Source organism: Physcomitrium patens, chromosome 16 (genome assembly GCF_059467195.1).
Source record: "Physcomitrium patens ecotype Gransden chromosome 16, ASM5946719v1, whole genome shotgun sequence".
Taxonomy (NCBI): Eukaryota; Viridiplantae; Streptophyta; class Bryopsida; order Funariales; family Funariaceae; genus Physcomitrium; species Physcomitrium patens.
In genome coordinates, this window is record NC_143425.1 from 5,569,875 (window position 1) to 5,641,963 (window position 72,089).

Genomic DNA, 72,089 nt, shown 5'->3' on the forward strand with positions numbered 1-72,089 from the left:
AAGACTTTGTAATTTTTAGATCGTAAATATACATCTATTATAAAAAAACGTGAGAGATCTAAGTAAATAATAGGACCTTTATTAGGTGTTGTATGTGATTCCAGCCACTCAATCTCTATTATAGCTAGAAAAATTCATTTTTTGATATATTATCTTCTTTAGTAATTATTCTTTTTATTTTACGTTGCTTCATTATATTACTTTTTTAGACAATATTAAATAGTATGTTTAGTTTTTTTACAATATAAATATAAATATTTTTGTCAATATCGAATCTTTTTTGTTCTATAATGGATTTAAAATATATTATATCAATTTGTATTTATTTTGGCCTTAATGAATAAGTTTATGAAAACTTGGAAACTATTGTGATTATTTAACTTGTTCTTCTCCAACTAAGTCTTTGTTCTTGATGCCTTCAAATAATCAATTGTCACATGCAATGGCTTGAGCAATAAATTTTTTCAAAGATTTTGCTTTTGATATTATCAATAACAAATCTTTGATGTTATCTTTCAATCCATATCAAAATTGATTGATAAAGGTTTTGTCATTTTAGTCCACGTTACAGTTGAAGATCAGCAAAAAACTTGCTTAGTTACAACCAGATAGAGATTAAGCATAGTATGTTGTTAATAGTCAAAAGGTAGCAAAGAGTTAAAGGAAGTTACTATGGTGGCACATAGGTTTTAGTTGGATGAAGTAAAAATGGATATAATATCAAAATGATGGATGTTGCCTTGTTGATAAAAAAACCACTACTTATAAATAAAAGGTGTTGGAAGTAAGAATTATCTTTTTCCACACTTCTCTTAGAGTACAATCCTTATTGATGCTAAGAGTTTGTAGCTTTTAGACTTTTTTTCTTCAATAGGTTACGAGCCCACTCACATTTGCTTGAATGTTTTGAAGTTATTTGAAGTGGTTATTGATGTGTGGATTAGATCAAGTTGTTTTTGCTGATGTTAGGGTTTAGAGGTACTTAACTCTCAAATTTAGCTCTAAATCTAAAACTTGATTTGCTCTTACTTGAGGTTAAGAGCATTTCTGGTGTTAGTATTTGGTTTTCTACCTTAGAAAAAAGTTATAGAACACTTGTATTATGCTATTACTGAGATAGATCCTTAGTGGTCTAACTTTATAGTTTCATGTCCTAAAGTTGCTGATTGTGCTTAAAAAGCCTGTAATGGTATATAGAGGTGATTTGTGAGCATAAGAGTGATTATTGAGTGGCAAATCAGATTTGAGACACTTAGATAGGTCATCAAACTTTCAAGAAGTCTTAAAGGTGAAGTTGAGAGTGTTATTGAGAGTAAGAACACTAGTTTGTTTATAAAGAAGGATTCTGTGATTCTAAGGCAACAAATCCTTCTTGCTGATTTTGAGAGCATTAGGACTTCTTTTTACAATATATTTTTTGATACAACTCTCTTTTAGACATGGCTTCAAGTGAAGATGAAGGATTGAGAATTATTGAGAATTTTAGAGGAAAAAATTTCTACCATTGGAAGATAAAAATGGAGCTTTTGTTGGCATCTTTGGATCTTTGAAATATTATAGATGAAAGTGAAGAAGCTCCAAGCATAGATGCTGATATGAAGGAGAAGAATGAATTCAAATTTCATGAAAAGAAGGCTTTTGGATTGATTGCAACCAATGTGGATGAAGCAAATTTCTCCCACATTATCTCTTACAAAGGACCAACAGAAGCATAGAAGACTCTTTGCAATATCTATGAGAATAAGAACTTATTCAATATTATTTATGCAAGGAGAAAGTTCTTCACTTGCAAGATGGAGGAAGGTGAAGACCTCATGGCTCATGTCAATAAGATAAAGGCTCTTGCAAACTAACTAGTAATTGTTGACAAGCCTTTAGAAGAAAGTGATATTGTCATGACCTTGTTGATGAGCCTTCCCAAATCCTACAACTACCTTATTGTGGCATTGAAGTCTATGAAGCTAAAAGAGCTTATAATGAACTATGTGACGGCAAGACTTGCGGATGAAGTAACCAAAAAGAAAAAAAAGGAGCTTCAAAATAAAGATTTAGCACTCTATTCACATCAAGGTAAGGGAAACTATCCAAATCAATGAGGTAATGTCAAATCTTGCTTCATTTGTAGCAAAGTAGGCCATTTTGTTCGAAATTACTACAAAGGCAAAAAGATAGAGAAAGACAATACAAATAGTATGCAAGATGAATTTAGATGATAAGATTATGCATTCTTAGCAACAAATGGGACTTCTATACCTGCCATGTAAAGATGGATTGTGGATTTTGGTTATTCCAAGCATATGACACCTTATAAGTATTCATTTGATACTTATGAGGCTATTCTAGCATAAAATGTTATCGTATTACGTGCTATCTTGCTTAAAAATGCACCGGGCGTCTGGTTGTGGAAGATAAAATAATATTTTGTAAGTATCCAGATAGGCTAGTGGATTTCAACTATCTAAATATAAACTATTTTGGATTTCAATATATAAGCTTAATCCCAATACAAAGTGCTTAGAAATACTATTTTTAATAATTTTAAGATATTATAAGCACAAAGTCTTTTGTTATTTGTTATTTATTATTTAGTATTTAGTATTTATTATTTTATTTTTATTTTATTATTTTAGTTTTATTTTTATTTTTATTATTATTATTATTATTTTATTTTTAATCCTAACTCTAGACAGCGACCTTCAACAAGCTATAATTTTCAATCTGATTGTCCGATTGTTGTAAATTTCTACGACTAGTGTCTTTGCAAGCCTTCTAAATGTTCAAGAAGTTTCAATCTAATCTAACTTACATGTTGCAAGAAAATTTTGTTAATTCACACTGATGTATCTTGACCGCCGCCTAGAAGTATTTGGGATTGGAACATTCATTGGCACAATGATCAACCTAGCTGCAACGGAAATGACAAAGTGGTCTTCCTGTACCTCCATCATGCATATTAGGTGTCTCCACTGGTATATACCTACTAGGCTTGTTCCATGTAGGGTTGGAAAATGATCCTGGTTGTCCAGTTGGTATGGAAGGTACTTGGTTCGATGACATTGGTAGATGACATTAACTGACCCTAAATATTGGCACTGGAATTGGCCAATGTTTCTAACATCCAAGATGACTAAATATTAATAATATCTTTTTCATTTATATTTTTATCATATAGTCATGTTACAATATGACATCCACCCCCTTTAAACCTGTGCATCCTCTGGTATGCACCAAATAATCTAGTTGTTTGATTCATAATACGTTCTCCAAGTCTTTGTCCAAATCCTCTTCATCATTTTTGCTATCCATGTCAAATTCATCTTCCTGTTGAAGAATATCTATATCTTCACCAAGGTCTTCTATATTTATTTCTGTATATCTTTGTTTAAATATTTAAACTTGCTTCCTTGCAATTGATATTTTTAACCTTGTTCCATCTAACTGCCGTAATGTGTAAGTTGCATTATCATGAATAGTTGTTACCACATACGGTCCAAACCATCGTTTAGAAAACTTCTTTAAAGTACTATGTTGATTGTCCAAGCTACTATCATAGACTAAAATCCAATCACCTTCTTCAATTGCTTTAGGCCTTAATCGATGCTGCTTATCAAATCGTGTCTTATTTTGTAACCTCGTTCTTTTTAATCTTTCTAATGCTATTTGCACATCTTCTAATCTTTGCTCTAATTGTTGAATTCTAATAACTAGAAGTTCTTCTCTTGTTAATCCATCTTTCCATGGTAGCACACTCCAAATAGATACTTTTTCTTCAATTGACATAATTGGTTTTTGGCCTATCATAAGCTCAATAGACATATATCCCATTATTGAGCTATGAATTGTTCGATCACCCCATAATGCAAATGACAAAAGTTGTGGCCATTCTCTAACCTTTCCATTACAAGCTTTAATTAATGCTTTCACAATGGGTGGGTGACCACGTTCACTTTTTACATTTCTTTCAGAATTATAAGCGGTAATTAGTGATAGTTTAATTCTACATCTTTCAAAGAATTCACGAGCTTCTTGTGCATTTAATTCTCCACGATCTGCAGTGATTTTTCCTACACATCCATAGCGGCAAATAATATCTTCAAGCAAAAATCTACAAATTCCTTCCGTAGTTTTTGTTCTCAATACTCTTCCTTCTACTTGATTTGATAAATCTTCACGAGCTAAGCCCAAATATCTCATTTGTCATAATCCGATTGGCATAATAATCAAATCAATAATCCATTTAAAATGAATAGCTAGAGGATATGTAGGATGAAGACCATCTCGATGTCGTATATTAGAATAAGCTTGATAAAATTTACATGATTCTACAAATAAGAGCACATCTCAATACATATTTTTCCACCAATATCGTTCGTTAAGTTTAGCAAAAGTAGCCCAAATTCCTCTATGTCCCGCCCATAAACTATCATGAAACCTCTTTAATAATTTTTATTTCTCTTCCTTATCGCCTATCACTCTTTGTGGCATTCTAATTCCTTTCTTTGGTCTCTTCCATAAGAATCCTTCTTGAAGCAAAAATCCATATGTTTTTTTTCTTATTTGTTTAAATTTTTCTGTAGACCAATTTTCTTGCTTAGTCAAGGTATTTAAGTAATGACTAATATTCAATAATTCTCCTTCATAAAATTCTTCAAGAAATAGCTTGTCTTCTTTGTTAAGATTTGATATTGAATAGAATTTTGATCCAACATCATCAATGTCTTCAACCATTTTGTCTTCCCTTTCATATCTTGCTTGAGATAGCATGTCTGCTACTAAATTGTCCTTTCCAACAACATGCTTAAATTCTAGATTTAATGACTTAATATAAGCAATCCATCTTAACATTGCAAGTAATCAAATAATCCTTTTTAGCTTTTATAGCCGAAACAACTCCCCAAAGTTCTCTTTTGATTTGCGAATATGCACGTTGATAATTACTTAAAACTTTAGATTCAAATCGAACTGCAAATCTATTTCCACTTGAATCATCTTGATCCATAGTCCATCCAATAGCAATAGGAGTGGTATCCACAGTAAGAATTACTTATCTATTACAATCATAATCATTTTTTCTTAAAATTGGAGGTGTCACCAATAACACCTTTAGCTTCTGCATTGCTTCAGTATGTTTTTTTTTTTTTTTTTTTTTTTTCCATTTAAATCGATAATCCTTACGTAATAATTTATATAATGGATCCACTACATGACCATAATGAGGAATCCATATATGATAAAATACACAAGCCCCTAAAAACCTGCGTACTTTTGTTAAAGAGTCACATGAATCTTTCATTCTCTCAATTGCATCAACTTTGCTTGGATCTGGCTTTCTTCCATAAAACTCACACAAATGTCCAACAATAAGAACTTCCTGCACTCCAAATATAGATTTCGTTCCTGAAAGTATAAGATGAACCTCTTCAAGTCGAATTAAAAACTTTTCACAATCTTATACATGATCAACAACATATTTGCAACACCCCCTCTCATCTAAAGTTTCATCTTTTTCTCCTTCTTTACATCCTTTGATAGGAACATCATTTAAAAAGAACATAGTTTTTTCATGAATGAAGTCTCTTAATACCTTGTTCATCCCATTCATGATATGGACAACTAAGTTAGTAGCACCTTTTGGGAGAGTATACATTTTAAACAATCAAAGTGGCGTTCTCATTTTTGTTAGATCTCTACTCCCATACGTAAGTTGAAATTGATCGTAACCCAAATATAAATCATCCATTGAATAAATTGCCCTTCTTGCAAATGCTTCTGCTAACTTGTCTACTAAAGGTCTTATACATGCATTTCTTATAGTTACTGCATTCATTGGCTGTATATCTTGAATAAAATATAACGATCAATTTTTCTTAGGCATCATATACCAAAAACTAGAATATGGAGCAAAAAAAGGCTCCAAAACTTTCATTTGCATCTTTTCTTTCAATAATTCTACCAATTTAGATAAATGTGCCCTCGGCACAGGAATTGGCCTTAAATTCCAAGGCACATGAGGTACTGTAAAGATAACTATAGGAGTAACAACATTAGGATCTACACATCCTATTTCATGAGATCCAAAGGCAAATGATTTACCTCGTTTCACAAGCATTTTTTTAAAATATTCAATTTTTGTTGGAAATAAGGAACCATCACATCCAATCTTCAATTCTTCAAAAGTCTCTTTTGTAAATTGATGTCCAATCTTCTTTGGATCTCTTAAATTCTCTTCTTTTGATACTTCTTCCATTTGTTCCTTAGAATCTTTTGGTAAAGGTCTGACAATAGGTTTTACCTTTTTATCTACTGTTTTATATTTTGTCTCTACAATAACTTTTGGTGCTTGAAAAGATTCAAGTATAGAATAAACCTCCCTCGAATGAATTTCCACAATCTTATCATTATTCCTTAATCCAATAGATATAATTAATTCTAAAGAATCCTCCAATCCATTTTCTTCATAAACACCTAAAATCTTCTCATCATCTTCTAATGTCCCTAACTTGTGTAATTCCTTTTCAATACTATATAATCTTTTTTTTTTCTTTTCTTTTAAAATCATCAACTTTCTTATACATAATATTTATATTCTCAAAAATATCAATAAAACTCGCATCAAAGGTACCTTCATCTCGCGAGAGTACTTCCTCTTTTGTACCTCCATAATCCCGTTTTATAGTGGTACTTCCTCAAAATCCTTAAATCCTTCAACAATCCTTAGCAATGGTTTCTCTCTCAACCTATTTCGATTCCATTCATAATTAGGAGATATTGTCGGAAATTATTTCTATCTTCACTACGTATCCTTGCATAAGCAGAACCATCGTCAAGTACTTTTGTTTCTATCCATGTTGCAGTAATATAAGGTTGTCATAAAATTAATGGATAAGACGTTGTATCTTAAACAAAGAAATGTTGTTTTGTCGCAACATCTCTAATCCAAATTTTGACATCTAGACAAGCTCCATATAATTTGCCTCGTGTGTTATTAGCTGCTCGTATTGCCCATCCATGTTCCATATCAATTGGCCATTTCTACTTTTTATAAAGATCCTTAGACATAAGATTTATTTCAGATCAATGGTCAACTAAAGCAACAATTAGTTCTTCTATATCTCCTACTTTCATCAATACTTTAGTAGTTGTCATTGCCCAATATTTTCGAGTATAATGGCTTAAAGCTTCCATTTCCTTATCACTATAATTTTTAAAATGTACTCATTAATTATATCCATTCTTTTCATTTGTTGATTGCTTATAACCATTATCAACATCTTCTTCATCTTTATATAATCTTACATCAATAGCATGACTCATTCCAGCTTCGTCCATTAATTGCCTCTTTTGCTTAATGCTGTCAATGATAACATCATGAAACTCCTTCTTTGCAATTCCCAAAATCTCTTTCAATATGAATTCCACCTTAACATTTAATATACGTTCTTGTAGTACTCCTTTAAATTTGTTGGTGCTTCAATATCAGAAAGTAGCTTATAAGTAATTGATTTACCCTTATCTTTTGGTTCCTTTGTTTTTTCTTCCAATGATGTTGAAGTATTTTTTATAGGTAATTCTTGTGAAATCGCATCACGAGCCTTGTTCCCTTGAGTCTGCTTCTTAGAAGAATTTTCTTCTCTTGTATCATTAAAATTTGCTCGTCTCTTTTCTTCCATCAAAGCTTTATGTTGGCTTTTAGCAATATATGCATGAACTGAAAGAGACTCAACAGGATCTTTCCAACCTGTTGCACCTCGTATTGTAGCTGACGTCCTCAATAACGCTTTCCGAGGTATTTTTCCTTTTTACATTATAGAAATGGCAAAAGTCCAAAATTCACTAGTTTCTATACTTCCAACAAAGTCATCATCTACTCTAGTACCATAACTTGCACTCTCTCATGATACTACTCCATGTTCTCTTAAACAATATTGAATTAATGCTCTCATATCTCCTTTGCTAAAATTGATTTGAAAGAGATTCTCTGTATCCTTTAATGTAATCTTTCCATCTTTTCAGTAAATAATTCCTTGCTATACCATATTATCAAATTCATTGCAATCCTTCCTAGTATGTGAAGCATCATCACATTAAATATATCTTTGTACATACCCTTGTTTTGAAACATTCTTCAATTTGTTTGTAGAAGTATTTTCTTCGAGTCTTATCAATTTGATTTGAAGATCTCGTATTTCACGTATAATTTCTTCAATCCCCATGTCTCCTTTTTTTGATAAAGATGACGAAGGTTGAATCATAGGCATTGTCAATTGTGTTGTATGTACTGGAATTTTAGGTGCTTATATTGCTTTTGGAATATTATTCCTATCCTTCTTCTTTTCTCTTTTTACAAGCAAATCTACCGTATTTTCAATATTTTTCTAATTTGTCGTCAATCCTTCATCTTCTTCTTTGTCTTCAAGAAGCAAATCCAATTCTCCTTGTAATTTTCGATTAGCAGCTTGAAGAAATAATTCAACATTGTTCAGCTCTAATGTCAATTTTTCTACCTTCAATAATTGAGAATACTGCCTCTCAAATTTCCTTAGTAGCTCTGTTGCTTGCAAATTCTTATTAGGTTGCTCAATCTATTCTAAAAATAGTTTCTAAGTAACTTGATCAGTGTCCTTCCAAGAATATTTGTCTTTTAATGCATGCAAAAAAATCTCTCATTAATTTCCATAATGCTCCATAATTGAGATAATATGTTCTCTTATCTCCGATATCGTGGCTAGTCCAAATAATTCAACCATGTTCTTCTTAGAAACCCGATTTAATTCCATTTCTCGAACATAACATCTTAAATACTTTGAAATATCCCTTCCATCAAACTGGTCAATTTTATTGACCACTGCTTGCAAAGCTTTGGTTACTAAAGCTTCTTTGCGATCATTGCTTTGCTGTTACTGCATAGATAATGATAAGGCTTCAAACATACTAGCAATGGATGGATCCATGTACATACCTGGTCCTTTAGAAGAAACCCCATCAGAAGCTCCACTTGAAACTCCTTCAAAATTTTTATTCTTGTTCTCTATAAAATAAAACCAAAATAAACGAAATTCAATACCTTCCACCTCAAGCTTTCACGTCGGGTTCACCACTTATGTCGTATTAAGTGCTACCTTGCTTGAAAACGCATCGAGCATCTGGCTATGGAAGATAAAACAATGTTTTATAAGTATCTAGGTAGGCTAGTGGGTTTCAACCATCTAAATACAAACTATTTCAGATTTCAATGTAAAAACTTAATTCCAATACAAAGTGCTTAGAAACATCATTTTTAATAACTTTAACTTATTATAAGCACAAAGTATTTTGTTATTTGTTATTTGTTATTTTTTATTTTATTTTATTTTATTTTATTATTATTATTATTATTATTATTATTATTATTTCATTTTTAAACCTAATTCTAGATAGCGAGCTTCAATAAGTTGTAATTCTCAATCTGACTGTCCGATTGTTGTAAATTTCTACCACTAGTGTCTTTGCAAGCCTTCTAAGTGCTCAAGAAGTTTCAATCCAATCTAACTTACACGTTGCAAGAAAATGCCGTTAATCCACACTGATGTATCTTGATCGCCGCCTAGAAGTCTTTGACTTACTATGCCAAAAGTCACCTTATTCTAGCTAGTAGATCTCCAAATATTATAGAAATCCTAAACAATCCCAATTTGCTAACTTCCGATACTTTTTAACATTAATGGTCAAATATCCTCTATCTGTTTCGTCAGATTAACAAAAACTTTTGCATGTACTCGGCATACTCAACCCTCTAGACACCCCTAAATTTCAACTGTAGAAGTTTCTCCAATTTCACAAAACAGTCAAGAGTACCAGTAGTTATTTTATTGCAAAAAAACTAGTTCACCAATACCAACACTAACTTTCAGTAACAATTGTAAAAGTCCTTCCAAATCCTATGAAACCCAATTCTACACCTTTCGAAGGAGCTTGAAGCTAGCTCTCTAATCTCAAAACCCTGATCTCCAAATGCTCCTTTCCTTATCCTCTCCTCCCTTTTAATTCCATGTGGTCCTCTTTTCTCCTGCCCTGGACTCCAAATTGGAACAGTCGACGGTGCTTCCTCAAAATTCTTGTCTCTAAGAGGATCTTTCCATGGAAAAGATGTTTTCTCCAAAATGACATAGAGATCGAAATAGTTTGAAATGGAATCAAAGCCTCCATATTTGGGACCTCATTGGGTTGCCCAACTAAGTCAGGTCTCATACTAGGTAAGAGGCCCACACTAGGATCTGGATTGGATGTCTCGATAATTGGATCGAATTGGCTCTTCACATCAGACTCACCCAAATATTGAATTGGTCCTTTCTCCTTTTGTCGACTCCTGGTAAGAACGGCTCGGACTCAGTCCATCCGATTTATCAGAGAATCTTGAGGACCTTGATTTATCTCCTCAATTTTTTCTTGGCTTTGGATCTGTTGATTCCGTTTATTGAAATTGGATGGAACATTATTTTGTTGATAAATATGCCTCGACTGCTTGCAATTCCTTCACACTGGTGCGTAATCATCACTGGCTTTGGGATTGGAACATTCACTGGCACAATGACCAACCTGTCTACAACGAAAATGACGAAGTGGTCTTCCTGCACTCCCATTATGCATATTGGGTGTCTCCATCGATATATATCTACTAAGCTTATTCCATGTAGGGTTGGAAAATGGTCCTGGTTGTTCAATTGGTATGGAGGGTACTTAGTTTGATGACGTTGGTGGATGACATTAATTGACCCTGAATATTGGCACTGGAATTGGCCAATGTTTCTAACATCTAAGATGACTAAATATTAATAATATCTTTTTTATTTATATTTTCACCATATAGTCGTGTTACAATATGACAACGTGGTATTGGTAGATAGTGGCACATGTAAAGCCATTGGAATTGGCTCTATTATCGTAGAGGTGGTTGTGAATGGACAAACCAATAGGATTAGTTTCAAAAACGTCCTTTATGTACCTAAGATGAAGAAAAACCTACTTTCGGTGAGTAAACTTGTAATAAAAGGTTTTAAAGTTCAATTTGATATGAATGGATGTTTTGTAAGAACATTGAATAGAGATAAGATCTTCAAAGGCTTGAAAGAGGGAAATTTTTACTACCTCATTTGTAAGAAGGTGAATGGAGTGGATGTATTCATATTTGCTGAGTTTACATCAAACTAAGACAAGTTGAATATATGGCATCGTCACCTTAGTCATTTTAATGTAAAGAGCATGAAAGAACTCAAGTCTATGGTAAGTAGCTTAGATCTTAGCAATACAAGCCAAAATGCAAAACAACTTGCATTTGAAGGATGCATACAAGGTAAACAACAAAGGGCCTTATTTCTAAGGAGTGTAGTAACACATGCTACCAAGTTACTAGAGATTATCCTTTTGGATGTATGTGGACCTATGAAGAACACAAGTATTGGAGGATCAAGATATTTTCTTATTTTTATTGATGATTATTCAAGAAAGATTTGAATCTATGTTCTTAAAGCCAAGAATGAATACTTTTGGAGGTTTAAAGAGTTTAAAAAACTTGTTGAGAAATAAACTGAATGCAAGATCAAGGTACTACTTACAGACAATGGAAGTGAGTTAATGTCTAAGTAATTTGATGTTTATTTGAATAATGAAGGAATTACTAGACAAACCACAACTCCATATACCCCACAACAAAATGGTGTTGCTGAAAAGACAAACTGAACCATTATAGAAATGACAAGGAATATACTTCATGCACAAAACCTTAGCTATGAATTTTAGATAGAAGCTGTGGTGAATGTAGTGTATACAAGAAATAAGTGTCCAACAAGTGCTCTTACATAAATGACACCACAAGAAGCTTGGAATAGGAAACAACCTTGTATTTTCCATATGAAAATCTTTGATTGCATTGCATATGCAAAAACACTAGATTGTATGAGATTCAAACTTGATGCAAAAGGTACAAAGTGTGTATTTCTTGGTTATTGTAAAGGTACTAAGGCATATAGGCTAATATACTTGGAAACCAAGAATATCATCAAAAGTCGTGATGTTGAGTTTTTAGAGCACAAGAATGCTTATGAGCACTTGGAGATGTGTCCAAGTGGGAATAATGGTGTATTTATGGATACATCTTTGAATTTAGTAAAGAAACAATAAGATGAAAATAATGAAGATGATGAAGTTGAAAAGCCGAAGAAGATTGAAAAGATGAAGGCTCCTAAAATTGCTAGGAACAGCAATGAAGGAAATGAAGATGTTGAAGATTATGATGATGATGATGATGATGAGAAATACCAATCATTGAGTGAGAAATGACAAGGTTTAAGAAAGAAGAAGGTTGGAAAAGAACATGGAGTACAACAAGATGAATCTTCTTCAAGAAATGAAAGGAGATATCCTTTGAGAGAAAGAAGGCAACGTCGTGAATGGTAGAAGGATCACATCTTTCTTCAAGTAAGTGAAGAATATGCAAATGTTGCTCTTCTTGCTGATCCATTATCTTTGTGTGATGCATTGAAGTCCCAAGATGCAATCAAGTGGGAGAAGACTATAGAAGAAGAGTACCAATCTCTTATGGATAATAGGAATTGACATCTCTTCCAACAAATTGATCTATTATTGGTTGTAAGTGGGTATTTAGGACTAAAAGAGATGCAATGGGTGTGGTGGTAAGGCACAAGCTAACACATGTCTAAAGCTGGACCATTGCATTGGACGACAGTAAAGAGAATATTGAAGTACTTAAAAAGTACAAAAGACTTCAAATTGTACCTTGGTGGTAAAAACATTGATTTACAAGGTTACTGTGATGCGGTTTGGGCTAGAGATGTAAATGATAGAAGTTCTACAATAGAGTATGTCTTCTTCATTGGAGTGGGAGCTATTTCATGGAATTGCAAGAGACAACCTACCATTGCAAGATCAACGATACAGGTAGAGTACATGGTAGTAAGTCATTGTGTAATGGAAGTGTGTTGGATAAGGAAACTCTTGGAAGACATTGAACTAGTGCAATTAGAAGCAACTCTAATTATGTGTGACAATGAAGGATATCTTGCATTTACCAAAAATCAGAAAAAAAAAAATAAATAAATAAAAATAAATACCATTCAAGGACCAAGCACATTGATATTCAACATCATTTCATATAAGAGAAGATTGAAGATGGAATAATAGGTATGAAATATTGTACTACAAATGACACGCTTGCTGATGTTCTTACAAAGGCATTAGTGAAGGATAGACATCACGAGTTGATACAAAGATTAGGATTGAAAGCCTTTTGAAAATTAGCAACGTGGGAGTGTTGAAGATCAACAAGTACTTTCTTAGTTACAACTACATAGAGATTAAGCATAATATTTTGTTAATAGTCAAAAGGTAGCAAAGAGTTAAAATAAGTTATTATACTAACATCTAGGATTTAGTTGGATGAAATAGAAATGGATGTAATATCATAATGATGGAAGTTACCTTATTGGTAAAGAAACCACTACATATAAGTAAAAGGTGTTGGAAGTAAGAATTATCTTTCTCCACACTTCTCTTAGAGTACAATCCTTGCTGATGATAAGTGTTTGTAGCTTTTAGACTTCTTTTCTTCAATAGTTACAAGTGAGGTTTTGGAATTTAGTAGTATATATGATAGCTAACTGTGATCCTTGTTGTAAAGATGAGAGCTTGATCTTTGCTACTCTTTTTCGATCACTTTTTCCAAATGTAGCTGTAAATACTTCTAAGAATGAATTCAAATCATAAAGAATTCATGAATCTTTTTTTATTAATGATACAAATCAAAAAAGAATACTTCGAAATAGAAGTGCACCTATAAATCAACTTGAGTAAATCCATTAGGATATTAGAAAAGATGCAATCTTAGATAGAACTTGATTTGTTGTAGAAATCCTTGAAATTTTGATCTTATTCTATCAAACTTATTGGACATACTAATTTGTGTCTCTATTGTATTTGTAGAAGTGAAATATTTTAGATTTAGTTGTAAGGTCAATCTACTTGCTTCCTTCAACTTCACAACTTCCTACTATAGATTCTAAACTTCTTCCATAGGCATAGGATTTGTATTTCCATGGTTGGAACTAGTGATGCATAAAAATTCTACTCTAAAATTTTTGTTAAATTTGTAATGTTCTACAATAGTTATAAATCTATTCTCACTTCTACCAAGTGTAGCATCTATAATTTTTTCTTCTATTTCAAATAACTTAATAAATTCACAAGTCAAATTAGAAGAGGGTAATCTACAACCTCTAATATTGAATGAAAATTTCTACAAAGAAGAGTAATCTACTCTCTTTAAGGAAAAAAATTGGTTTTAGAAAATTAAAAAATTTGTTTAAAGGTGGATAATCTATAATCTTTAAAATACAACAATAAAAGTGAAGTAATCTACTCACTTCTAAAATAAGAGAAAAAAAATAAGTTGCACTATTGTCAAACTATCAAAGACATGAATGTCAAAAAATTAAAATAACAATACACTCTTGTGTCACTTGAAAAGAATAGAAATTATTTAAAGATAGTAATATATTGAATTAAAATAGCTATTATCAAAGACAAGAAAATTAATAAGTCTTGAAACAAGACTAAAGATGCAAAAAGATTGAAATGCAAAGGATGTGAATTCACCTCTATTGTCGAATCTGAGTCGGATCAATTTTTTGAAATGCGCCAGATAGTTTCTGTTGTAGGATAGAAATTAGATGCAGGTTTTTTTGGAGTAGTTGTCTACGAACAAGAAATAATATAATTCTCTACTGAGCGACTTGATTCAAAAAGGTCCAGCGATATTGGTATGGACCAATTCAAGTACATAAGAAGTGAAAAAGATTCGTAGTTTTGGTGTGCCCGGGGAGTAAGGAACCTTGTTAATATGTAGTATTTCTCCACTGGGAAGACGTATTGCAACATTCCTTATACCTTCTACAATATGTCTTTGCCCGTTGGCAGAGGTGATACGGATTCGAGAACTAGGTGTAAGTGAAGAAAAAACGGAAGCATCACATCATATATGGTTCAATGCTCCCAAATCTAGGTTCCAAGGAGAGTTTGCAACGGTTGACTGGATGTCACCAACTTCAGCTATGTAAGCATTTACCTCTTGGGACGTCGGTTCCTTGTCATTGGTGTAGGGATCTTTGTATGGATCGTATGTTTCCGGTGCTTCATTGTCATGCTCCGTTTTGATGCTATGTGCGTGAGCCGATTGTCGGGTGCGATCGCTGGTATGGTGAAGTCTAGACTCCATGTCGTGTACGCGCTCAAGGAGCATTTTTATCTCTCCTTCCATTGTATTATCCTGTTGAGGTGGTTCAGTGTGTTTGTCTCTGCTTGCTTTGTAAGTGTGTCAATATTGTTGAGACTGCATGTTCCTAATATTGTATGGGCGATGGTTCTGATGAGTGCGCTTGTGCTGTTGTGTGCGATCTCCTCCTCAGTGATGTGATCGATGATATCGACTTGTGCCTTGGTGCGTTGTTCCTCTCGAGCCAAAATACCCATGGTTGTGGTAATTTCCATATCCTTGCGAAGGATTGACTTTGTGTGTGCCATGCTAATAACTATACAAGCGAGGTTCTTTGCTGAATGGTATCCTAAAATTGTTGCAGAAGGCGAGGAGGGCTTCACCTTCACGTTTGGTGCTGTATTTGAGTTTCTTCTATATCTCTTCTCCTAGCAGTCTGCCTTCAAGTTCCAAGTAGGTGGGTAGTTTCTTCTCGTCATATATGATCTGTTTGGTTACATTGTATTCTTTTAGAAGGTTTTGTAGAGTGTAGTAGACTACAATGGCTTCAGGCAACGGTACATCTACGTCTTCTAATAAATCAGCCGCTTCTTTCATGTCAGTCAAATATTCATCTATGGTAGCATGTTTCATAATGCTGAAGAACTTTTCAAGTAGAGATACCTTTCTAGAGTTGTCTGATTTGTAGCGTTGTTTTAATGATGTCTAACACTCATGTGATTCATCATAATGTCGAAGTAGTTTGACTGCTGCTCCGTTCTTCACGCTGTTGTTGAGGGGACTCATAGCCTGCTCTCTGCCTTGGTTTCCATGTGATCAGTTGGAGGTATGATACAATATCAAAATAATCTGTTTCTCTTCAGGATGTTTCGCATTCTAAAAGCCCATATGCCATAGTTTTCTAATCCTACAAGATGATAGGCTTCGGAAATAGTAGTGTAATTAGTGACATAGGTTGTGATCTGCGAAGAACTAGGTGCAGCTTGCGCAGATTGTACTGGAGTGCTAGTGTGGTCCATGGTTCCTAGCGAATTCTGTACGTGTACTTGTGGCCTTTGAGTCAGAGGAGTACATGTCACTACGGACAAAAGAGACTACGCTACAGACCAGCAAGAAAGAGGAACATCGTAATGATTCGACTTTGATACCATGTTGGACGTTCAAAAATAGAAATATGTAACTCAGTACTGTATTCATGGAAGGTGAATAACATAGATATATACTAAGTCTATTAGGGCCACGTAGTAATGTGCAGTAATGGAACAATGTTTTAAGGTGTGGATGATACCCTAACAGATGTGAGCATGGGCTGCTAACAAAATGAGGGTGGAGGTTATAACTGGAAATCAATAAGGGTGTCAACACAAACACCGTTTATGCAGCGCTAGAGAAGAACATACACAATTGTGTTCGGCTGAATCGGGGGCCACCGGGTTGACTCACAGACTTGAAGCTGTCGTCACATGCCTAATCAGTTGGGTGACAAAGATGAAAGTCATGCAATCAGTATTGTTACAAGAATATTTTGTTGTGCGTGATTTGGACAATACTCTCGATTGCAACAAATGGGTGCGAATAAGGCAAGCACAGAGATGCGTGTTTCCAGGGATATATTGCAAGGATCAAGATTGTTTCTTCGTTGATTGATTGTGGTTTGGCAACAGTTCCCAAATGCCACCATGCATCGTCGTCCTCTCTCTCTCTCTCGCACAGCAACTTGAGTTGCTACACCTTGTGATCCTACGATTCCAGATAGACTCCTCTATATTTGGTGCATCTCTCTGGGCATCTGGTTCCCTTACACATCGACACCTTTGATTGTCCTACAAGGCATCAAAATTTTCTTGTTAACTATTTCCGAAACGATGTGTGCACTGAGTAAATGCGAAGCTCGGCTGGTCGTCGCAGCAAGGGACGGCATAAAATGCCGATTCTGCGAACTGAGACGGTGTTTTCATATGTAACTGAAACCCAAAACTATGTATTTTAACATTCTACGGTTTAAGTGATTTGCTAGATGATGTTTAAGCAAGTTTAATAGATGATGTATAAGCTTCTTCTTCTTCTTCTTCTTCTTCTTCTCTTCTCTCTCTTTTTTATTTTTTATTTTTTACTTTATTTTTTATTCTCCCACATTATCCGTGTCTTGAGGGCGAAATGAGGATTAGTTCGCCAGTTCGGAAACCCCTTCAAACGTGAATTCTGCTTCGTTTGTAGCTTGCCCAGTCCAGGTCCACATCTGATGCTGAGTATGTGTTCTTGGTAAATGCTTCAAGCAAAAAAGGAACTACCAACATTACGTTGAGTTACCATCATTATCCTGCACACAGGCGGCACATGTCAGTTGTAATATTACTCGCGTTCGAATCGTTCTAACATCGAAGATGTCACTCTACATACAATGGAAACTTAAAGTCTTTCAAGCAATGCCACATTTATGATCTCAGATGACGGATTAAACCACTGCTGCTTCTTACCGAGCAATGCGAAGAATGCTGCGATGCTTAGTAGCAAAATGTACACAACATGAGCCGAATGACGATTCCCTGCACCAGTGCCTGTACCATACTGGTCAATGCCAGGACTGCCGGGAACTCCGTTCGGAAGTGATGGGGTGGTGGTGTTACTAGTTACTTTTGCCACCGGTGTTACTATAATCCAGCCAACAACATCATCATCACCGCAGGATAAGAATCATGCAAGCAGACACTAGATCATTAGATTGTCACAAGGATCAGTCTCTCATCAACCCGCGTCAGGATTCTAGAAACAATCTCAACCTGGATCTACTTGTAAGCATAGTTAATGTGCAACCTTTCTCTCAATAATCACTCCACTTAAACTGTTCCATTGTTTTGAATGATCAGGAAAGGAGCAACTCGAGGAGCTCATGCGTTACAAAAGAACAGACGAAGCAAATTCGGTTCCGCCGGAGGTCCACATCTATTGAGGATCCGAAGTACATCACTGTGACTCCTACTGCTTCATAGTGCACGCGAGGTCGGGAATAAAAATACCGGTAGGGCAGAAAGTGATGGCGTAATTCGCTCCTTTACATGTGAAAGTGCTCGTGGCGTCGTCGTATGCATAACTGTAAGCCGTCGGGCATGCAGATTTGAACGCCATCGAATATTGGGTTGGAGGGCAGGTGGTTGGTCCACCAAACGCTCCGGTGCAACAGTACTCGGGCGTGTTGAACGCATTGCACGCACTGTTGCAACCAACCAGCACACCTTCTGCGAGAAACTTCACAACATTACAAATACCCACATTCAGAACGACAGCACGTTTCTTCAGTTATCGCCTCTAAAATGCCTGTTCACAGAGGTAAAGAGCGGAAATAGTTTTATATACAAAATCTATCCGGAATCTCAAGAAAATTGAAACTTCTGCACGGGCTGCGAATTCTTCACTTCTCCAAGTTCCAGAAGTGACCACGAAGCTCAAAGAGCATCATGCTTGTGAATTGGAGATGTTTTCATGGCCACAATAGTTATCGACCCTACGACGGTAGTATCGCGAACAGAATCTTCGATAGTGACTGACACGGAGATATACGCAAGTGAGACGACTGCGATGACTTAACCGAAAATGCCTTCGTAACCAATCCACACACCTGAAGAGCTGCGGGGCAATTATCGTTCAAGTTGCTGATGCATCCAGGGGCGCCGCACTTCCCAGTTCCCCCGGAAGGCGCCATTGAAAGAGGCAGATTGTAGCCATCGACCAAGCTAATGTCGTAGAAATCATTGCCGTCGGCGCCATTAAGTGTGATTTCCGCCAAGGACGCAGGAGGGTTGCCGCCAGCACCACCGCATTTGAGCACGCCCCCGCAATCTCCAGTTTCACAATTCCCCTTCCCGGCACTATCGAATTTGCAGCCTGAAGCCAATGCCAACCGTAACAATAAGATCGCGAACAGCCGAATATATGAGTTGATTACAACATTCCATGCAGTCCATCGATAGAATCCTACTCGCTTTTCATAGAATTGAGAAATACCAGTGCGTCCCCAAAATCGCCCGCCCCAGCTTGCCGACGCAGTCACCGCATCTTGCTTGCCGGCAGCCAACTCAAATCCACCGCCGACCAGCAGAGGTAGCCCTCCATTGGGCTGCACTCCCACCCACACCGTGAATTTACAGTGATTGATAAAGGTGAAGGTAACCCCCTCTGCACCTGAGCATCGCAATCAAAAATCAACAAAACTAAACTAAATACAAAAAAAAGAAATCATAAAACGAAAACACATACACAACCGTCATAATCACCCACTGTTCATCACCAATCACAAAACTCCAAAATTTCACTCCACACCAATCCTCGATCCAGCTACAGAGCACAACCGACCACTCACTCCTCACACATCGGTACAGAAAAACTCAACCTGTTACAATGCAAGCAACTAGCTGAAGGACGATACAGAGAGTCAACAACGACCGCGCCATGGCGATGCAGCTCAAAAAGCTCCACCACCACCACCACGAGGAGATACTCTCAGATACTCTCAGAGTGTATCATACAACCATGGCGCAATCAAATCGATCGCTCGCTCCGGCCTTCCCTTCCCCCTCCCTGCCACCGATCACACGAACTGCTTTGCTTTCAGCAGACAACAGCCCGCACCGCGACAGCTTAAGTACACAAGGGGGTCCAGCTGAAGCAGCAGTGGCATTGTTGAGCTAGCTAGCTAGCTACAAAAATCAACCAGCAATGGTGACTGACCCACTCACTCACTCACTCTTTCACCGCGGCACCTTGATTACCTTCTTCCTTCTTTCACATTTGGAAAGGGGGCCTTTCTCCGTGGACAACCCACCCACCCACCGCGAGCAAGCGACGCCCACCTCGTCGCGGGGAGGAAGCAGTCAAACGGGGTCTGGTCTGACCTGATCTGCCCTGCCCTGCCCTGCCTTCCTTGCTTCATTGCTTGCTTCTTCATGCACAGCGCCGCACTATGCCTAGTTCTCCCTCCCTGCGAAAAAGTTAAAAAAGAACACCTACTGCCCCCCACCTCCCGCGCGGTTGGTTGGTTGGTAGCACCGCAGGCTTCTTCTTCATGTTGCTTCTTCTTTTGCTGCTGCTTTTTCCAGGGTGAACCATGCGAATCCCCCCACCCCGTTTGGTTCCCACTTGGTGCCCCAGAATGGTCAAATTGGAATTCCTCTGATGAAAGCCTAATTTAAGGCAAGGCAGGCACAAATGAAAATATCTGAAGGGCCACTGGGATGAAGGGAAGGGAGGCAGGTTTGTCCCTATTACCCCCTCCCCCCCTCCAATCATGGCCCCAGAAGGGAGGGGGCTCCTTGTCCCTCCTCCATTACCCGCTTTATTCATTCCACTTGCATGCATGCCCTTGTAAATGGACGGCAAGTTCTTTTTCACTGTGATCATAATAAGTGGTTTTATCATTTGTTTTTCATCCATTATTTTGGTTGCATCAAATATAGGGGCGAGTGTTTTGGCTTAACAAAGAATCCTTTTTGTACTGAGGATATGTTTTGTTGGGTTGTATCAATTTATGGATTGTTGTTTAGATGTCATAAAAGTTTTTGAGACTGGAAGAATAGTGTTTGAAAGTAGATTGTTAACTCATTTTTTTGTTGTTGTTGTTGTAGATTTCTTCTTTCTTTGTCGTAATGGACTTTTAAATTTTTTGTTTGTTAGTTTGAGTATGTGGTTTGGTTGCATCCAATATGGTTCATGTGTGAGTTTTTGTGGTTTTTGATTTAAAATAGTGATGGATCAATTTTGTTGTATTCTTCTTATTCAATATGATATATACTATGACTAATTTTAAATTAATTGACTTAATGGTAACATAAGTAAATTTTTATGTACTTTAAATTTATGCACTAAATTTAATAATACATAATGCATGATCCAAAATATATGATTTGATTTTCATCACTAACATCATATTTTTCTATTAGTTTTCATAAATTCAATATTATATTAATTTATAAATAAATTGTTAGAATATACATAATTATAAACCATGATATTGATTTATTTATTTATTTTTGATTATGGATAATGTTTAAGTACTTAAGGTATTCATTTTTTTTCAAGGATTTTAGATTTTAATCTTATATATAAAAATTAATAGCTTTAATTTTGTCAAATATCTCTAGATAAGCAAATTTATATCCTAATGCATTAAAAAATATATGAATAATAGTATTTAAAATTAAAATTTTGATAAGAATATAATAAGTTGTATTAAATTTTAATATGTTGATTTAATCTTGAATGAATAATAAAATTAAGTAGTATTAAGTGAACAAAAAAATTTACTTATAATATACTTATAATATACCATAAAAGTTAATAATTTTTTATTGATACTATATAATATATCAATAATGATATAATATTTATTTACATTATAAAATAAAAATAATACTATTATAAGTATAGTAAAAAACTAATTGGTAATAATATAATAAAATATTTTTTTTCTGATATTATATAAAAAGTATTATAATTAATATTATGGAAATAAATTCGTATTTATGACTAATAAAATATTTAAATTATTTTTAAAGATATCTAAATTATAATAAAGTATTAGAATTTATTAAGAATCAAAATTATGATGCAATTATAGAGATCATTAAAATTTTATTATGAAATATATTAATATATATATTTAAATTAAAAACTTAAACCAAAATTATTTTAATTTTTTTCTTCTAAAAGAAACTATTCTTGCCTAATAATTATAATTTCAAGTTATGATTTCAAATAAGATATATATAACTATATATATATATATATATACAAGAAATTATAGTTAAAATATTTATTGTATATTTTGTAATAATAAAATATTCTAAATATAAGTCTAAATATTAATTAAGTCTTTAATAAGATTAATTAAAGAATTTATTAATTTAATATTTCTAATAACAAGCTGTATAAAAAATTTGAATAATCTAATTGCTAAATATTTATAAAATTTAATTAAAATATTCTAAGATCTTAGTATAAAATATCTATTAATAGTATATATATGTATCACAAACATACATGTTTATAATAAGTAGAAGTAAGTAGATAATAGTTTGATAAGAATACTAATTCATTATTCTTGTTTTATTCTAGAAGTAAGTAGATTACCTCAATTTTTTTATTGTGTTCAATTCTTTTATTGTGTTTTGAAGGTTGTAGACTACTCACCTTCAAACTAATATTTTTTATTTTTTAACATTGATTTTTTTTCTTAAAAAGACCTAACAATTCTTTATTATGAAATTTTTATTTAATATTAGAGGTTATAGATTATGCTCTTTTAATTTGACTTGTGAATTTTTAAAAATTAAAATTCTAAAGGATTTCTACAACAAATCAAGTTCTATTTAAGGTTGCATCCTTTTCAATATTCTAATAGATTTATCGAAGTTGGATTTATAAACACTCTATTTATTTTATTTTATTTTTTATTTTTTTAATTTTCACCTTTGATAAGAAAGGATTCATGATTCTAACATGATTTAAATTCATTCTTAGAAGTGTTTATAGTCATACCTAGAAAATATGATTGAAAAAAAATAGTATAAATTAAATTTTTATTTTTATATTAATGATCAAATTCAACTATTATATGTATTGTTGAATTCCAAAACCTTGCTAATAATGTAGATTTGAATGATTAAGACCTTATCAATTAATTTTAATATAGATTAAAAGATAATATTAAAGATTTAACATTGATGATACTAAAAACAAACTCAATCCATTACATGTAATAATTGATTTTTTGAAAGATATCAAGAACAAAGATTTGGATGGAGAAAAAGAAGTTAAGTCATGATAATAATTCCTAAGTTTTCAAAAACATATTCATTAAAGCTGGAACCTATGTAAATTGATACAATATATTTCAAATCTCTCACTAAGCAAGAAAAAACTTGATATTGTTAAAAAAAAATATTAAGTTTATATTGTAGAGAATCTTAATACATTACTCAACATTGTCCAAAAAAGCAACATAACCACAAAATGAATAGTATGGTTGTCAAAGAAAAAAATTTGTTTAGTTAGAATATAGACAATGTAAGTAGAATTTTATACAACATCTAATAAAGATCATATTTTTTTCTTCAAATCAATCACCTTATTTTATAATAGATGTTTGTTTAGGACCAAAAAATTACATAGCCTTTGTTTTGTTAAATTCAAGAGCTTTAACTTGTTTTATACATACAAATTTAGTTAAAAAATAAAAATATTTTTTATTAAGAATATTAAGTAAATATATGTAGAAGTCATAGATAGTAATTTTTTGTCTTTTAGAAATTTTATTTATAAAACTATTCTTTTAGATTTAAAAATTAATTATTATAATAGCTTAATAATATATAATATTATCAAATCTTCTTTCAATCTAATTAGTTTTGGTTTATTTTGGCTAAAAAAGTATAATCCTCAAATAGACTAAATTTCTTATAACTTTGATATTTTTTAAAATATAATCTAATTATTTTTTATTTAAATAAAAATTCATAACTCCAAGACAATCAAATTCTTATTAGTAGGTATAAAAGCTTTTATACATGCTATAAAAGAAAGATCACTTTTTTAAAATTTATACTACATATATTTATATTAGTGAAAAGACTCCAAGTAGCATTCAAAGCCAATATTAAGATTATTAAGACATTTTTGAGAAGAAAAATTTAGATATTTTTTAAGAGTATTGTCCTTATGATTGCTTAATTGATCTTCAAGAAGGAATTCAACTACCATTTGGACCAATCTATAGCTCATCACATAATAAGTTAGCTACATTCAAAGAATACATTGATGAAAATATGGCTAAGAACTTCATATGCCATTTGAAACCTTCAATACAAGCTTCTATCTTGTTTATAAAGAAAAAAAATAGATCATTATGGATATATATGGATTATCAAGGATTCAATAAGATCACTATTAAGAATAGATATCTTTTACCTTAAAATTAAGATTTTTTATCAATTGAATTATGCAAAGAATTATACAAAAATAAAACTATACAGAGCATATAATTTGATACATATCAAAAAAGAAGACAAATAGAAGACAACATTTCAAACTAAGTATGAGTATTTTAAATATAATGTTATACTTTTTGGACTCACAAATACATCAATTATTTTTCAACATCTAATAAATATTGTCTTTTCAGAGTTTTCATATGATTTTGTTATTTATTATCTAGACAACAATTTAATCTACTCTAAAAATACATGATACTATAAAATTTATTTTTACTATATGTTACAAAAATTTAGAGATATAAGACTATATACTAATATAGAGAAGTATATATTCTTCAAAATTTAATTATTTTTTTAGGATACAACGTTTTAAATAATGACCACATAATGGATCTTAAAAAAATTTAAACTATCATAGATTGAAAGATTTAAAAAATAAGAAGAAATATTCAATATTTTTAAAAAAATTCCAATTAATATTGAATCTTTATCAAGAAATTTTCTCAAGTTGCAACTCTATTTATGTATATGACTTCTAAAGAAAAACTTAATTGGAATAAAGAAATTGAAGGGACATTTGAAGCTTCAAAATCAACTTTTATTTTTTTACCAATCTTATATTGCATCGACTTTTTAAAGGCATTTTTACAAAAAAAAATAAATTAGACTTTGTCTTAGATGTAATATTGTTATGAATAGAAATAGATAATAATCTTTACTCAATAGCTTTTTATTCAAAAAAAGTTTAGCAAGCAAGATCAATTATAAGATCTATGAGAAAAAACTTTTCGCAATTAAAAATTTATTTTTTAAAATAGCACCATAATCTAAAAGGTACTTCAAGGTTGGTGATTATTCGTATACATGACAAGAACTTCAAGTATTTTATGCCAATATGTATTTTGAATTGTTTCCCAACTTGTTGGATCATGTTTTTATCAAGATTTGAATGCAAAATTACATATCAATTAGAAAAACAACAAGGTTTATTATACGCTCTTTTTAGAAATTCTAATATTGAATCAAAATAAAGAAATTTAATTTTTAATTAATAACAAATAATACTTTTGAAGCCAAAATAATTTCATCTTTGACTTATGAAATTATATCAATTGTTACTTCAATCTTTTTTAAGGAAGTTCTATATAATATTTTCTTAAATCGTTTTATTTATGATATTATGATCTATCTTTTTAAATTACATGATATTTTAAATTTTAATTTAAAAAATATCCTCTATTTTTTTAAATACTTATATATTCTAAAAGATGAAGCACAATTACTTGTTTTTCAAGCTTATTACAATTTTCTAATTGTAGTGCATTTTGGATACAAAAAGATCCTAGAACTAATATCAAAAGATTTTTAGTAGCTTCAAATGTAGAAAGTAGTTAAAAATTTTGTATAAACATGTAATATTTGTTTTAAATTAAAAACTTCTTATCATCAATCTTATAGACTTCTTCAATTTCTACCTATATCAAAACAATCATAGTCTTTTTTTTCTATAAATTTGATTATGTATCTTTCAATATCAAGTTTTTACGATTTTATATTTGTGATAATAGATTGTTTCATCAAGATGGTATACTTTGTATTATATACAAAATCTATTACAATTAAAAAACTACTAAAAACTTTCTTATCAAAATTTATTGCAATTAAAGATTGCTAAGAAATATTATATTAAATAAAAAGGCTTAATTTGTATGTAGTTTTTAGAGAATACTTTTTAAATCATTGAAGGTGGATATAAAACTAGGTAAGGTTGTTCATTCTCAAATTAATGGACAAATATAACATGTGAATAAAGTTTTAGAATAGTATTTAAGATGTACCATCAACTACTATGAAGATAATTGCATACTTTTTTTGCCATTGACAAAATTTGCTTATAATAATGCAATACATTATTCTATTGAATAAATATCTTTCTTTATTAATTGTGATTATCATCTATAACTTGATGTTTTTGACTTTTCAAAAGTTAATAATCTTATAGCAAAAGATTTTAAAATTATTTATTAAAGATGTATACAACAAGAAGGTATAATTAAAAGGAGTTAAAAAAAATCAAATCAAATCAATATAAATGCCTAGTAGAAGGACCTATTATAATTTTATGTTGGCAATAAGGTATGGTTATTTTTTTATAATATAAAGATTAATTGCTCATATGAAAAGTTGGATTATTATAAACTTTGATTATTTTCTATTTTCAAATACATAAATCCAACTATTTATTGATTACACCTATCAAAATCTATAAAGATCTATTTAACATTCCATATATCGTTGTTTGAGCCACATGAAATAATAGATAATTTAAAAAGAAGATAAATACTATTTTTTCTTATAAAAATAAAAAATAATAAAAATTTTGAAATTGAAAAAGTCTTAGATTTAAAGTAGTGCAAAAATAGATTAAAATATCTTTTTTTTATCAGTAAAAATATAATATTAGTCGATGCACATAAGAACAATCTAAGAATCTTGTATATACAACAAAGAAGATTGATATTTTTCATCAATGACATCTATCAAAATCAAGATAAAGAGTCTAGAAATTTTTTGCTATAAATGAAACAAGATTCATTGAAGATTGCATTCTATCTTTTATCTTTATTTATAGTTTTTATATATTTATGGCACAGAAGATGAAAAATCAACAACTAGTAGAATTAATTCAAGAGCTATAATTTGTTGAGTTACCAAACAAGACATTGAAATTGTCACAACCTTTAAGATAATATAATAGAAATTAAGATCTTCAAAAATAATATGTTCTTCCTCAAGTAGATAACCTTAAACCCTAAATCCTAAATCCTCAACTGAGATATAATGTATTTGGTATCTCAAAAGTTGGACATGTTAAGAAAGTCCTTTTGAACATTTCCATGAATCTCTTAGTTAGATGTATATATGGAGATAAGAATAAAGCCTTCTTTAATTTTATCAAGGCCTTTCTTATTCTTAGTCTTCTTTCAAGAATCTATGGTCTTCTTGTCTTTGAGAATATCCATTCTAATTTTAATATTATACCATCTTTCAATAAACATCTATTTTTTTCTAGTGGCATAAGATTATATTGATACTTTGGTTCTTTGTGATTTATGTCCTTGACAACATGTGAATGAATATATTTTATTTTTTTCTAAGTTAATATAGCATTTATTTCAAAAACGATAATTGATTTAAAATTTATTAAAATTGATGATTTATTTTTAAATTTAAAATAATTTCTAAGTTAATTTAATAATTTTTGATTCTAACAAAATTAATTTGGCAAAAATTATGAGATTTAAAATATATATTAGATTAGTATTTTTTAATTTAGAAAATCTATGATACTTAGAAATACAATCCAAAGAATTTTACATTACAAAAATCTATTATGAAATGTCATATATAATAAATATTTTTTATATGAAGAAGTATTTTTCTTATGATTGTTTTATGAAATTCAGAAAATCTTCTTTTTAATGGTATTTACAACATATTCTTTTAAATTTATTTTTTAAATAAATCTATTTTTATTAATTTAAAATATATTCAAAAATATATTTTTTCCAAAAATAATGGTATATATATAGTATATGTTAATTATATAAATAATAAAAATAATATTTTTTGATATATTCTAACATGCTGTAAGAAGCATATATATATATATATATATATATATATATAAAGAAATATCTATATTAATATTTTATTTTTTAATATATATGTATATATATTATTTTTATAGTGATTAATATAATTTTTGTCTCATATTCAAATTTCTTGTCCTTAAAAAAATACTTGTTTAGTATGTTGAAATATAAACCAAAATACACTTTATTTAGCTTATACAATAAAATAAGTCTAATAAAAATCTAAAATAACTTTATTTTTTTAGCCATTTGATATTAATGTTACATATGTTTAATAACAACCTGGGTTTTAGATAAATATTATCAATTTCATGTATTCTATTAATTATTTTTGCATATACAAGTATATACATACATATATATATATATATATATATATAGATAGAGAGAGAGAGAGAGAGAGAGAGACATTAATTACGGTTATTTTACATGATTCATTTTTGTAAACAAATCCAAAACTTTTTATTATTTTATTGTTTATTTATTTTTACCTGATTTTTACTTATATCTACAGGTTAAATATCATCATATTCTTAATTAATTATAATGTAATTTTGGTTTAGGATAAGTAAATTTTAAATATACCTTATTTAAAAATAATATTCTATTAGTAATAATTTATTATTCAATTGTTTTAAAATTCATATTGTATAAATTTTTTAACTTTATATATAAATCCTAAAGATGTTTACAATGCAATTGCAGCAATGAAAGAGATTCTATTGATAGCACAATTCAGTATTTATTACAATTCAAAATACTCTAAGATAAAAATAGCACTATTTTAAATTTATAATCCTAAAAAAGTCACCACTGCAATAGTTATTAAAATGATTACATTATTGCATATCTTTCTTGGATTTTTTCAAAGTATTATTAATAATTAAAAGGATGATATTATTTGGATGTGTCTTCTACTTATTCCTGAGTCTTTCTTAAAATATATATTTTTTAAAATAATGTCTTTTTTTCAAAGATTCTAAAAACTATTCTAAGACTTAATCATATTATTTATCTTGACAACTAATATAAAAAAATGATTTCAAAAGTCAATTATTTTTATAATTATTGCAAGTGATAAAATCATTGTAGATAGTGAATAGTAAGATGAATATATCTAAAAATAATTAAGTCAATTAAATATTGTGATATATTTTTTTAAACTTACATAGAAATAGACTTTTATGTCTTTCCTTAAGTTAGGAAAGTCAATAATGTTAATAGTTTAGAATTCCACATTATATAGGATAATAGTGAATTATTTTTAATTTTTAACTGTATAATAATTTAGTGTATGTTTTTGGCTTATAAAAATAAGATTATACTGAAATCATTAAAAACTTTATTGTGAAACCAGTAAAAATTAAAACAAAAAATTACACTAAACTATTGATACAAGTCACTTTAACTTTCTGTGATTTAAAATTTCTTATAAATACCTCTAATAAAGATATTAATTGGTATTTCACGCTTGTGGTAACAATAGCCATATAAGTTTATATATTTATATGTCTGATGTCTTTTAATTCTAAATTGTAAAAGTTTTAAGAATTCAAAATATATATTCTAAAATCACTACTCTTTTTTTTGAAATAAAAATAAAAATAAAAATTATTAAATATTTACTGAGAGAATTTTTTGATTATTAGTGATTCTATGTATATATATATATATATATATATATATATAAGTAAAAGTCTATAAAAATTATACATAAATTTTGTGAAATAACGCCTTGCAAGATGATAAAATATAACTAAACAATAAGAACACATAATATTTGGCTTGTTAAAAAAAACATGTATTTTTTTCTTATTTTCTATAAGAGTATATGTTACAATATACATGTAAGACTTTAAAGTTAAAGTATTAATAATAATCCAAATTATAAATCATTCTCTGAAATAAGATTCTAAAAAAACATGTATGATTTCATATATTTTGACAAAAATCATAGAATAATTGGCTATAATTATACATCTGAATAAGATATATTTTTATGGTAAAAATAATATATTTTTATATATATATATATATATGAAGAGAAAATTAATTCCCTAATCAAAATTAAATTACTCAAATCTCTTGTTAATCCTAAGAACTAATAAAATTTTAAGGATTAATACATCTCAGGAGATAAATTTACAAAAGTACAATTAGCCAAACAAATCACTTCACATAATCTGCACATTATAATTTTTTTACAAATATATCCTAAAAACTCTATTTTATTTCATACAAATCATTGAAAAGAATATATATACATATAAAATTAAATATAAGTTAATACTGTTTTTAATAAACATTAGATTATATATATTATCAAAAGTAAAGATTATTTATAAAAAAATCTATTGAAAAAATATGCTTTGATTTTGAAAGGTTTTAATGAATATCTTTGAAAATTAACTTTTAGTTGCTTTTCTATTCTAAATGGAGAAGAAACTATAAAAATATGGACACAAAATCAAAATCGTATATGTAGTATTTAGATATTAATGCTATATAAAACTGAATAACAACAACATATTTAATTAAAATCTTTAAAACGCAATAATTTTGATTTCATTTAAAATGTGAATGCAAATGACTTTGATGTCAATTAATCATGATAAAATAACTTTAAAATTTAAATCCCTCTCACTATATATACACATATACAATTTTTATTATCTATACATGTATATGTAGATATATATATATATATATATATATATATAGCTCAATTTGTTATTAACATAACAGAAATCAAACAAAAAATATAAAATGATGCAAAACAACTAATAATTTCAAGGGATTTTATTTTTTATTTTTTATTAAAAGAAATAAGAAAATCACTCTCACACAGTTCATCGTTATTAAATTACAATCCCAAAACCACTAATATTTGCATTGATTCATTTTTGAGGTTCAATCTAAAAATAATACATAAGATTTCATGAGGACTTGAAAAGGTTAACAATAATAGAGTCTACAAAAGAAACATCAAAAATCATATTCCAAAAGCTACTTCTTACACTGCTACCTGGAATCCCAAATAAAGTTTCCACCTCTAAACTCATGCGAAGCCTTCACATTTTTTTTGCCAAGTCCATGATTGACTCACACAACTCACAATACCTTTCAGAATCAAAAGCTACACTCTTAACAAACTTGCAAATCAGTATTACTGTTTCATTTTAAGACCTAAACAAGGTGCTCCAAGAAAACTGGGTTTCTTTACATACATACTTGCCATAAATTGCACACAAGTTAAATCACAAAACAAACCACACACTTACACACACAAAATGCGTCTGTAAGTGTGATTTATGTCGAGCTAGTGCAAGGATCGGTCCAGACCTAATGAAAGTTCTGATCCATGATCTGGGTTCCAACGTTTTGCGTTCAGTTTTTGCTACGAAACCACCCACAAAGATGAGTTTATCGTTGGCTGTTACTAGACTCTTTCTCACACTCGTTCCCGTTTTTCATCGTGATGCCTTCCACCTAGATTACCTGAGCGAGATCGTGCAGTTGCTCGAAGTGTTGGAGAATCGCAGCGTAAGTGACAGTCTATTTGCAATGCCGAATGTGGATCAGGAGTAAGAGTTTTCAGTGAGGTCGTCACACGTGCTCATGGAATGGTGAACAATGGCGACTAGATCGATAGCAGAGGTTGCGCTAGGAGGTTGTTGAACTTGAGTTGCATCATCTCCGACTGAGCCCGGGTTTATTGATGCATTGAACTCCCCTAGAACCTCCTCAATCTGAGTGTATAATCTAGTGCATGTGCTGCTTGGAGAAATCCAAGGCACTGAGTCTGATGAGTACACGGAGACGGTACTCACCTTGCAGTGCCGTTAAGGTGGCTTCAAGTGGACTTGCGATGTCAGACGGTCGCCGCATGAGGTATGGTGAGAACTTTGTCCTCTCGATCAGAAGTGTTGTTGATTTCTGCGTCGCCATCCAAGCGTTGATTTTAGATTCATTTCGTGCACCATTGTGCATGCTGAAGGGCCAGGTGCGTGGAGGTATTGCAATGAAATTTTGCGTGCATGCTATTTCAAGCATGGGATAGTGTGGTTGTGTTTTAGTTGTTGCCAGTAGCTGAGCATTCTGCATTGTACTTTCCATCTCTAAAGCCTACTTTGTATAGATTAATTGCTGTGTCCCGTATACAAACACTCAGAAATTGTTCTTCATGCAGTTCCATTGTTATCAGTCTGGTTTATTTGTCAAGAACATAGAATCTACGCAGTACATCTTGAGATACAGTTGGTGAAGGGATACCCAGCTTTCACAACTACATTAAGATGCAAAGGTCCTAGTCTGAATGTTAATTAGGGTTCGTGATCACCGTGATAGAATATGAAAACTCCTCAAAAGGGCTTCGAAAAACTGAGGATGACCTGAAAGCTCTCCAGAGCGTCGGCCGAATCATTGATGAAGTTCTTCAAGAACTGGATAGTGAAAGATGTACGTGCTAACAATAAACTACAAAATTTACCCTCGACAGGGATGTGTACTTTTAGTGCTTGTTACAATAGGTTTTCTTCTGTTTTCCTATACAGCTACTAGAAACGTCAGCTTGGGAGTAAATCGAGCTGTCTATCATGCAAAATCTTGGTTCTTTAAACTTATATGTATATATATAGAACGAAGTATGCAAGTACTTGTCCTTCCTTGAACAGATAAAGATTTTACTAAAATTTCCTTTCCCTCAAGGGTGCCATCATCACAATACCTTGTGGCAGTCTTTATGTTTAGGCATGCATAATCGACATTCTGTTTTTAAAGGTATGAATAGGTGTATCTAGGCTTGTAAATGCAAGGAAATTAATTTGTATTATGAGACCATGTTTGGAATCACGAATGTGAAGAGATATGAATATTAGGGAGCTTAAACTACTTAAAGCTATGTATTGCAAACGTAATCTTTTCAATATAAATATTTTTAGTAAGAAGTAAAGAATAAATTTAAGCAAAAAAAATCATCTCAAAATATGAAGAATTCATATCTAAAGAGGATTGGTTGTACACCAAGGTTGAAATCACATCCCAAAGCACAAAACCATGCAATAGGACTCTAGGATGCTTTGGTTGATCAAAAAGCAAGATTTGAGAGCAAACTTAGGAGAAGATTTTTTGATAGTTGATTTTATGTGATTTGAAGGTATATTGAGGTTTTAAAGGCTTTTTAAAGTAAGAAATGTATTCAATGGATTTGGATTTTGAAAAATAAAAAGAAGTTTATAAACTTGAAGATTATAAATGTGTCATAGCATATTTACAAGTAAAATTTGTTGGTTTGTCATGTGCTTGTTTTAAATGTATGTAAAAAATTTGATGTCAATCAAGTTGTTAGATTGAAGATTGAGAGAATTTTTGTAGGTTATAATCTTAGATAATTAAAATTTAGGGTCCACGAGGGTTTTTGTAATCATGCAATATCTGCCAATTTGATTAAAGCAAAAATTAGTGAGATCTATTTAGAATTAAAAATCTACAAATTAATCAAATTTTGAAGCAATTGAACATTTCAACAAAAAGAAATTGTCATTCAAAAATCAACATTCAAGTTGGAAAAGGATGGCAGCCAACATGTGAGAGGTTTTGAGAGCTTTGCTTTCAATCAATGAATTCAATTCTTCTCAAATTTTTTATGTTTGTTAATTATATATAAAATAAAATTTGAATAAAATTTTAGTTAAGATTAATAGTTTAATCAATATTTATTGAAGTTTAAAATAGCTATAGTAATTGATTAATATTTATTTAATATTTTTTTAGAATTATTTAGGATTTCATTAGAATTTGATTGAGATTTGGTTAGGTTTTTATTAATATTTGGTTAAGATTTGATTAGGATTTCATTAAGATTTTATTAAGGTTTGATCTAAGATTTAATTAGAATTTAATTAAGATTTTGTTAAGATTTATTTATGATTGTTAGAGTTTTATTATAATTTGATTAGGACTACATTAAGATTTGATTAGGCTTTACTTAGGATTTACTTAGGATTTACTTAGGATTTATTTAAGATTTTTATTTTTAATATTTATTTAAGATTCTTTATTACTTTTATTAAAAAATCTATTTTAGTATTTTTTTTAAGATTATTTTTATTTCTTTAAGGATTTTATTTTTTATTTTTTTTAGGATTTCTTTATTATTTTTCTTTGAAATTAATTTATGACCTTTATATGTTTCTTTTGTAATTTTTTAAAAAATTCTTTTGGATTGGTTAAAATTTGATTAAAAATGTTAAGGATTACTTAGAATTTATTTAAGATTCTAATAGACTTGGTAGGATCTTGTTGTTTCATTTTTTATTTATCTTTGACAACTATGTGCCTAATACATTCTCAAGCAAGAATTTATATTATATGACAATATCATCAAATATACTCTTCGTTTGATAGATGAATAGATTGCAATTGTTAGAAATCACAACCAGTGACTTTTAACTCTTTGAGCTAATTTAAAAGTAGTTTTCTTGTATATTAAAGGCTATCAGTATAACTCAATAAAGTAGACAATAGATTTATTTAATATTAGAGCTCAAAGAGTTGCTAGTAAGCTTTACTCCTAGATTAGCATTGCTATACTCATTAGTATAATATTACAATGAGTAGAAGATAGCACTAGAGAAGCCCTTCAGTTGAAGTTCATAGTTGCATGTTTACTTCTTCTATTGTGTTAGTTGTATGACCAATCTTCTACGATCATGATTAGTCAAAGCAATAAGTTAGAAGGAAGGGCAAACTACAACATAGAAGTTAAAAATAAGAACTATATTAACAAGGGAGAATTTATGGAATTTATGGGAGAATTTATAGAAATTGGTAGAAAATAAAATGATACCAACTTACTTTTCTACCTTCACCTTCACAGCAGAGCAATTCAAATATACAAACTCAAGGCACAAACGTTGATAGTGATGGTAGTGAAGGATGAGTTTATAGAGACAGATAATCCAGCTGACACATGGCAAGCATTGAAAAGTATTTTTGAAGCAGGCGACTCATCTTAGATACTCCTTCTATCAGAATTGATAATCTGACAGAATTCTACCAGATTACATAATATGCAAATGAGCGAAGGGAGCTCAATTGAGGAATATTTACAAATAGCTCGAGAGTTGAAGAGTAATTTGTCCTCTCTAGGATATAAATGCCAACAAAATGCTAGTTCAACTTACTCTTGACGAACTTCCTCCAAGCAACAAAGGGATAATCCAAAGCTTTAGTACTCTGGACAAACTACCAAATTTTGCGTCAATAAGCTCTAAATTACTAAACGAATCTCATGGACTTGAACTACGCAGGAACAGGCTAGGAGAAGAAGGAACTCTTGCCCCACAACTCACACGCAATCAAACAGCAGTTCGCACTCAGAATTGCGGCAATCCACACAATTGGCGCAAAACTAACAACATACATCAATCGAACCAGTATCACAACACAAGACAAGCAATAAACCAGAAGACATTTCGAACCTCTCCACGCACAGGCTTCAGATGCTACAACTACGGATCACCAGAGCACCCAGCACGACTCTGCCGAAATAAGTTTTTCAACACAAAAAGAAGATACCAACGCAAATATTGTCACAAATAAACGACATGGCATAGCAAGCACAGTTGAAGACATTAACGTAGCTCTCACAAAGTTTACAAGAGAATCGGACAAAATTCAACCTTGGTATTTAGACTCAGGGGCAACGCGTCATGTCACAGGGAATAGAAGATTTCTAGATACATACACATTAGAAAATCATGGAACTGTTATTAAAGCAAGTGGCGAGAAACACATAATAGAAGGCACTGGCAGTGTCACTCTATGTACTACAGAAGGAGAAATAAAGCTCAATGAGGTTCTTTACGTGCTCAACCTCAAAAAGAATCTGATTTCTATAGGATGTCTAACAAAAAATGAAAAAGTAGTAGCTTTCTCTAACAAGCAATGTTGGATTGTGAATCAAAGGAACAAACTCACCTTGGCTGGACATAGTGATAAAAAAAAAAAAAAATGGATTATACAAGATCTACATTCTCCTTACACAATCAAACAAGCAACTGAATTTGTATCAAGTAACACAACACCAAGTAGCGACTCAAAATTAATCAAACTATGGCATCAAAGATTCGGGCATCTAAACTATAACAGCCTCAACTATTTATCACGTCACAACAAAGTAACAAGTATGATAATACTCAACCAGATCAAAACCGTATGTGCACAGTGTTTGGCTGGAAGATAAACACCGTGAAAGGTTCCCAAAGAAATCCCTCACTCCAACCTCGAGAATTCTACAACTCCTACAAGCAGACTCTGTAGGTCCAATGCCGACTCCTTTGTGGCTTGGATCTAGAAACAACCTGCTGGTTTCAAACGATTACTCAAGAAGATCCTAGGTCTTGTTCATGCAAGCAAAATCCGAGACACTATCCACATTCAAAACTTTAAAGCACTAGTAGAAACAGAAATGGGACTAAGTGGGGGGGGAATTCATGTCTCGTGAATTCCAAGAATTCTGTAATCTGAATCGGGAGGCAATTATCTCAACCACATACTCCTAAACAGAACGGGATCGCGGAACGGCAAAACAGGACAATATTTGAAAGAGCCAGATGGCTCATTGTAACTCAATCCGCACACCTAAAAGCTCCAGCATCCGTCTTCAAGCAGACATGAATCAATACCCAGTTGATAAGCACACTTATCAGTCGCTCATAGGAGGATTATTGTACGTGGCTGTAATATCAAGGCTTGATAACTTCGCAGTAAACACTCTAAGTAGATACTGTCAACAACCACAGGAAGAGCACCTAATAGCTGCCAAAAGAGTTTTGAGGTACCTTCGAGGGATAGACAACGTTGGAATATTGTTTCCACACAGAAATAAACTCACATTAGTGAGTTATGTTGATGCCGACTACGGTAGGGACTTAGACACTAGACGTCCTGTTTCTGGACTCATTCAAAAACTAGATGATGCACCAATAGATTGGTCCATCAATAAACTAGGTGACAATCCATAATCATAGAAAATGCGTTTGAGACAAATCGGTGGATAGCCAATACAATCAACCATAGCCCTAGCAAACACATCTCCCATTGAAGAATAATTAGCGCAAGATCCACCAACGATATCAGCAAAAACTGAATAAAGCAATCAAGTAAGATTCTTAAAATGGACATCTCGTCAATTTCCTGCTGAAGACGATCCATCGCAAGTAAATTTCCAAAGATAAAGAAAAGAAATTGTGGAGCGAGGAGTGTTGGAATATACACTCCACGTCTCTTCAGCACTTCAATGACATCATACTAATAGACGTCATCAAGTACACTCCTCGTTTGATAGATGGACAGATCGCAATTGTCGGGGGTCACAGCCAGTGACTCTTGGCTCTTCGAGGTAATGTAAAAGTAGTTTACTTGTGTACTTAAGGCTATTAGCATTACTCAATAAAGTGGACAAAAGATTTATTTAACACATTGTCATCTGCCTGCCCCTGCCATCAAGCTGATCTAGCAGACGCTTGATGATGTGATGGAGCAGCAACAGTGAAGACAAGCAGCAGTCCTCGTTACGAAGTAGGCAACCGCAACAATGTAGACAAGGAGAAACTGGTCGCTGGTACCAGAGTGGCTCTGAACATGGCAACGCTTACTATCATCCGAGCTCTTCCAATAGAGGTTAACTTCCCTCCTGTTAATGTCCCCACTTAACCTGGATGTCCTGGATATAAAACATTCCCTGAACCCAATAGGCAGGCCATCTATGCAACCTGAACCTCCGATCAAATTTGCGTAGGACCAGTTGAGGCATGAACATGTTCATTTGTGGCGGCATCTGAGTTTAATGTCCCGTTTTTCACACTTGTGATCGGAGTGATGGTTTTGAAGAGATGGGTTCTTCAATCAGGTGAATCCACTAGTCTACAACATTTTCCACGAAGTCCCTGGGAACGTGTGTTTGAAGGTCAACTAGATCTAGCTAGGCAGTTAGAATATATACATTATCAATATGTACAGGTGGTCTAAAGTGCAATTATGGACAAGTACATTGGAGAAAGGGCAAGGTTGACTCGGAAGATGTGTGGGTATGCCCGTGATCTTCAAGTACGGTTCTCCCTCTCAAAATTCACATTCCAATTCTCCACGTCACATTCGGTGCTTCGCAAACTTTTTCTCAAATAGCGGAGTGAAAATGGCTAAATTAGAAACTGTGCCTCTCTCCATGATGAGCACGCACAGTTCGTACTTTACCAGCATATATCTTATTAGCTATCAAAGTGTTTGGGAAACAATTTTTTATGGTTGATCGGAACATGTTCATTGTGTGCTCTGAGAAAATCTTGAAATATCTCACAACTGCCTAAATCCATCTGTTGCCTTGGAGCAGCCTTGCATTGTCTTCATGGACGAGAAAGATGTTATCGGTCGACGATTTAGCGATGGTACAAGCGCAGACTGGGAAATCCAGCGTATGTCGATGGAGCTCTCAAATCAACCCAATGGCTTCGATCAACTTGGCAAGGGACCTCTAGTCATTGTGAGATTTGACATTACCCTTATATTTTCTATATCAATAAAGGGTATTGTGTAGAAGGTGAATCAGTCCAGCAGATTTACTACTTTAGATTGGGTTTTACTGCGAAATACTTTTGCCAAATGAGCAGTCACGGGCTGAAGTTCTCAGAATTTATGCAGAAGCTTCACAAAGCATGGTGAAATTGATCAAGTGGCAATTGTGAAGCGCGTTGAGATGTTTTTCTAAAAACATTTACTTCCTTTCACACAAACTTCTACAAGGATTGACCATCAAATCTGCTTAATTCGTAATCGAGGTTTTGACCCCAGAAAAGACTTGTAGATTTCTGGTGGGCGTTGCCGCATGAAGCGCTGGAAGTTCGCTTCTGCAATGGATCTGTGACGTTTTGTCGATTTCTCCCCGCAAGTACACAGGCGCGTGGCAATCAATCGCAGACGAATGATACCCTGGTTCGACGTAAAGCTCGTTAAGGAAAGTTGCAGCTCAGCAAGATCGGGGACTCGCTGGACATCTCGCGCTTGATGTGCAAGCATCTGGTTTTGCGATTGGGAATCTCAAACACTTTCTGGATCACTATTGTCTCCGGCAACGCTATTCATCTTGTCTCATACTGTGGATATCGAAGCTCACTCATGCCTGGCAAGTGTAACACAAAAATTGTTGCAGGGGCCACAATCGAAATTGCATTGGGTTAAACAGCCGTTACTCGTCAACAAATGACGCCAGCCCTGCAACACGATCACTGATGCACTTGTGGTGTGGGCTCACAATTCATCATAGTGGTCAATGCCTCGTAGACTAGGACAGCAGTGTTACTAATCCACCTTCAGATTCAAAACCCATCTAAATTCCGCTTCAAAAAACTTACAATGACCCTTGCAAAGCGGCCCTTCCAAGCTACCAGCTGGGCCACAGGGAATCAACCACGAGAGTAGACAGTAGGGAAGATGAATATTTGAAATGAAGAGTTCAGGTAAATGCTAAAATATTCAAGGTATTTTTTTTTTTTTGATTAGTAGATCAAGGGTGACAAGAATTGCATAAGTGAAGGCATGTGGTTTAAGGGTGGGAATAGTTTAAGGGAAGATGCGATGTTTCAAAACAATGAATGCTGATTCAATTACAATTACAATTACTAGCACACATCAATGGAGCAACAACTTAGTGTAGACCAAGGGTATTATCATGTGTACGGAGAATAAAGATCATCACCTCAATGGCATAAATTTGCAGAACAATGTTCTCCATGAGATATTTCTTAGATTAATTGTGCAATGTGTGCTTTTCTACAAGTTAAACTATTTTGTTGAAATGGATGTTGACATTATTAAAGAAGAAATAGAATAATTATGCAATACTTGAGGTGATAACATGATTTTTTTAGAAGAAACAAGGCCTTGAGGTGTATTTTTATAAATTGATTTGCAAAATTACAGCAACAAATTACTTTTTTTTCACCTTTGGTATATTTTTAGCTTACAACTATTATCTTATCGAATTAAATGTGGCTGATATTGTCAAGAAACTAAAATTATTTAACCTGTTTAAACTTCCTATAGCATGTACATTTTTTAAGAATAGAATCTAGATTTTTACTTATTTATTACTTTAAGGAAACAAATTGATACAAGAATTTCTATATAGGTTATATTAAAGAATTCATAAATCAAATTTAGAGTAGTAAAATAAATAAATAGCCAATGGTTTAGAAGTCCTATTTAAAAAACATAATTAAAATTTTATTACATTATATCAAGGTTTTTGTATAGCTATTAATTTAAAAAGAGATTAGAAATATTTTATTAATATAATAAATCTAATTAAATGTATTATATAGATGTATATAAATTCATATAGATAATTATAGATATTTTAATTGACTAAAATTTTATACTTGTAAAATATAAATACATCTTGAAAACCATTTATAGTATCAAAGAATGTCTTGTCTTATCTACAATAAAAAAATTATAGTATTAATAAGTCTTTTTTAAAGTAGATCTTATTTATAGTAAATATACTAAGTACAAATACTTGTTTAATGAATATAGAATGATTAATAATAACAACTACCAAATCTCTACTTCAAAGTAGAGGCTAATTAAAGAAATCAAACATATCCAATTTGGTCTTATTAAGACCACATTGATTATTTACAAGTATCAATAATTCTATCATTTTTATCAATATAAAAATAACTTATTTATACTACTATATAATTATTTAATTAAAATTTTATTAAGTAATATATATATATATATATATATATATAGATAAGAAATAAAACCAACTCCTACTTTTAGTCTAAATTAGATAAAAAAAAAAACAAAACAAAACAAAACAAAATACCACTATCTCTTTATTATTAAAAGATTAAGAAGAATTTCTCAAAGAAATCCAATTTATTATGCAAAGATAGACCAAAAATACATTATTACTATAGACTTAGATGCATACTAGTAGAAAATGAGAAATTTATAAATTTTAACATAGACTTTTTATTATGCCTTTAACAAATAAAAATGGGATGGTTTTTACTTAAACCATGACATATATCTCCAAAAAGATGGATTCATAATTGATAATGATTTCAATAAGATTTCTAAATTATCTATCTAATTATTCTTTATAAGTATTTGAAATAATTCTATCAAAAAAATCTTAATCATAATTAGAATTATAATCTTAAAGTAGTAACAATTATAGTATCATTACATGAAACTATATTCTTATGATCAAAATATCTATATAATATTATTAAAAGATGTTTTTGTATTACAAGTTGTCTTGTTGAGAATATACATGGCACTTGGTTGTGGAAGATAAACTTGTATTTTGCAACTAACAAAAAACCTACCAATCCTAATAAAAACCAAAATAAATCCTATTTGAACCTTAATAATTCTAATTAAATCTTAATCAAATTTTGAAGAAATCTTAAAGATGTTTTTAAAAAATCATTAGAAACATTCTAAAAAAAACCTTTAAAAATCATAAAAAAATATCAAAAAAATCATAAAGAAATTTATAGAAATTCTACATAAATCCTAAAGAAATTAATTCAAAATTTTAAAAATCATAAAAAACTTAAAGAAATATTTTTTAAAAAATCTTTAAAAAATCCTAAGTAAACTCTAAAAAATCTTAATGAAATTCTAAAGATATCTTAATCAAATCCTAAGTGGATCTTAATCAATCTTAATTAAATTCTATTATAATTTTAAAACCTCAATAATTATTAATTAAACTATTAATATTATTTCAAAAAAAATTACATATTTTAATCTACTAATTAAAAACAAGCACACAAATTTTAAAGAGAATTAAACTTAAATTTTGGAATGACAAGCTTCTAATTTTCTTGGATTTTGGCCATTTTTGTTTTTTTCTAATCTTGATATCAAGCTACCAACAATAATAGCTCTCTATTGTACTATTTACTTGCCTTCAAAAGTTTTTAAAATTTTTCAAACTAAATCCACTATCAGATCACAAAACATTATTTCAATCCAACACACAAATATCTCAAGATCATAGAATTTTCACTAAGCCTTAAAATCCAACTTCCAAGATCCTAATCCATTTAAATTTTAATAATCTTTAATTTAGTCATTTAATAAATTTTAAATTCACAAGATAAATTTAAAACAAATAAATTCACTACTATATAAATTTTCACCTATTCATTTGCTACAATGTTCATAAAATTTTGCAAAATGCAAACTCTTTTATATTTTATAAAATCTCAAACCATCTAAAACAATCCTAATTCTACAAAGTTCTTACAAGGTCAATATCTATTCAAATTATTTAAAATTGATACTCAAACAAACTTGATGAAGTTTTTTCATCAACTTTACTCTTTAATCAGCAATAATACCCCAAATTGCCTTAGATCTGCAATTTTGTGCCTTGGAATTTGGTTTGTGTCTTGGTTCTCAATCGATCTTCTTTGGAAATCAATCTCTAGTTTTTTTAGATAATTTTTGCTATGAGCTAGTCTTATTTCTACCTAAAGATGCTTACTATATTTTTTTATATTAATCCATTTTATTTTGTCTTGTTTATGGTCCTACAATGTAAATAAAAGTTATTCATTATAAAAAAAAGAGGGGGGGGCAGCATATAAACTAAATATTTTTACTACCTTCCTATCTTTTATCCATATTTTTTAAATTGATTTTCTATATATTCTTTAATTAATATTTTTTATATTATACTCCATATTTTTCTCTTTCATCCAATATCCATATTATAACATTATAATATAACTCACATCTAAAGCACAACTTCTATAAAACTATTTAATGCAATTGCACTTATATATATAATAGATAATAGTTATTAAAGATCTATTCCTCAATTCAATGCATCACTACAAAGTATAATATTAAGATATCAAGCATTTTAATACCAATTATTCAATCATGAAAAGCATGAAAAGAGATAATGTTCTTACTTCTTTGAAGTATCAAGCATCTTTAATTTAAGCTTTAAACTATTATAATAATTGATTATATTTGCTTTCTAAATTACAAATGTAAGCCTCTCTAAACCAAATAGATACAATTCAAACCAATCCAACCTATTTATAAAAAATTATTTAATAAATTATAAATTAAAACTCATTTGATATAAATAAATAAGTTACATTTAATTCTTCACAATTTTGAGATCTTTTTCAAATTTTGATTCTTAGCTATTACATGGACTTAGACCAAAGCCAACTTTGTTTTCTATAAAATGCTCCAAAAATGATTCTATCTACATTGATACTTATATTATAATAGCATCTTTTCCTGCTTCTTCTTCTTCTTTCTCTCTCTCTCTCTCTCTCTCTTTTCTTCTCTCCTCCTCCATTTTTCTTACAATGAAAATTGATCTTCTTTAAGATAACTACTAAAATATTTAATTAATTATTTTAGATGTAAAATTATATTTTAGATTTTAAATTGAATCCTTCAATTATCCAATCAATTTTTTCTATAAAATCATATGTAATCTCTTATAACATTAGAAGATCAATTTTTTGAATAAAATCATTTATATTAGAAATTATATTAATATTTTCCAATCAAACTCCAATATTTAATATCTTCAAAATTTTAAATTTAAAAACATAAATACATGTGAAGAGAAAAAACTAAAAAGAGGCATTACAATTAGATGCAAAAATAATTTAATTTTGGATGCAATTCCTTAGTATAACCATATAAAAGAAGGAGCTAATACAAATAGATTATATACTCTCATTAGCCTTTGTTCGAAGTATATAATTTCTATTATTAGATCTCTCTTCAACAAAATTTCTTCTAATACTTCTATTTATTTTTTATCAAAATTTATCAAAAATTTATGAATAATTGGAAATTTTATGTTGATATAAAAATTTCAATAAAACCTAAATGCCAATGATCTATTCAATTACAATTTGTAAGAAGATTATTCATTCTTAAGTATATTATTCTTCCTTCTATTACATATTCTTTGATGGTTTGAAAAGGCTTCCTAAAAATAATACATAGTATTTACTATCTAACAAGAAATTAAATAAATATTTTTTAAAATTATAAAAATTAAAGAAATAATTAATTTAAAACAGAATTAACTAATGCATTTAAAAAAACCTTTGATTTTATAGATATATTAATAATTTTATTGTATAAATATATTAGTAAATTATAAAAGAATATTTAGATAATAAGTCTAATTTTTTTACTATATTAAAATTTAGAGTGAGTGAAATACATCCTATCAAAGTACAAGAGAAATAGAATACAAACATCTATTAGATAACAAAGTTTATGTTTGTATTTGCAACGTACCCAAAAGCATAAAAATATGATTTCTATGAAATGAAAAATAATTTCCAAATATCTACATCATGAAACTCAAAATACTTATTTTTAGTACTTAACTAGAGATTTTCTTTTGAGAAGGAATTATGTTTAATTGACTTCTTTTGCACTATGGCTAATGCCTTGTATCTGTACAAAATTGGTATCTAACAAATAAATCATATTTTGTATTTAAAATATAATTAACTTAAAAAAAAAAATCTAAATAAAAATAAGATATAACTTAGATACCAAACTTAAATTCTTACAAATACTAATTTTTCAAATAATTTCAAGTCTTTAAATTTCAAAACTTCAAAACAAATTAATATCTTTTGAAATTAGTAAATGAATATAAACTATTATTGTATTGATACTTAAATGATCTTTTATATTTCAAATTATGACTAAATAAAAAATAATAATAATAATAAGGATTTATTTATTATTAGAAGTAAGTAGCTCCTAAAGATTGTGATGTTGCAAAAACAACTTCCATGCTAACAAAAGGTCTATATTTTAAAACAAATTCCTTTCTTTACAAAATTTTAAGCTACAATTCTATTGAACTTCATATTTGTTTTCATTAGATGAAACTTTAGTAAATAAAAAGGCCTTCAAATAATAAATGTCTTCTTTGATTTCTTTAAATTCTTTTATAATTTAGATAGATACCACATATTCTTTTTGTTGGCTTATTCAATGTACATGATTACAATATTAAGAATGGTAGAAAACTTTTTTTAAATTGCATCTATTCAACAACAATCCATATAATTAAATAAGTTTTATTCTTTTATATGTATCTTTTATATGTATATTTTATATCTCTTTCATATATATATATATATATATATATATATATATAATATGTATCTTTTATCTTCCTTTATAATAAAAATTTTATATATATATATATATATATATATATATATATATCATTTTTAATAAAACTATAGCTAAAAGAGACTCTAACTTAATAACATTTATTTTATATGCAAACAATAATAATAAATTCTTAGAAAAAAATCAAGATCTAATATGTATAGTAATTATATGTTTTATATTCCAAAAACAACAAAAATTATTTTTATTTATTATAAAATGTCAAACAATCTAAGAAATTTGGAAGTGAAATAATAGCCTACTGTACCAATTATGCTACCATTGTCGTATCCAAATTTCACTACATGCTTTTATTTTATAACAAGTGATATTTGATTAAGAAAATTCTTTAGTATCTACTTGCTAGAGCATGATTATAGACAATTTAGAGCCAAAAAAGTGCAAAAATATTCAAGAAATAAACATTGATAAAATAAAATAAAAAAATAAATGATTTGAACGCTTTGAAAAAAACTACTGTGATTGCTCGTTTTACTTATTCCGGAAGAAACCTCCTAGAATAAACCCGTATAGGGGGATTCAATCATGGGGAATGACTAGTTGCTTAAGCATTCACGTTAGGGTCACACAATCAATTACCTCCTGAATGTATCGTCTCTATTTCCAATATCTGAACACACAAGGAAACTATAATCTCCTCCTTCACCTTATCGGTCTCTTCCTTACAGCAATTTAGTCATACCAATAACTGCTATTTCCACCAATATATTCACCCTCATAATCTCCAACTGTAATATTGTGCCCTCACAGCTTTCAGCACACAATTACTCTCATTCCAATCACTGGAATTCTTCACACAAAACTGCCATTCACATTACGATGTTTCACACAAACAGAGACTCATTCTCTCTGTTGAACTACAATCAGATTTCAGCATTCAGTCTTTCTTCTTCTCAAATAATACCAATCACATTTCTATTCCATAATTCATTTCACAATATTCAGAAACTCTCAATCCTCTTATTCAAAGAAAATAACAAACAAAAGAAAAGAGGTAGCACCAAGATTATCCCGGCTCACAACTATCACAGCGATGGCCCTCGGCTCATGACTAGCACAGTCTGGCACCTTAATTAACTTCTACAACTCCTATATACTTTCCCCTGATTCTCCAGATTCTAACCATAATTCTGTAATTAAACACTTTTAAGAACTAAATCACTCATCTGTCTTCTTGAATTTCCTATTATATAGACTATTAATATATTTTACCTATATCTTTCAAAAACGAATTAATATCTATTCTACAACTACCTCTAAGCATGTATCTAATGAATAAATGAATGTCACCTAATCAATTATCATCCATTGGGTGATATGTAGAAAGAACAATGTTTCATATATTGAATTCAAAATTCTATGCAAAAAAGCAAAAGTTAGATACTATGGTGATAGTAATAATCTTACTTTCTTTGTTCAAATTCTACATCCACGCACACTTACACCCTTGATCCAACACTATCTATCTCGTGTATTGTTCCCTTATTAAATAAAATATATATATATATATATATATATATATATATATCGTAACACGAGCTCATCATCATCCTTATCACCATTATGCTACCAAAATAGGCCATGAATGTGAAGAATTCCAGATTTGTCCTAATTTGTGATTTGGATGAACATCTACTAAATACTTTTATAGTTACTTCATAACCAGAGTAAGAATATGCAAAATGGGCAAATGTGGGGGGTACCCACAAAGGGATCCGCAAGCAGCAGGAGGGGCTCCGTGACTAGCGCGAGTGCGGCCAGTGAGCTGCAACACTTGGCTGGCTGCTGTGAGCGTTGTAAGGGTCACTGTTGCGAGGGCGTGAAGCTGCAAGGGAGAGGTGGCGCGCCGCGATTGCGTTAGAGGCAGACAAGGTGTGGTGGAGTACACACGGGGGGAAAGAGCGAACGAAGATCCTCTACGACTTTCTGACAAACCCCCGAGACTTGTTCCTCAATTTGCGACGTGCATGAGGGATGCTGGCGGTGGCTTCTGTCGTGTGCGCAGTGCGCAGCGGAATTACATCCGCTGTGGAAGAGACCCATTTAATTTCTGCTGTGTCCTGTCCGTCCCCAGAGCAGGCCTGAGCTTGAATCCGGGCATGATTGCAGGACCTTTGATCGCTGACAGGCTCCATTTCGCAGTTATAATTCGTGCAACAAAAAATCTGTCTGACATGATTTGTTCAGTGTTTGGTTCCTATCTGATACTCGATTATGACACGCCTGCAGCGGAAGGAGGTTTGGCAACCCAGACTCTCCAACCGTTCTTCGTGTTTTGGGGTGATCGTTCTGGAATCTACTCGGACGTTGGGAGAATCCCGACGGATTATTTCCTCGTGACCATGCATCAGGTTAATTTTGTAAGTGTACTGGCCGTGACGAAGCTGACTAAGCGGCTCCCAGGGATAAATGTCAGAACAAAAGGAGAATAATTAAATCTCGGATACGTCTGATTTGTTGCCGCTGCTCTGTGGTGTGCGATTGCGCTCACGCCAACGCCCCTAACTGACTGTCTGCGCTTTAACTCAAATCTGTCAGTCGACACGCCAGCTTTATGTTCGCCGCTTACCCGATTGTCCTATAACCCTAAGCTGCCCGAAGGAGTAAGCGTTCGGTGAGGTGGTCTATGGAAGTGAATTGTCTGCTACTGGTCATCGCTACTGTAACTTGAACGCGTGGTGCAGTAACTGATGACATCCCGAAGGTACAATATCGTCAAAAAGAAACCCTCTATCTATTACGTAGCCGAAGGTACAACCAGAAGTTAACTGCAAGGTCGTCAAGATACCGTGCGGTCAATTTGATCACCAAAAGCAGGAAGATTCCACGGGTTAAGAAAGTTGGTTATCAAATTGCTCCTCCTAACACATTGCCTTTTCTTTCTGGTGAAGAAAGATAGGCGTGCACGTCATAGAACCATACCCAACGGAGCCGCAGGTCGTTAAATAACTGCTGCAAGAACAATATCATACTCTGTGAAAAGCGTGCACAAGAAGATAAAAGGTTCAAGAAAATCTTAGAATATAAAAGATATTGTGAGGAGAAATGGCGACATTTACAGAAATATGGACCCCGAGCATGGAAGGACGAATAGTACATAATGCAAGTGATCCGCGAAGAACACATCATGATGAAACACAGAAGAGATGGAAGGGGAAGCGAGAAATGCATGAGTCACAAAACGGAGGAGAGCCCAAGGACCATGGATATGGCAGCGCAAAAAAATTGAATTTTTATAAATGCTGAATAATGAGTTGCTACATTTGGTTGTTGCATTTTCACTAGGTCTGCGGATCCCAGAAAACATTCTCATGCAAGCGCCGTCCATAAAAAACAGCACAAAGCTATCTTGGAAGATAGGCTTGCCCCAGCGACGAGGTGAGTGGGACCTCAAATGGACGAGCACAGGCTCATGAGGATGGAACACAGGGAAGGGAAGATACACAAACTTGTAAGGTTCCTGCTTTGTATCGGGTAATGTACAAGCGAAGACTGAAAAAAACCTAAAATATGCACAAAAGGATGAAAATCCAGAACCAGTCCTCAAGCAATACAACGAACGCACAAAAAAGAGTTACAAAAAATTTTAGTGCAACAAATCAGCCGCAGGGATGAACGCTCCATGGAATCCATAGGGGACTCGGGAGGGCAGCTTGACTGACGCCACTGGCTCCAGCGAGGGGGTGGCTGCATCGAGAACGAGCAGCTCCGATTCTCCAGAGGCTTCATTGTGGCAAAACGCAAGCAAAAATCCATCATCTTCAGCGGCGTTAGAATCCGAGGTCCGTGGTACGAACACGGGCTCACCACCGTAACGATCCGTGCCGTAGTCATGGCGAGCCACCACCTGACCCGATTGCAAATCCACCTTGGCAATACCCGACACCTTCGGCCATGGTTCAACAATGGCGAGGTATATGAATTGGGTCTTTACGCCAACGAATTGGGGATTCATTTTCCCCACTTCTAAGTTCAAGTCAGCGAGCTCGCGTTTCGTGGAGGTCGCCATGCGGCGGTTGAGCCGCACCTCGGTCAAAATAGCGCGCGGAACCTCCGAAGTCTTGAAAATGATGTCGGCGGGAGTCATGGACGAGCCAATGACAACCACCTCGTCGCCGTCCTCCCACGCGTTATACAAGTGAAAGAAAAAACAGCCAGGCACGTCAATCCACTGTAACTCCTCCTCCGAGGTTGAGTACTTGGGCATCACGCCAAACCGAGGGGTCTTCTTCGGGTCTAGAACAACAGGCGAACCGCCCGTCAGCATCTCTTTCAGACGGAAAACTATCTCTTGGTCGGGGATTACCACAAAGTTCTCCGTGATTGCAAAATCATGCGTCATGGCTGCCTCGTCTAATGTAACTGGTACCTCGGCCTTCTTTTCGCCATCCGCTGAGAATATCAAGTATTTCAAGTACGGCGCCGACAATACGTTGTAACTAAGGCTAAAGAGCTCTCCTGTGTGTGGATCAATCTTGGGGTGCGCGATCATGGAATGTGTGAGCTGCCCATGGAAATCGTACCGTCCCACCGTCACTATGTCATTGTCTTCCGTGATGCGCACTTCGACGGGAAGGTCATCCTCGGAAATCGCGAGCAACCGCTTGTTGAAGTACACTAGCCCTGCATTTGCCATTCCCATCCCTTGCGATGCATCCAATATTCCAAACAGGGACCGAGCCCAGTACACCATCAACCTCGCCACACCGCCATATCCGTGCAGCTCTCCAATTGGCTTCGGAAAGAATGCTCGCCCATGCTTCTCCTCCTCCATGAACCGATATGTGCGCGTGTACCGGCAGGCGTAGCTGACCAACCCTTGATTGAAGCTCACAGCATGCAACATGCCATCGCCATCAAACAGATGGTGACGACCTGTTGGAAAAATCTGGGGGTTGGGTCCGTTGCGCACATACACGCCTTCCAAACAATCTGGGAGATTGCCTTCTACCTTCAAATTGTGCCGCGCCGGGGATTCATCGACTGGGGAGAAGTTGCCTTCCAATTGCACATGAGGATCTACTGTGGATGGCAGGGGCTCATGTTCTCCCCAATGCAGATTCTCCAAACCCTTCTCCACGACAGTGATCACCTTGTCCGCGATTCTCTGCGCGAAGTTGAGGTGCTTTGTCTTGGATTCAAAGGAGAGCGATCTCTCTCTGCATGTCTCAGCTGCCGCAGGTCTTTCCACGAAAAGCTTAGGGAAGTCAACGACGCCGGCCTTGCGTCCCGCCACCTCCTGTGCTTGGCGATGACTATCCCCGACTCCTTTCTTGAATTCCGGAAACGAACCCTGAGTGGGGCGGATCCTGCTACTACCTCCTACTTTCGCAATACACGCCATTTGCAATGATTTCTTGTATTGGATTGTATGTATCTACTAGTAGTTTTACGAAAAAAATATCCTAATTTCTCTTGTTAAGCAGCCAGCATTAACCTCGCCACCATCTACATGCTCTATGTGTGTCATCTGGTAGCGGACAACTTGTTCGCAACACTTAGTCACTGAATCCGTGTAAAGAACTGACGACGAGAACTCCAGATGGTATCCTCCACCACGCTGTTCCTGACTGCTTCCATCTCTGGTCATCACGTTGCTCGAATGTGGATTGGTGTTGTTGTGTCAACATTCACAAGACCAGAATGTTGTGTCCAACTATTCACATTACTGGTTCAATACAACCTACTATCAAGCACTCGCATCCATGAACTGACTCAGTGCTTGAACTTCACGGTCATCGGGGCAGCTTCAAGATTCTTCGCGACGCGATTGCCTGCCACCTCCAACTTCAAACGCGAACACCAAAAATACAGACCTAAATCCGCGCCAGATTCTTGGAGGAGAATAGAACTCCTCAGCCCAATAAACAGACAACAAACGTAATCGAGAATCCTTTCGTGCTCTACTGTGAGAGAAAACCATAAACGAAGCGAAAACACTCCAAAGTTCAACCCTGCTCAGCCGCCCATAAACTTCATGAGCTATTGCGTCATAACTTGGATCCGACTCGCTACGATCCTCCACTACTACTACGCCAACTCTCACCCCAGAAGACCTCTCGCGAACGCACACTTCGCCCTTCCCATACAGCAGTATTCCTGATACAAACGCTGACACAACAAACGAAATCACACCTAGGACGGCTTTAAGAATACCCCAACTCCACATCTATCAGACTCTCCGGCTCAGCTACTAGGCACGCTCTCACATCTCAATTACCCGTCGAACACCCCGTCACAGCTCTACTATACCATGATTCTACAAGTAGACACGCATTTTACGAGATAACAGCAGCAGAACAATTATGAGACCAACGATCACGCTGGTGAGACACCACCAGTAGGATGTGACCAACACAGTTTAGGCGTGCCGTCGTCGAGCCCATGGCACAGCCATGAAATTACTGCACACGACGCGAATGGGGGTTGAGAGGGAGAGGGTGTGGATTGCAGGAGGGAATGTGAGAGAAAGAGGAGAAGGAATTGGAAAGAAATGATGTTCCTAGACGAGGCGACAATCATGATGATAGCAGGGAAGGAGAGCGGCCCCAGAAACTTAAGGGAGGGAGGAGGGTGAGGGTGGGGGAGGGGGGAGGGGCGGAGCGGTAAGGGGAGGAAGCTGCGCTGTCCCGAATCAACAGTGTCCTGGCTTTCTACAGAGCGCTGGGGCCCAGCATCGCCCCCGCTCCCAGCCTGCCATGCACCAAGCCTTCCTCCGCGCATGCCACGCACCCTGAGCGTCCTCCCGTTCTGCGAGCAGTCTGGTGGCTTGCCTCATTTGCTTCAGCGGGTGGAATTGCGCCTGTGAGGTCCAGTGTGACAGCCAAATCCCACCCTGCTGCTCCCCTCTTCTGGCGGAGTCCCGCTGAGGCGATGCACTGCGATGCGACTCATGAGAGGAGCGCAGCCAAGGTGCGAGCGATGCAGGCCACACCCCACCCACCTGGACGCGAAACCGGATGCGAGGTCCAGCCCGCGTCCCTCCCTCCCCGCGCTGCCATGAGGTGGTGGTGCGGTTACAGGGAGGTGAGGAGTGCGATGCCTCCCTCCCTACACATGTCCCCCTTGCCCTTGATGGCTCGCATCCCCCAACTGTCTGCCAAACTTGGCCTTGTGCTGCTTAATCTTCTCCATCTGCCGTACTTACCTCTTTTCCATTAATTCCTTTCTTCGTTTTTCTCTTGTTGATTGGGTGGGCTGATTAACGGCGCGATCACACATACATGGAAATGTTTAAGATACAGGGAACACCTTTGGGACAAAACAGATGAATTTAAACAGAGGAATCTAGTAGTTTTTGTGAATCATTGAATATTTGAATATAAATACACAGCTGTCACCTTCAATATGTTTTTGGTATGCATAAATACTATAATGGTTTTTCACAGATTTTTGTTTGGATTTGAATTTTGTTTTGTGTGAAGATTACTTTGATATTAAGATTGATGCTCGACCAACAAAGAAGATATTGGAAATTAAAGTTTCAGAAAATTATTAGTATTAGTAGTCTTGTTTAATTTATTTGAGTAAAGAATCTAAAATTTAAAAAATGGTAATTTTTTGTAGGAAATACTATTGAAATTATTATGGATGTATGATCTTCTGCTATTTCCACAATGTAATAGATATATATATATATATATATATTTATTTATTTATTTATTTTATGTTGCAATATATTGTGTTGTGGTTCTTAGTACTAGATCATTTTTTTGAAATATGTGCATTAAATCTACTCTTGTTACAAAAATTTGATTTGAAGACATCTTTTGCAACAAATCCTTTTGAAATAGGAACTAGAAGATCATGAGAATGAATTTATAGTTACATTAATTTTGAGAATTATAAATAAAAATTTATTTGAGTTTAATTCCGCCAGTAGCATATTTTATTTGAGGTGGCATGGTTTATTGATAACATTACTACCTCACTTGTAGCCATTTAAACATCACCATAGCTACTTCAATTTCTCAAACAAACACATAGTATAACCAATTATAATTTTGATGTTGCACTTTTCCAAACTTAGAGGTTTACTTTTCAACAAAAATTAGTGGGGTTCAAAACCAAATCACAACAATGCACTAGAATTTACACAGAGTATTATATGTTCACAAAATTCTTTGCACAGTTTGTAGTCTGATATCTATGTCTCCAATCTTAATCTTAGTCCTATACATGTATACAATTTTTTTGAACGTGGATAAATTTATTCTGGATACACAAAAATTGTTAAAAGTTTGATTTTTATGTATGCAGTTGATAATTTTAATATTTTTAAATCTCTATATACAAATTATTATATTTAAGACTTTGGACATTATATTTTAGCATTTTTGTGGTGTGTTTTTTCAGTAAGCATATCTGAATTTGTCAAGTTGATTCAACAATGTCAAAATCTTCTACAAATATTTAGTTCATCCTTTATACAACTAGCCTATGTAACAAGATCTAGCATTTAAAATTTAAAAAATAAATAAATAAATAAACAAAAAAATGCAAGTAGTATTAAACATTTTAAAACAAACAGAACAAATCTTGCATCTGTAAAGCATTAAAAAGTTGACCGTAGAATCATGAACCAATGGTGTCCTCTACTGGCAATGAAGTATGGGGGGTTTGCATTTCCAGCTGTAGGTGTTGATTAGGGTTTTGCATCTGTGTTGCCTCATTCACTTTTGTCTTCCACAGAAGTGGGCTTTCATAGCTCAACAAGTTGAGAATCAAATTGCCTGCTGTGAGAACCCAACAGTAACTTTTTTTCTCCTAGTCACAAGGGCAAACAAAAAAGAAATATATGTTTAATCAATCAATGAAAGAAAGGAAATGTTTGTTGTCATTGACTTTTGGGGTTTTTGAGGTTTGTTGCAACTTGCAAACGGTGACTACAAAAGCCATCTTCTCCACAGCGAAAAGGGATGAATGAGAAGGAAATGGATTAGGGTGGTTTTGTTCCAATTGATTAAAGAGAGAGATGGATAGCTCAACTGTGGTAAAGAGAGGGAGATACATGTATCCAAAACAAGATATTTTTGTGGCTATGGTGGGTGTGCATGAGTGTGTATATTGCTGACCAAGGGGGATGCAGCAGTACCAGCATTTGTATTGCCACTATTATGAAGCCCATATTGGTTGGCTGGGCCACCCATCATTTAGTGGCAAAGAATGTAGAATACATGGAAGGGGTGCACGAATCAATGGATGTTTGGAAGATTTTACAAATAGAATCTGCACTCCTGCATGAGATCTGGTTTGAAGCTTTTAACTGAAGGGGAAATTGAATGAGGATCCAAAACCCACTTCTGAGTGGCATTTCACTGCTACTCACATACCCTTTGTTCCCATGGAAATCATGAAGGACTGCCCATGCTGTATGGGGGGGGGGGGGACAGGGGACATATAGATATATAGATATATATAAATTTGAGTATAAGTCCAGCACTTTCCACTCACTCCTCATCCAAAAGTGCATGACAATCACTGTAATGGGCATACTTGTGTTTGCCATCCCATGCAATATATGGCCCACTTCCATTTAATATGATTTTTGAAATTGAAGTCTTGTATGTTCACAGAGAAGTCAAATAACAGCCTCCTCCATGAGAAAGCAAGTTTCAAATACTTCCAGCTTCCATGTTGAATGAGTTGCCTTCACACACAAACCATGACCTTGGCAACAACTCAGTACATTCACTCTCTCACATAGAAACAGGCACACACTAAAGCTCTCCCAACTGTTTTAAGAATATCTAATTTTAAAAACACTCCACATCAACTCTTGAGAAAGTACTAGAAGATAATAAATAAAATAATAATAAAAAAATAAAAAAAAATAATAAAAATAATAAAAAAATAATAAAAAAACTGACTGCCAGAGAGAATCCTCTATGTCAGAAAAGGGAAAGCAAATTGCATTCCATGTCCATGTCAATAACCTCACTATGACCCCAAAGAAGGCCACAAAAAAAATCTCTCAAGGGGGTTCCAAAACCAATATGTACTGGGATATGATGATCAAGTAAGCTTTGCTAAACATTTAGAATAAAAACTGCCTTCAGAAGGGGTTAGAACTCAGGGCTGGGACCATGCAACAAGTGCTCCAATCCCAATGGGTGCAAACCCTGAAATAAGGGCTATTTTAAAATAACAGATAGGTTTCTGCCTTGGCATTCAAGGTCAATTGCAGGGCAGGTAGCTGTGGGCCTACACAGTAGGAGTGGAGACTTAAAAAGATTCTGGAGTCCATGCTTTGTTAGTCTGGAATGAGATATGGAGCCAAACTAAAGTATACCATAGAGAGAGAACATGAAGATGGCCTCCATCCCAAGGGTCACAAACCGACCTCAAACCTCAAATCAGAGGAGAGGGCTAGACATGATCCATCCTCAAAGGTGTGGTGTACAATGTACCCACATCTTCATAAACAACAACACACAAAACAAGAATAAGGGAACCAAGCTAACTAACCTAGTTCTTGGTGGGAGGATATTTTTATATTCATTGCATTGGTTCATTGCATATGCTTTTGTGAGTGGCTTACATACACTTTCACTTTTGAGTGGCTTACAAACACTTCACATTTGGTAGGAGCCAATATCTCTCAACATTTTGGCATTCATTCTCATTCTGTGTATATTAAAGACAGGGGGGATGGTTGATAGCAAGCTGTTTCATTATAGTGGTTCCCTGTATTGGGGATGTGGGGGAAATGACCAAGGCTGATTGACATTTTTGGAAACATTTGACCAATTTTGGAGAAAAGAAGAGCTTAGCATAAGCATTGTGGTCAATGTTTAACTAATATGATTTTTTGTGCAAGGCTCTCCACACTTTGGCATCTACCTTTATATCCTTATCCATTCATGTAATGAACCTTCTCTTTTATCTCAACATTGGGCAATTAAATCCATTGTTTTTTGTTCATTCATGTCACACACCTACCTTTTCAGGAGGTGTTTTGACATCAGGCAATTAAAAGGTACTTGCTGAAAAGAGTTCAAAAACGAATAACTTCAAGGATAGACAGTTCACATTCTATTGATCAACAAATGCCAAAAATCACATCATTTGCAAGTGCAAATATATATATATATATATATATGTGTGTGTGTGTGTGTGTGTGGGGCTTCACAGTGGTAGAGGGCAAAAAGTTGTAAAAAGACTAAATATGCAGACATTTTTAAAGCACTTAGTATTCAAATATTATACAGGAATGGTAAAATTTGAAAATTCATTTACCATCTTTGCAAAGTATGAATCTGTTTAAACACCACTATTGCCCAAATTGGAAATTGTTAAAGTAAACAGGTTGCGAACAAAATCACATACAAAATAACAAAGGTTACTCAAATTATGATAGGTAGTCTTAAAATAAAAACTGTGCATCTTCAAATTTGTTTAGCATATTGGGAAAGGAGACAAAGGAAGTGGAGCATGACAAATCTTATGCATTATACATTATGAGGGATATTACTCTTTTACCTCCAAAAGAGATGCGCAACCTACCCAAAGATTAACTTGAAGTGATATAAGATACTTGTAGTTTAGACTTGTGTAGTGACTTTATTATAATCATTCAACATACCTCAATTTTCTCATTAAACCCAATAAGGTGTGTGATGACTGACTATGTGTATTACTATGGTGGAGGAATCAAAGGGATTAAACATGCTTTCTTGTTGAGCAAGGAGATAACTGCTCCCATAAAGCAATAATGCAACATATGGAGGGTATTGCAGTCAGCCTCCAAGTAGAGACTCCAACTATTTTACAATTATTTATTATTATTTCCCCTGATGTGATATGTAAGATGTCATTTACAAGTGACATCATTGCTAACACAATGTATAAATGACATTTTGCACAATCCATGTGCACCATGATATTGTTGTTATGTTGTTTCATTGTAAATTTTTATTATATTTTTAAAAACACAAAAAATAAACAACAACAACAACAACAATTTGTTTTATCATGGTAATTCCTTAAGTATTTTTATATACATTAAACATACATCCAATCTTCACAAAAAATAACCTTTAACTAACCTTTATGCATACATGAAGTGTGGATTCATGTCTTTGCATAATAAAGTGAAAAGTTTTGTTAAGCTGGATACATTTTTGAAGTACTTTCACTGTTGTTCTCATATGAGAACAATTCAAAGACATTGTAGGATGTATCATAATGATAATTTTGAAGTATGCAATTCTTTACCTACTTTTTGTCAAGAATCCTCAAAAGCTTTGTTGTATATATATATATATATATATATATACTTGATTATTTATAATTACCAGTGCTTCTCAGAATCTAAGGGAATTGTGCTGAAAGTATAAAGTTATTTACACATGAGCAAAAGATCCAGAGCACCACATCAGTACATGAGAAACTAATATGTTGAAACCAAATAATTTACACACTCATACAGTCCAGTGTGAAAATAGCCTTTGTCCTAAATATGGAAGGAAATAAACTCATATTTCAAAATATAAAGTAAATAAAATGTGAGGCATGTCCCCATAACCCTCTTTTACAATAAGTTTTCATTCCTACTAAAAGAATGATACATAGAAAGTTAATGTGGACCTACACTTATTCCAAACATCCATGCTTCTAAAAAAACCTTGTGTATCATGGCATTGTGATTTCTATTACTACTCACAAGTAGTGCTTCTCCTCTTCCTCAAAAAAAAATTGTAACCATAGGTTGAAATTATGCTTTGGTTTGGAGGCAATTACTAACGGATGAACAGAGAATAGGATGAAAGTATTATATTGACACGTATATAAATGGATGAATGAAAGAGGACGAGTTCCAAGCATTTGGAAGCACAGAAACCGTGTGGATAGGCACAACCTGGCAGGTGTCAGTTACCTTAGATTGTGTCTCAGTGCTTCCATGGCTGGTCCATTGGATGCACGAATTGTCTAATCATGGACGACATCCATCGATGAGCCGGAATTTAGCGGGCCCTCTGAGTTCTTGTGCGGATGCAATGTGTAAGCTCCGAGCCGTTACAGGTGGAGGACAGACATTGGCTGAATCCCTAAACTTATGTGTATGAATTTCAAATAACTCCAAAGTGAGTTTCACAATCCCCTACATGAACAATTCCAACTCCACAATACTCTTTTGAGTTAAAGTCCCTGAAAAAAGGTGTTCAGATATTTTTGATTGTAAATTAGGATGATTAACAAGATAAAAATAGCATGATAGAGAACTAAAATTTAATGAACTGGGGCTGGGGCTGGGGCTGGGGCTGCATGGAAATTATAATGCCATATATGCAGCTCATGATTCCCGCTTCATGTAAGCACAATTGTGCATATCATAATCCTTTTTAACATGTTTGGATGGTTTAAATGGAAACTGAGATCAAACATGCATGTGACTAATTGGCTGCTTTCTGCAGTACTTTCAACATGGCCTATTTTTGGGTATTCCACAAAGTTGTGATTTGGATATGTTGTTCCTCGGTGCCAGGTGCCAGAAAGCTCAATAGCAGTCTCAAAGTTAATCCCCTACATGAACAGTATTCAATGAAGCAAATTATTTCACATACTTATTGTTTTTGTGGGTTGTATGGTTTGGGTGGGTCATACAACATAAGAGCACTGAATGGAATTCTAATATTTCATCAAACAACATTACCAACTCCATAGCCCATAATTCTGATTGTAACTACCAAATATATCCCAACAACTTAGAAGTTTGTTGTGAGATCTCATTTGCTTTAATTTTTTAATTAAATTAAAATTTTCTTTTTTCTTTTTTCTTTTTCTTTGTAATACACAATTTATCCTCCATGAATTATATCCTTTGCCATTTAATACTTTATTGTGATATAGATGTAGAAGTATGGCAGACAATTAATATAAAGAACAACTCTTCATGAATGTAGATTTTTTTGTTCTAAATTTTTAATTATCAATGGAAGGGGAGAAAAGATTCATATTCAACCTTTCATTTAATTTCTTTTTCTATGTGGTATGCACATTTATTGTATGGTTTTATTTTTATTTTTACGGTATATAAAAATGTGAAGTACAATATATTTTCTTTTGCTTTTATTTGAGTTTTATTTGATCTTATTGTCTTAGGCTGATTCTTTATAATTATTTTCAAAGTATGTTAATATCGACAAGTGAAATGTATTGTGGTAAATCTTCAAATGCTTATCAACTGTAGTAGTAAAGATGAGTAAAACTTTGAAGGTTCATATACATAGTTGGTTTTCAAGTTTGAAATATATCAATTTCATACTTCACAAAGGATTCTATAAAAAACAGTGTCTAAGTTTTTCAATATAATGTAGTATTGTTTTGCTGCATTCTCTCACTGTTTCATTTAATTTCCACTAAAAGCAATAAAATTATTTCACCAGGTCTGCAAAATTCTGATTTTATTCATTCTGTATGATATGATTTGAATAATGTGAATACTTTTATCAACGTCTCAATCTATGTGTTGAAATCTAGAAGCACATGATAATTGAAAGTACTAGTTGATTTCACTTCATGTGATCAACCATTCACCTTCCTTCACCTTGATACTTTACAAAGTATTACACAGAAATATATATTGATATATCAATAGTCACATAGATAGAGGGTGTTGCAAATGCCATCACTAATTTTGTTACTCCTATCACAAGTTATTCTTGTTAATATTTTGGTGACATGTGGTGGATGGCAAATTGTGGTGGCAATAGTAAAAACTACAGTGACATTATCAGTACCCTCTCTCTCTCTATATATATATATACATATATATATAAATTCATTCATAGGAGGATCTATATTACTTGTGTTGTGTATTTTTGAACTCTTAAAAATGACCTTTTTGCTTTCTTAAAATTGTAATTAAATACAAATGTTGTAATATTCTGCTTTTTAAAGACATTATAATTCATAAGTTGACATAGTAATTCACAATTTTTAAATCTGTGATTATATATATATATATATATATTTAATTTTAATTTTAATATTTTCAAAATGCACAAAAAATATAAATTGTTCCTAATTACATTCTACACATAAAAATAAACCCAGAATATTCAGAATGGTCTATATATCTGTTAAAATAAATAATTGTTCACATTTACTGTTATAATAAATAACCGCAAGAAACTACACTACATAAAACACACAAACATGACTATTCTAAACACAGAATTATAAAATTACATGTTGAGCATAATGATACTGACATAAGTAACTATGACTTAAGGCTGTGTCCAACACAAGTTTGCATTAATCCTTGTAGGAGTAACTTCTGTGACAAACATACAAGCAAACAGAAGCAGAGACAAAAACAAACCATCTTGGAAGAAGGGTTTGGAATAACTTTTCAGATTGATAAAGTTCTTCAAAGTGGCAAATACTAGCAGGTATACATAGTTTCCAAGGGAACAACCATACATTATGAAAAATTAGCACATGTATCTGCATATAATAGTAATAATAATAATTTTCCACCATAAATGATTGGCAAGAACAATATTTGTTGAAAGTTTCATATTGTTAATCATTGTGTTAAGTGTTTGAAAAGAAAGGGCACCTTAAAGAAAAAAAGTAGAAGATGGCACCCTACATTGCCACTTAAATTCCATACAACACTATCAAAACTAGCTACATAAGATTCCATCTAAATTTCAAAAAGTGTTACATGGATCTGAGCCCAACAATGATCATCTGTAAACCAAATATGACCTTTCCAATTTTGGAAGCCAATCACAAGCTTGTTATATCATTTTGATTGGGGGAAACAAAACAAACCTGCTTATAAGCAGGCCCCCTTCCTGAATGAAGTTTCTGCCCACAGAGAGTTCATGAAAAATGAGCTTGGGAACTCTATGCCAGCATCATAGCTACTGAAGGGGAAGAACACTCACCAACAAAAAATAATCATAATACAACATTTGCAAACCTTGTCTTGTTTGACTTGATGCCTCTTGAAAACAAGTCAAAATGGGCATGAAAGGCAATTTTAAAAAGTATCTTTATTGGAGCCTTTAATGTGTGTCCTAGGTTCTTTTCATTGACACCCTGCTGACCCTAAAACATACTCTCATTCTGGTCTAGTCCAGTTCAATGTGTGATTTCCTCTGGGTTGCATTATGTTCTGGCAACAGATGAAAAAACAGCACAGTGTCACTACTCTCCTCTAGAAGTGGGATTTTTTTTGGATGGAAAAACACACAACTAGTTTTATATCACAGAACATGAGTAAACAAACTTTTAGACTACCACACAGCAGTTTGATAACATACAGACACACACACACACATACACAAAAGTACAAAAAAGTAAGAGCAACTACTTGACATAGAACACTTAACTCCACCTTCTGGAATGTTAGGTGTTAATTTGTCTTTCTGCACCATTCTCTACTTTATCAATGCATGGGATAAACCCCGTTTCTATGTCAAAAGATTCAAAACAAAAAGTAACAGTTTGTCATGGTGGGAGTGCAAGAGTTTAACCACCTCAGCCAGGTGTGAACGCCGTCCATCCACGGATGACGCACGATCAGTAGGCTTGTAGTGAGATGAATGTGGTATCCAGGATGAAAGCCGTCAAGACACCCGTCAAGATCCCCTGGGATGTAGCTCTTGCTGATTCCTTTTGGTTCTCGTGGGAAGGGAACGTGTTACCTACAACCAGGGGAACCGGATCGAACAGAGAATCCGTTGTTTCTATATTACGGTTAGTCATGCAAGTATCCACTTCACTGGGGGGGGGGTGGGACCAATAGGGCCCCTGCACAGTCGGACTCATCTCACCCACTCACGATCTGCCACTTGGCTAGCATGGCGGAATGGGGAAGCCAGCCATGCTCTGGGCTGCAATTGCAGCTCTCCTTACCGAGTGTGGGTGGGGTCACACATCCCACCCGTGGGGGCATAGGGCCCCGCAACTGCTCTCTCTACGAGGCCTCGCATTCTGCGTGCGCGGGAACCCCCTTACTTTCGCCTTGTCCCAAACCCTTAAAAGAGGGGGGCTTCTAGTTTTGTGTGCGATAGGGGGGAGGGGGGAACCTGCACCGCTTTACGGGTGTTGTGTGTTTCAAAGTTTCAGACAATTGATTTCCAGCCTCCGTTCCTTCGGGTTTGAACTGAAGTTGACCCAGATTTTGATTTTAATTTTTTTTGCACTTCTATTCTTTTTCCCCTTGTTTGTTGTTTTCCTCTTTCTAGGGGACTGACTGGTGTGTTGGAAGACTGTCTTGCATAGTATTATTATGACTGCACATCCATTATATAATTCTCCACAGGATCATACCAGTGGAGGCACAATAATAATTCGAAAGCCTGTAATCACTATTATTATTATTATTATTACAGTTTCTAATGTTTAGATCCATCAGTGTAAAAACTCGCTTGTTTCTGAGCTCTACATCGCACAATTGAATTATTTTCACGTCAGTTCTATAATTCACCATTTATATTACTTGTTTCTTTTATTAGTATTATTCTTTTCAGCTCATGTTCATGTATGTTGGCAGAATTGTAACATTATATTTGAAGTCATGAATGTATCTGTGTAAATACATGCAGATGGACACAAATACGCAACTTCTGATGTTTCTCAAAATAAACAGATTAATTTTATCTTAAAATATACAATCCTATGAAAAGAGATATATGTACATTCATATATAAAAAATATATACTGTAAGTTGTAAAAGCAGTTATTACATATCTACATAAAATTTGAGATCATTTTGAAGTAAAAAGAACATAGTGAAGTAAAAAGAATCATATTTTATATCTTGATATTAAGATGTAATAATTATTTTCTACTATTTAGAATCATGTAAATTTAGTTAAATTATGAAATTTATTAAAATAATTTATCAAAAAAAATATATAATATTTATATTTAAAATTTTGAATTTATTTGAAAATAGAATTTTTGGAGAATAGCAAATAAAACCAAATGCATGCTATAAATTTAAATATTTGAATGTATTGTATGTTACAATGTTTATTTTATTCATTTCAACCTTAATTATAATAGAAATTATTTGTAGAAAGAAAAATAAATTCTAATATATATGTATATATATATATATATATATATATATATATTTCCTGAAATTTTACAAATCATTCAAGTAAAGTTGATAAAACGACTATTAAATCAAAATTGCTTTGCATAAAAGAAAGTTGTATTTGGTTTTTGGTTTTTTAGGAAAAAAATCATTAAATCTTTTCTTTGAATATATATATATATATATATATATATAATTCAAAGAAAAAAAATTATCCATTAAATGGACCAATTAATAAATAAATTACATGATAAAAGTAATTAATTATTTAAAATAAGTAAAAAACCTATAATTATTGAATCTATACAATATACTAGTAAAAACATATGCATTTGAAGTATAAACTCTAAACCTTGATTCTGTAATTATAATCTTTAATAAAAAGATAAAAACTAAAATTTAAACATAGAATATGTTTAACTATCACTTTTATGAAAATATGGCAATAACCAAACTTATATCTAATAATGTTGGGGAATTTCTTATGAAAAGAGAATTTTAGCCTAGATATTTTAGATTACAATTTTTGTGTAGCTATACATTCTAAAAAAAGCTTGAAGTTATACTTTAAAATTTCTAATCTTATAAGAAGTTATATATGACTTAATCTCTTGTTGATAATTTTTATCCATTAAATGTAGATACTATATGTATATATATATATATATATATATATTATAATGACCGATTTTTTTTAGTGATTTATATCAACAAAAAATTAATATTATATTAGTAGTGATTATAAGCTTAAACACTATCATATCTAATAATAATAATAAAATATTATTGGTATAGATGGATAAGCTTTTCAAACAATGTGACTCCAAAAATCAAATAAGATAATTGAAATAACCATGATTTAGAGAATAAATAGTTTTTGTAATAATTATAATAGAGATAATTTAATACAACTACAATAATTTTTTTTACAAGAATTTAACAAAAAACTGAAAAATTATAGTATTTTATAGTTAATATTAAAATAAAAAGTTAAAATTAGAAACATAAAAGAAATTTAGCCATGACAAAGGGAAAAATCAATTAAAATGTCTACTTAAAAATAAATGATAGTAGCAAATGAAATATGCATATACAAGGTCTTTACAAGAAATCATAGTTAAGAAATAAGATGTATAGAAGGTAATTTGAGTTCAATCCATGTAATAGAATTAAATTAAATCTAAAGAAATCAACAAAAAAATGTGTACAATGTTGAAAATAACTAAAATTTATAAAAATTCTGTAATCTACGATTGTTATTAACAAAGAAGATGTAATAGATGTATTAGACAAGGTTAGAGAAACATTTGCTTTTGCAACATTTAACAATCTAATCTAATGTCATTTCTTAGGAATAACACTTACAAAACACAAAGCCTCATTTCTGATAGAAATTCACAAATTTTGCAACATACTCATTAAAACATGAAAAATAACCAAATCATGTCTACAAAAAAATTAAAACTATAATAGTCATCACCCTAACTAGGAGTAAAGGAAGACATGTTTATGTTAATGATAAATAAACAAAAGAAAGTTAGATACATAATTCATTCATTTTTATAATATTTATTATAAAAAAAGCAATTAGATATTCTTTGGAACTTAATAAAGAATTAAAATTATAGACTTTCAACCTCTTTTTTGAGCATAGAAACCTTGGATTTTAAATGGAATAAGAAAAAAACAAATAAAATCAAATGTTTATCATTTTTACATTAACATTATGTAGGAGCCAAGCAAAATAGTAGAAGATTTAGTGAAGAATTCAATACAAACGTCATTGTCAATATATATATATATATATATATATATATATTACTATTAAAAGACAATTTAAATACAAGAAAAAAAGTAAGTGGCTAAACAAAACTATTATAAAAAGCTAATATTTACAAAATCTTTTCAATCTTGCTATTATTTAGAACAACATAGGTCCAAAACAACTTAACATAGTTTGTTTGGTGATATTTAAGATATATTTATTTTAACTCATAAAAAACATCTTTGAAAAAGTATAGATTTGTATTGTGAGATTTTAAATTATATTTAATAGAAAAAATTAATTAATATGAGCATTAAACAGAATATAAAAAATCACAGGATTATATTACTAAAGAAGTAATTACAATTGGATCATAAAGCAACTTCCATGAAAAAAATGGATATAATTTTTTTTGAAAGAATAAAATCATTGGATTTTTTTGGTTTAAAATATATTAATAGTTATTTCAAAAAATAAAATATATTTACATTAGTTTTTTTAATAATAAATCCAAAGCTATATATATATATATATATATATATATATATACACATATATATACACACAAAAAACAATTCTAAAAAAAACAATTCTTAAAAGTCTTTGAAAGAATTTCCAAATAGATTTTATATTCTACTTCCATATGCAAATAAAAAATAGTAAACTACAAATTAGTAGAATTTGTAAATTTTATTTCTATAATCCAATGCAAAAAATATCTTTCAATCTTTGTTTACTATGCATAGGTTATTGAGTTATTTTCTTTATTAAAATTAAAAATAAAGAAGCTTATTTTTTTGAAAGGAACATGTTACTTGTATTAAAATTTCAACCACTAACTACAGTTAACTCTTACAACACTCTATGCCATATATAAAACGTACTAGTTATATAATAGTAGTTTATTTAAGTTACTTAACAATATGGCAGAAACAGTGTATTATAACATGTTATTCTACACCCTATAATTTTTTTCATGATTTCATATACACACACACACACAGATTGATAAATGCACATATGCAAAGGTAGATGGGAGGCACTATTTCTATTTTATTTATTTATTTATTTATTTTTGTTGTTGTTGTTGTTGTTGTTGCATTTTTAATAATAAAAAACAGCTTTTTCAACCTGGGTAGCTGATAGTGCTTATCACCTGAATTTTGGGGCCATGAAAAGAACTTGACGTAGACACTGGGCATGCTATGGACCTTGCCATGTGTCCACACAAAGGCAGTCACCATTTTCTCATTTGGAAGAAAAAGGTTTCCATTTTCTAAGAAGAAACTCTCAAGGGACATTTAAAAAATTGTTGCCAGGTATCAATGTGTGACTGGCAGGTGGAACTTCCATAGTCTTCTTATGAAGCTTGACATCACCTCTTTTAATACAAGAGAAATTCAACAGCAAGTCCATTAAATCTAAATGTGGGAGAATCTTTATGTATCAGATGGGGATGGCTTTTTTTATTAAATTGATGGATGATGGTTACTGGAAGTTTGCAAACAATTGCTTCAAACAGGCAACCTGATAACCACTGAAGGAATCTTTTACGGAGCAAAAACTTTTGATTATTTGAATGCATATTTTATTCTATTTCAGGACGAGTATCTTCATGTCTGTAGACTTGATGTATAAGTTTGTTGTCAAGCCCCTTACCTATGGTCAACCCCTGGGGCTAGTAGGGTATCAACTTCTATGTAATTTTTTCATAGACATACCCCTCATTTCAACACAGTTCATAGTTACCCATTTTGTCATGTCTTACCTATTTGTAGTCTTATATGTGAAGCTATTTTAAAGTACTAATAATTTGGTAATTTAGCTTAAGTGGACTGAAAACAATGCTAATATCAGAGATTAACTTATTGCCCATCTCATGATACATTTATTGTCAAATTGCATGTTGGTTGTAATTTGGATAACAATGGAACCATGTCCTCATCCACAAGACCAATTCTGGATCTAAGCCAATTTTGCAAGGGTTGACAGAGATTTTGGAGCTTTTGTTAGTGAAATTATTTTGGCCACTGGATACTTAAGCAGGATTACTTACTCCCCCACAAGCTTTGTGTTCCTTTGGCAAGCACAGTAGGAGGAAGGTCTCACCATCAAACTTCAAACACTTCAAGTAAGACAAACACAGACATGATTCCATCTTCAAACTTATTACAGTTTGATTAGGCATGAAAAATAAACATGACATTAAAAAGAACTTGTAGCTATTTTTCAGGTTGCAAAAATTGTCATGGTGATTTGTGGTGGTCTAGAATTTGGATAAAAATAAAAATCACCTAGACATTAAATTGCAGTTTGAAGATGTGGGTTTTGTTGTGTGAAGAATTTCATGAAGGATGTTTGAATAATTGTATTATTTAGCAACCATTGTTGAAAGTAAATTGGTGCTCATGGAAGGAGCATCCTTTAGTTAATTGGGTATATAGGATTTATAACTCCAAATGGGTTGTTAGAATGATAATGTTGTGGTGGCCTTGTTGGGCAGGCCGGCATGGCCATGGTCTCCCCCGTTTGAGGCCAGCTCTCAGGGCCGTACGTGGTAGTACACCATAGTTGGTACTCTCCTCTTATACCATTTCCTCAAAAGCTGCAAAATCTATGTGGTAGTCTTGACCTTTCTAATATAATTGGATTTTTGTTGTACTGGACTTTGTAAGGGGAAGATGTAAAGGAAGATAAAGAAAAAGATAAGGAAGGGACACAGAAAATGAAGATCACAAGACAAAAAAACATCACAAGTTTTTATTTATTTATTTTTGGAATAATTGCAATTGTTATTATTCTCATTTCAATGATAAGAATGTGTCTCTTATTTTTTGTTTGAAATCAGAAAATCATGTCCTTAAGAAGTAATATCAGTCAATAGCAGTTGTTGTTGGAAGTGTTATTTAATGCCAAATTTATTCATGGAAAAATTGGAATGTGTATCTCAAAGAATGAAGTGAACATGTTTCCACCACAACACTATCTCACAACAGACATGTAAATTGTATAATCAAAGAAAAATGAAATTAAAAAAATGAAAAAATTAAAATATTGCAACAGGCTACATTATGTTGGCTGTGTTCAATAGGAATACTTGTATAAAATAATACAATAGATAGGTACTTATATCTATTAATTACACAGATAAGAACAAGTGGTTCATACCATGGATACAATATAGAAGATATATTTTGAGGGTTCATGGTCTGAGTTTTTGAAGCTTTAAATCTTATTTGGCATTTGTTTTTACAGATTCCTAAAGAATCAAAGTTGAACATGTTTGATATGAATAAAATGTTTAGCAAACGCACAGTCCTATTTATAAATTTTCTTGGTCACAAGTTACAAGCCATTTGATTCAACTTGCCAGTCTTCAATATAGTACGAGAATATTTTTTAACAATTGTATTTATATCCTTTTTTTTAAAACAAAATGTTACATTTAAATATATTATCGAGATTTTAATATTGATAGCACATGAGATTTTAAAATATATATTACACATAGAACTCAGAAGTTTTGTGTACTTTTGTTCATTCTGTTATGATAAGAATATTTTTTCTTTAGAATGCACACCAACATGCAGTTCAATAAGGACACTCAACTTGCATTTAATCTTATAATATTGTAAAAAAGTATATTGGTAAACAGTCACCATTGATTTATTTATTATAGAACAATATTAATATTGCAGCAGCATGTGCATTAGTATGCTTTGTATTAAAACTTAATAAACTAGAAATTCAAATTTGCATAGTTATATTATATTACACCGAAATCCTTGGTTGTAACATTTTACTATCTTATTATTTTTCTTTTAGATGAATATTTGTATAATCGAAATATAAGATAAATTAATTAAAATATGTGTTACCTTAATTGATGTAATTGGATGTAACTAAAATTTTTCATATTCAATTGTAAACATCTATAAAATTTTGTTAGGATTATCACATGTCCCCATGATATTTATATATATTTATTAAGTGTTTTTATTTTTATTTCTGTGTTATTAAATATACGTATTCATAGTGATTGTTTGTGTGTACTGGTATAAATAAATAAAATATATAAAGTAAAACCACAACCAGATGATGTTTTCAAAAACTTCAAATCAATTTTATTTGGTAAATGCAATGATCAATTCAATTTTTATTAGATTCTTAGAGAAACACAATCTATGTTTCCCTCTTAATTTATCATAAAACTACAATCAGAGTACTGCTTTAAATTGTTTTAAAAGTTCTAAAGATAAATTTACACTTCATATTTGGATAAAAATGTTGTAACGGTTCTACTAAATATTCCTTTATTATTATATAGATTTATTCATTCAAACATAATTCAAGTTAAGTTTCAACCATTCAGACATTACTAAAAAAAGAATAAACTCTCATTACAAAAAAACCATAAAAAAAAAAAGTGCAACAGTAACTAAACTCAAAGAATCAAAACACTTTTACACATTAATTTTTTTTGAGTTCAGTGAAAAAAGTTTCAGCCAGGTGCATACATACATACACACATAAAAACATACATACAGACCTACATACATACACACGAATAGAAATACACAACGCCTATAAATTCATTTAGAGTCTAGAATAATGCGACGGTGGCAAGACAAAAGTGGACATGAAAGTGACTTCTACATTCAAATCCACATCAGCAAGCAGCAATTCCAGAGGGACATCCATTCTCGTGTGAGCAACAGCAATAATAAGGGGGAAGCATATCCAAAGAGGGAAATAGAGCGGACAACGAAATAGTGTGGGTGCGCCAGCCAAATCCTAATTTCTAGTACCCGAACCATACCAGTCAGTCCCCGCGCGGCGCAGGTACCCTCCTCGCCCTCACGTGAGCCGGAGTCGTGCCTGATTTCCCATGCGCTGCGAGGCCGCGCTTGCAGCATATCTGCACTGCCGCACCATGCAGGCACTAATTCTAGACCAGAATTACATTAACCCATGTCGCGAGCTCCGCATCGAATCTTTGGATGCTTCTCCAATGCGGCGGATACGTGTAGATAATGAAGCCTCCGCGGAAACCAGATTCGCCGGGAAGCGGTGCATGCATTTCGGTGAAGGAGACGTAGAGTCGGTGGAGACAATGTCAGCAATGGAGCTCTGTTGGGTTTTGCCTCGTTTGCGTCATGTGATGATGGACCCTGGATGATGCCCATGCTTCTTTTGTGTGTATGTGTGTGTGAGTGTGCGTGAGTGTGAGTGTGCATGGGGACAGTTGCAGTTTATAGGTCCGAGAGGATAAAGTTTGGAGACGCGTGCGCGTGATGAGTATCCAGATGGGTCGTTGGGGTTGAAAGTTTGTTTCTTGTACAGGGAAAATACGATGAGGTGCTGATAGGCCAATGAAGATGCTTCGTCACGAGGATAGAATCTAGTCTGTGTCGTCAAAAGACGATGTCCTTGACGGTGGTAATCGGAGGAATAGGATGGCCGGCACCTGAGGCACGAATATGGATTTATGGTTTTCGAGCCAAAGTTCCAGTTGCATGGCGGAATTGAGTTCTCTTTACACAATCTACCGGTGCTCATTGACTTCTGACTTGTGCGTGACCTGGTGGTGTTGTCGATTGCTCCTGCGTCAAACGCCTTCGTCCAATCCGGAAGGGTACATTATGATTGCCGTCAGCAGGAACGTTTTAATTTACAGCCGCTGTAAATTTGTTTTGACTTGGAGGAAACAGAAGCTGAAGTTTAGGTTCCTGTTAGTAGTTGATTCGTTAGCAAATGCAGAGTTCGATTGCATGGAGCATTGAAGCCTGATTGACACACGTTTGGTACAGGTGTGAAGAGAGCAGAGGAAACAAACGAGATTGGTCAAGGAAAAAGTTTTATGTCTGAGTGAATTTGGGGAGTGCGTACCCTCTCTAGAAAGTTCCAAATTCCTCACGTGTCGCCCGCCTAGCTAAAAGTGGATTTCTTTGGAAACAATGCTCGTCCAGGGGTCATTCTCTTACTTTCTGATTAATTGTGTGCTGCGCATTATGACTTCTATGTAATCCAGTATTCCTTCCAAAGCTGTAAGCAAGGAAATTCCAAGATATGTCGTGTAATGTGCTCAACCAGACTTGTTTTGTTAAACATGGCTAAAATCTAACTCGTGTTGTGCATGTGTTGTCTGTTTGACCACCTCAGCGAATTCTGTGAAAAGTCCTTTTCAGTGTTGCTTTTGTGATTCAGGAAAAGGTCGAGAACAATACGATGATGACAAAGCGTGTGGCATGCAGACAAATAACCCGAACAAGACAGACTCTGCGGGCAATGACAAAGTGTACTTAAAGCGGGAACATTGATCGCTCGAACTACCATCAACAGAGACACTCGGTTGTCTTTCGATGTCAGGATGGCTGCTTTCAAAAGAAGTCGTTTATGAAATGATGCTATGCGATGGTGGCACTAAATTCATGGATGCGCCTGCTACCGCCAAGTGTTCATTGTTTCTGACATTCAATAAACATGTACAAATATGATGTGAAGGGCGGTACCTCAACCAATTGGTACCGCACACACATTCGCATGCTGCGCGGAACTTGCATGCTTTTCACACGGACTCTGAGCCATCGACAAGATTCTGCATCCATGAACTTCAGTACATCAACGTTTGATCTGGAGAAACGCACTTAATATCGTTGGCTCTATCTTCAGTGAGGAAACAAACATGCAAACGATTTATTACAGAGAGTAAATGTTTCAGAGTCACAAAACAAATGGTAGCTGATAAATAAGGAAGAGAACACTGCACTTTGATGTATTTCCAATAACATACCTTAATGATCCCAACATGGCGCAAGCATCCATTTAAGAGAAGTCAAGTTCTCGATACTTAGAAAAGGTCACACCAAGCCCAGTCACTTCAAAGAAGCCCCGTGAAATTGATGAAACTTCCTTGGCGTATGCAGTGGTCATCGAGATGTGGACCCCTAGCAACTCCTGTGGAAAATCTGCGTATAAGATGTGATCGCATTGGCCGTCCAAGCGGAACGATCAAAAACTACACAACAGGGGCATTCGTCACTTGATTGAGGACTGCAAACGTCGCTCTAGCTCC

At 32.8% G+C, this 72,089-nt stretch overlaps 2 protein-coding genes, 1 long non-coding RNA gene and 1 pseudogene across 4 annotated transcripts; 2 read left to right on the forward strand and 2 right to left on the reverse strand.

Annotated features, from left to right (window-relative positions):
- The first annotated feature begins 15,142 nt into the window (after positions 1–15,142).
- On the forward strand, positions 15,143–16,446 carry LOC141046327 (uncharacterized). The gene is made up of 3 exons (XR_012219167.2): positions 15,143–15,270; positions 15,456–15,487; positions 15,627–16,446. It is a non-coding gene; the product is annotated as an uncharacterized LOC141046327 (long non-coding RNA).
- A 427-nt stretch (positions 16,447–16,873) lies between these two features.
- On the reverse strand, positions 16,874–19,860 carry LOC112293116 (pathogenesis-related thaumatin-like protein 3.5). Of its 2 annotated transcripts, none has more exons than XM_024542225.3 (6): positions 19,650–19,860; positions 19,265–19,441; positions 18,879–19,144; positions 18,280–18,508; positions 17,740–17,820; positions 16,874–17,582 (listed from the first exon to the last, which is right to left on the reverse strand). In XM_024542225.3, the coding sequence occupies exons 1-6, from the start codon at positions 19,708–19,710 to the stop codon at positions 17,578–17,580; spliced, it is 819 nt and encodes a 272-aa protein (XP_024397993.1). In that variant the 5' UTR covers positions 19,711–19,860; the 3' UTR covers positions 16,874–17,577. The 2 variants fall into 2 exon arrangements, with proteins under 2 accessions (XP_024397993.1, XP_024397992.1); XM_024542224.3 differs by having other exon boundaries at positions 17,740–17,913.
- Positions 19,861–19,975: 115 nt separating this feature from the next.
- Positions 19,976–40,095, forward strand: LOC112293022 (26S proteasome regulatory subunit S10B homolog B-like; annotated as a pseudogene).
- Positions 40,096–48,397: 8,302 nt separating this feature from the next.
- LOC112293041 (9-cis-epoxycarotenoid dioxygenase NCED3, chloroplastic) lies at positions 48,398–50,535 on the reverse strand. The gene has a single exon (XM_024542067.3). The coding sequence runs from the start codon at positions 50,530–50,532 to the stop codon at positions 48,775–48,777; it is 1,758 nt and encodes a 585-aa protein (XP_024397835.1). The 5' UTR covers positions 50,533–50,535; the 3' UTR covers positions 48,398–48,774.
- Between the last annotated feature and the right edge of the window lie 21,554 nt (positions 50,536–72,089).

What these genes read in the sequence shown, in the direction of transcription:
- LOC112293116 (XM_024542224.3), bottom strand. Translation starts at nt 19,710, where the DNA reads ATGGCGCGGTCGTTGTTGACTCTCTGTATCGTCCTTCAGCTAGTTGCT. An exon ending in AGTTGCTTGCATTGTAACAG is followed by an intron (nt 19,442 to 19,649) that starts GTTGAGTTTTTC and finishes TGCGATGCTCAG; the next exon opens with GTGCAGAGGGGGTTACCTTC. An exon ending in ATTGCCCCGCAGCTCTTCAG is followed by an intron (nt 18,509 to 18,878) that starts GTGTGTGGATTG and finishes AATGTTGTGAAG; the next exon opens with TTTCTCGCAGAAGGTGTGCT.
- LOC112293041 (XM_024542067.3), bottom strand. Translation starts at nt 50,532, where the DNA reads ATGGCGTGTATTGCGAAAGTAGGAGGTAGTAGCAGGATCCGCCCCACT.